The sequence below is a fragment of the Trachemys scripta genome, chromosome 1 (assembly GCF_013100865.1).
Source record: "Trachemys scripta elegans isolate TJP31775 chromosome 1, CAS_Tse_1.0, whole genome shotgun sequence".
NCBI classification, from domain to species: Eukaryota; Metazoa; Chordata; order Testudines; family Emydidae; genus Trachemys; species Trachemys scripta.
Window position 1 is genome coordinate 233,590,295 of NC_048298.1, and position 72,089 is coordinate 233,662,383.

Sequence of the window (72,089 nt, forward strand, 5' to 3'; positions counted from 1 at the left end):
ATCATCGCAGCTCAGCTGAGAGGGGGAATTGTTCCTGTGCACTGAGCAGCTTCCCCCTTCCCTCCCCCCCCCTTCATTTTGTGACAACAGATTCTGGGGTGGGGATACAGATTTGTGCAGTGCTAAGATGGCTTTTCTTTTTATTTACAGAGTACAATTGATATAGGTCTGTCAGTCTCAAGGAAAACCACACACACAACAAATGGCTGGTGTTTGGTTTGCAGCTAAACAAACTTCAAGGAATAATTTGATAAATGTTTGAAATGTGTGGTAGACCTCACCTGGAAATGCATGCTAAGGTGGTTTCCTTCCCATCCAGAAAGTGCTTTGAAATGTATATTGCTGAAGACATTTGAAAGGATATTTCTGAGAGATAGTGGCTACACAACTGGGCAGATCAGGAGAGGTTGTCATCTTTCCCAGTGTGTATATCTACCTTTTTCTTTTGAAGAAGAGTGTGGGGGGAGGAGGGGTTGTTACTGGAGCTGAGTGAATAATTTGTATCAGATTAATCTCTATATACCTTTTGTTTCTGCTCATGGAATACCCAAGTGCAGATCTCAAGTCACTACAAGTATTTATTGTTCAGAAACCTATATGATACATATTTAAAACTTTTTCTTTCTTTTGCTTTTTGATTTGGCCAAGATCAATGTGCCAATTTGATACTCAATATTTGAAATTCAAGTTGGGTTCCTTAGTTATGACTGGTGAGGCAAGTCACGTGATATTGTTTCTGGTCCCTGATTGGATGAGTGTGACAGCATATCCAGTGCAAATATTTGCACTTGCAAATTTAGAATTAAGTTTTCACAGATACACACATAGGACTCTCAAATTAGCTTTCTGTGAATGCTCATGCTGCTAAAACACAATAGTTCAAATATCCCTGGAAAGTGAACACAGAAGTGCCATGGGCATAAATTAATTCCTTTTTTAAAAAAGAAATCAGGGAAATATTCATGGAAAATTCTTTTTAGTATTCATCCAGTTCTGCTCTTTTCTTGCCATGCTCATTTAATTTTCAGAACAATAGTGCTTTCATGAAATGTGGAACAGCAATGGTAACCTAGGCTGTCTAAAATATAATTTTAAAATATAAACTTTACAATCTGAAGAGTCTTTGCAGCAGTTTGTCAATGGCAAAGTAAAGCGCAGCATGTAACCTTTAAAAGACATAATCCATACCATTCCCAAATCTTGTTTCATGTAGTCCATTCTGTTGCTGTCTGTAGAACTAATGGAAAAAAGGCAGATTTGTTTCCTAATTATTTATTTATTTGTATGCACATTATGAATACAATCACTGGGGGAAGTTCAGCCTTGTCATTTTAGTGGAGCACAGTGCAGCTTCAATCAGAGATGTTCCAGCACCTGCAAGAGTTTGATTCAAATGCCTGTTGGTTGATGGAGGCAGTATTAATGCCCAAGTGTCTGCAGGGTTCGCTAACTCTCTGAAATATTTTCAGGTCGCTCAGTCCATCTCTGGTTTCAACGAGAGAGAAGCCCAGTTGAACAAAAATATTGACTTTATATCTCCCAAAGGCTTTCTAGTATTTGTTTGCTATAAGTAGCTCATGATTTAGAGTACAAAGGCATTTCCAGAATGCATGTTTAACAAAATGACATAGCAGATAATTGAAATTTATTTGCAATTTTCAAACTACAATAAACACAATTCTCCTTTTCTTTCATTAATAATCGCACAGCTAATGCATAACAATCCCTCTGCAGCTTTTACAAGCAAACTTGAGCTGCTGTGTTGTAATAGCTGGAAAAGTTAATGTAGCTTGAACAAGGTTCCTAATTGTCCCTGTCTCTGTCATATTTGTCTACTTGAATGGTCCTAAATACCACAGCGATTAATTACTACAGAGCAGGTATTACAAGATGTTATCATCCTTCCCCAACTGTCTGGGTGAATGGAGAGAGAGGCAGTAGATTGTTACAGTGTTTCATCTTTGCACTTCCTGTAAGGCACTTTAACCAGAAGATTTAATGTGTCAAAGTTAACTGCGTTCTCTAGCAGATATTCACATTCTAATTAAAGATTAAGAACGCAGTACATTACACTGTGATTTGTCATACATGGCTTGTTAAATAGGAAACCTACCGGGATTCCCTAACATTTTATAAACATTATTCAGGGCTTTTAACATGGGCAAAGCAAAAGATTATTCAGCTGCTCTGCAGAGTAGAAGGCAGGTCAAAGCCCCCCACAAATAAATAAATAACAAAACTCAGGCAGTTTTCAAACTGGAATTCTGTTGAGATTTTGTTTAAACTATTTACCTTCTTTTTATATATATATATATATATATTGGGCCTTAATTATTCCTTGGCATTTTTCAACTTTTGCTGTCAGCTATGTAGATTGAGGTAGGAAGTCTTTGTTTGAATTAGAGTAGCAAAGGAAGGAAGAAAGATGAAACAGTTTTTCAATATGCAGAATGTGCTTTCAGCTGATTCTAGCAGTGCTGAATGGCGTACCACTTCCAGTATTAGTGGCAGAGGACTGGTTCACATTCTTTGATTGCCTGAGGAATAAATTAATGAGGTTACTGGAGACACAGAACATTTGCATATTCACGGATGCTTATTAGGTATAAAGTGAATGCCAGGTGCATTGAATTTTGGGAATACTCGCTTCTTCTTTTTCCACAAAGGAGGGAGGTCCTATGACAAGAAGTAGCATTTATAAAAAATCAAGATTCATTCAATTCAGACAAAGCTTCCCTATAAGATGTATATCAGAATAAATATGATACAGTATGAAACTGGAGAATAGCTAAGAGCGTCTTACTCAAGACAATAGTTAATCCAACTACTATTGTTATTACTAAGAAGAAATACAAACACAGTTGTTACATGACAAAGGGGAGGGGGATATTTTTGCACTCTACTCCTTGTGGATTTCTGGCTTTAAAGAGCCATAGGAGTACACACTATGTGTTTGAAGTTACCTTCTAAAATGTTCATGTATTAATTTAAAGTACCAATTTTCTAGTACATATTACTGAAAATCTCAAGCTCAGCCCACAAAGGAAGGAAGATTGAATTCTAAAATGGTCTGACCATTTCTCCAAGGGGTGTATGTACATGGTGGCATTGTTATCAGTGATTTCCATCAGTGTTGTGTAAAAGATTTGTATTACATCTCATCATTCTTGGAAGTTGTTATCTTTGTTTATTTGGGATTGTTATCCCCTTTGCATTCTCAGACCTTTAGCAATTTTTCCTCTTCTTTACCCCTCCGTATATTACAGAGCATAACATTAATGCTGCTTGTTTTAGCATGCAAATATCTGTAAACTGAACCCATGTGTATTGTTTGTTTTGTTTTTATACAGATATCTACATGTAAGTATAATAGAGGCATATGCTCGCGCACACACACACACAAAATAAAATTATTGGTATCACCTATTTCCAAGTAACTGATGTAGCAAAATCAAGCAGTGATAAGTGTTTTCTTAGAATAATAATATGTATTTACAAACAGGCTCCATTCTGCCCCTTTTTTCACAGACTACTGTGTGCAACTTCTCTTTCCTGGATGTTGCACTGTGTTGATCGCTGCCCTGCATCTGCAAATCCTATTTGAAAATCTCATTTGCAGCATAACTGACAACAAAGGCATTACATGGTGTATATATCCTGCATAGTCTGCAGACTATTCCTTGTCTTCATAAGTTATTTCTAACTTCTAATGCAAACGTTTTGAGATCATTTGGTGATTTTTATATATATTAATAGTCTGCAAAATTAAGAGTGTAATTAAATAAATGGGTCCTTCCTTGAAAGTGCAAAGTGGCATGCATTAGATTAGTGGTACATAAAGCAGATGTTCTTTTCTAGGCCTTTCCTTGGATGCTGTAGTAAGAAGGGAATTAAACAAAACATTAAATTTGTAAAGGATTCTGAGGTACAAAACCTGTCACTGCAGGACACAAAAATACTCTTTAGATGTATATTTTCTTTGTATTTGTTTTCAAACAATAATTCTAATGCATTTTTAAAAAACATTAAGATAAATGTTGAACGTGTTTCAATCACTCAAAGCAGATTCTGAATAATTATATATAAAATGACCTATTATGTATTTATTGAAAATATTGTTTTGGAAAGAAAAGTGTATTTTATTCAGAAAGGTCATTTCTGAAAACCTCCATTGTCACTGAATCACTAACGTCCAGGGTTTTTTGCCATACACACAGCACAGATTTTTTTGATTATGTAGATTTTTTTTTCTACTGCAGTTTCATATGCAAAGCATGCATCAGCCACATCCATGCTATCTCCTAAAGCAGTCATTCTGAAACCCAATCTGGGGACAGTGCAGACTAAATAAAATTTCATTTTGATTTGGCCTCCCGCTGAGAATGGGACTGCTTTGTTTCAGCCGACAGAACCAGCAAGCCAGAAAGGTATGTCCTGTTTTGCATGGCTGATGGTGTGACTTGAGTATCACAATCAGGCCGTTCATGCTCTCAGGGCTCGGCATCTCATCCACATCCTGTACTGTCTTTCTCTTTTCCTTTCCATTTGCTTTCCTTCTGTGCCGCCTGCCGTCTACCTGCAGGGCAAAGCTATGGCAGACCCTAACACTATTGTTTACTTTGGCATATGTTTAATAGCTGCATGGCTGTTTGAGGGGTTTTGTTTGGGGTTTTTTTCCCTCCTGCCTCTTAGGTGTACTGGGGGGAGTTAAGGGGGGAGGGATTGGAGTTGGGGGGGGTATTGTTTTTTTCATTACCCACATTCACTCTCCTTATTTTCTAGGTGTTGAATATACAAACACTGACTTAACGGAAAATTATGTAAGTACTGCTTGTAACGCTCCAGAGATTTTACTAGAAGATTTGTAATGCAGAATTTTATTGTAAATCTGAAGAAGCATTTAACAGCTTTTAAGGACTTTAGTTTTCATAGCCCTTTTGAGCTGTTTAGGCAGAAAAGCAATCACCCATTATAGTTAGGGGAAAAAATAAAAGCACTCTTCAGAATGTGCCTAACTGCTTTGCCGTCTTCATATGTTTTATAGTATATTGCGATGTTTGGCTGAAAAAAATATCAGTAAATATGTCTCTGACTAAATATTAGTGTTCATCTGCAGCCAGCTCACATTCCAGAAGAAATTGTACAAAATGCCTGTTACTGCCTCTGCCCCATCTTTTGGAATAGGTATTGGCAATCAGGGAAACAGCCTGCTGTTTTACCCTCTGAAAGAGCTTCCAACATCATGGCAGGATACTTAGAGGTCTAGCTATGGCATGAACTCAGTTTTCAAGCGCATCGTTTTTCTGACAAATCTACACTGTCCCTTAAATATAAATATTTTACAGAGAAAAAAAGTTTGTTTAAATTTTAGGATGACATTTATCTCAATTGAAGTGCAATTGGTTAATGTATCTTTTTACAGCAATGTGCATATAATTATAACACTCAATGAAGCAAATAGACAGGAAGAGTCTGTCTCTAAAGTTTAACAAAAAAAGGTACAGTATACAATGTAATACATAACACTGACATTATACAGAGTTTTACCTCCTCAAAGTGCTATACAAAAGTTAACTTACTAAAATGCACCGTATCCCTTTGCGGTAGGTCAGATTAATAATATTAATGTGTTCCATGAAATCCCTAGGTAAGATTATAACATACTTTGTGTAGGGCTGACAAGTTGTATTTCTAGCTCTCCCATGTTACTGCATATACAATGCTTTCATCTTATGACCCAGTTCATGTTTCAGTTTCTGACTTTTTTGGTATGGCTATTGGCAAAGGCTCTTGGCATCACCCTTTATATCCTCTTACTGCTGAGTTTTGTGACTAAAAGACTCACTCTTTTTCTTTCAAAATAAAATAGGGGTTTTTTTTCTAACTGACAGTTTGGAAGGAGAATTGAAGGAAAACGTGTTTGCTCCCTGGTCACTTCTGTACCTATAATGTGGGCCATACTCTAGTCTGAGCTGCATCCATCAATCCTACTGAACTCAAACGGGTTGCCTAAATGTAACAGAGGGCAGGATTTGGCCCTGTGTACTTTGTCATTCAGAGATATTTTCAAAGTGAAATCAGGTTTGGGAATACTTTAAAGAAGTCAAGTTATCTGTAATAATGCCACATTTCCTTTTTACGAATGTGACGTATTAAGAAAATAACAGAAGTGGTATTTTTGTAGAAGAATGACAGTTTTTAAATTGATAAAATGGGAATTATTTTGTGATTTCTCAGTATTTCGAATCCCCCTGCTACCTCCCTCAGTATCATCGTGCTGTTTTCCAACTTGCTAACTTTGCATCTAATCACAGTTTATAAAAATCAACTACATGTTTACATTGAGCATTGTTTGATTTCATGGTTAAATATAAATTTTAAAGATGCTAAACTCCATGTGCTGTGTTGTAGAGTATGCTAATTCCCTCATGTCAGAATTGACAGTCATGTGAAGGTTTTTGTTGCATTAGGGATATTTTATACTATGTCAGTTGTAGTATTTCAGATTAAATTGAGATATGCCTATACATATGGGCTCATCTGGAAATCACCAGCATTTTATATGTAAAATACTTTAAAAATTGTGATAGAAATGTTGACTTCAAGGAAGGTGGGGGTATTTATATTAAAAAAAAAAGTAATGTGTACTATGTTGGAGCAAAGGCAGCTAATCCCCAGTATACCCCTTAATAGAGTTGACTACTCTTTATTAACGCCATACTTTTTGTATTTAACTAGAAATGAATGCATGCATTGTCCCTATGTCCTTAGGAGATAGTGCTATAAGAAGCAGTTTTTAAAAAATTGCATGCTGGAGGTAGACCTCACACTTATTTCCTTAGGAACTGTGGTTACAGAATGAGGATCAGTAAAAGAACTGGTACTGTATGTTGGAGGTTCATCTTATACTTATTTCTCCGGGAATCATAGTAGCAAAATGAAAAATGGTAAAGGCACTAGCCCAAAGCCAGAAACAAAGGCCCGGATTCTTCTCTCGGTTATGCCACTTGTATAAGATTGCACTCAGCTGACTTCAGTGGAGTTTCTTCTGATTTACATTAGTGTAACTGAGAGAGGAATCAGGCATGAAATATATCATCAGCTGTTTCTAGCAGCACAGGATTCCCAAGAAAAGAAGTAGACTCCACCTGCATACAGCTCTCTTGCTAACACATTGCATTTTCTGGGAAGTGACTTGAGTACGGTGAGGCAGACCATTGCACGTATCCCCAGGAGCTAACCTGAAGGCTCTTTCACAAAGAACTTGCTACAAACCAGAAGACTGGGAATGAAATACTGAATTTAAGTGGATATTAAACTCTTTGTAATTTACACAGTGGTGTAGATCAGAAGTGGGTTTACTTTCGTTATGTGTGGTGCTTTGAAGGAGATACGGTTGTAGTGTATATAGTATGGAGAGTATGTATTAATAGTAGCCGTACAATAGTGTATCCTATGGGATGGATATAGTCATAGTGACCAGAGGGGACTCCAGGCTCTGCTCAATGGATGTAGCTCATGAAGTGGATGTAGTAGCTGTGACCTTGTGGAAGACATGAGAACCCATATTGTGAAGGGTATAGGGGCCCCTACTGTGCACACTTTGCAGATATAGTGAGCCACAACACATTGGACACTGTCAGTAACCTGTCAGCTGAATCATGTTTGAAGTTATTGTGAATTCACATAGGCAGATGCTTACATCCACATGAAGCCCTACTGATGTCAGTGGGATGCTGGATGGGCGCAATGGTCCATCCGTGCAGATTCAGTTGCAGGATCAGGGACTAAATGTGCTGTAAAGTCACATTTCCTTGCAGAGCAGAGATCTCAGCCTCCCCAAGACACAGACTAGTCAACCAACCTTCTGAAAAACGTCAAGAATTTTCCCTGCCAGCATTCCATGTGGAATGCACTACCAGAATACACTCACTGCTGGTTGCCACTCTGCTCAGATTCCCCACCCTCATGTTCCTATTTTACAGCTCTGATCTGACCAACATCAGTGTAAAAGAGTTCATAGCAGTTGACTGGTAGCAGATGCTGCAAAATGTCATACCGAAAGCCATTCAATAAGAATTTGAGGAAAGTGACGTGTTCTGTCAGCCAGCATGCAAGGGAACCCAGTGGGTTTGTAGTCTGACAGGTGAGGAGTGGAAGTTGTTTGGTTTGTGTTATTTTTAACCAATCTTTTAAAAAAACAAGAGCAACAATTTAGCTTTTAAAAAAATAGTCAACTTCATCATGGACCTGCTGCTGACGTTTACTGGAGCCACTGCACATGGTATACCACCATTAAAATGAATTTAAACATTTAATATGGATATGGCAAAGTTCATGACGTCCAAAAAGTTGACTTTTTTCTTGTAAAATCAATGAGTGACCCTCCACTATGACCCTAATTTTAAAAGAAAATCTAAAAAATCTATCTATGTACCTGATCAAATGGCTGAATGTAAACAAAAAACTGGCTTTGGACCAGAGCTCCAGAAGCAGAGCTCACTGGCAGGCATTTACGTTGTTTAGGAGTAGAGGCAGAACCAAACAGCTTAGCCCAGCAGCTACTTTGGAAATCTAATATTTCCTGTGCAGAAGAGGAAGCTTGGAATCAGCAGGGGGAAAAAAGTGACCAGAAAATCCTGTTATTTGTAACATATACTCCTATGGAAAATTCACCATTGGGATGACTTTATCAGACTAAAGCTACACCCAGGGATACTGTTTCTATTAAGTACAGTTTGTGAGATGTTCAAAGAACAGGGGAAGTTTGCAGTTTTGAGAAGACAAGAGTTGAAAGACTTGGCTCAAACAAAAAGCAAGTTGTCTAACGCATTAGTGCATAGAAACATGTCAATACTTTAATGATTTTTGAACAAATAAATATGTTTATCAGTTAACTCATTATAGCTTTTTCTATTTTTGTTACAAAATCAATTTTGATCTATGAAATACTAGGGAGAATTACTAATGAATGTCAGTCTATACAGTATAGAAATAGACTGTATTGGCATAAAAACTCCCTCCCATTCACTAAGTGGGGGAGGGAAGGTGGAATTAGGCTATAAGATCTTTATGGCATCACAGTGAGAAAACATTTGCTCATAGACTCAGACTTTAAAGTCAGAAGGGACCATCGTGATCATCTAGTCTAACCTCCGGCACATTGCAGGCCACAGAACCTTACCCACCCACTCCTAAAATAGACCCCTAACCTCTGGCTGAGTTACTTAAGTCCTCAAATCATGGTTTAAAGATTTCAAGTTACAGAGAATCCACCATTTACACTACAGTGACCCATACCCCATGTTTCAGAGGAAGGTGAACCCCCCCCCATCTGACCTGAGGGAAAATTCCTTCTGAACCCCAAATATGGTGATCAGTTTGCCCCTGAGCATGTATTGCAACTGGTTACTTGTGATATATAATTTTCTTTATTTTCCCTCTCCTAGCTGCCTAACAAAGACAAGAAAGAAAAATTCTCAAAACAACTTTTTTGAATTATTTGCATTCAATGGGAAATGCCATTAGTAACATACTGTTCACTAGATTTCCACTAGTGATGGACAAACCTCAGAAGATTCAGAGGATCAGTTCAAATGAGCATAAAAATCCAGATGTTTATCTAAAATGTCAGTAAACATTTTGAAGACCCTCTCTATTTCCTTGATGTGCTGGAGAGCACCCATCTCTTTCTGTGACCCTCCAGAAGTCCCCAGCTCTCTTCTTTTTGTGACTTTTTTCCCTCTCTGCCATTCTTTCCTTTTTGGGTTCCCTTAATTTGATGACGCCAGGGCAGGGTAACTTGTCTTTCCAGGTGACAGGATGAACTGTAGAGGAGGTGGTTCCTTCTCCCCTTGTTTGTTTCAGGAGTAAGGCATGAACTCTCCTCCCTCCTGGAGAGGATAGCAACAGTGGCAGCAGGAAACATCTGACTCGTCGTGCTCTCTTATAGGTTCTTTTCTGCAATGCTGAATTAAAATTTTCTATAATCTTGGACACATAGGCTGTGCCCTTCTGTTAATTATTTAATAACAGGGAGGCTCCTAGAAAATCCGCAAAAGTGGTAGTGTGGGGGGCAGAGTTACAAGATGTTCTGTGCTCCTCTGATCTTCCTATATTGAAATCAGGTGGAGCAGAGTCACAGGCTCCAACCCCTCAGTGAGAACTAAGCAGCAGGGCCATCCTTACCCATATGCAAAGCACGCAGCTGAATAGGGCACCAGGAAATTTGGGGCACCAAATTTCCTGGTGCCCTGCACAGCTGTGTGCTGATCCAGCCCCTGCTCCAGCTCTTCCCCAGGGCCCCTGCCCCTGCTCCACCCTGCCCCACCCCTTTCCTGCCCCTGCCCAGCCCCAGCCCCCCTCCCCTGAGCTCTGCAGCATGACCAGGACGCTGCATTCACCGGTGGTGAGTGCTGGGGGGTGGTTCCCTCCTGCCCCCCAAGCCAACCCCGCCCCCTCGCGAAGGCCCAGGGCCCGCTCCGCCATCCCTGCAGAGGCCTGGGGCCTGCTCCTTGCCCGCCCCCCTGCCCTCCCCAGTGGAGGCCTTGGGCCCCATCCCCACCCCTGTGCGGGGGCTGCGTAGGGCCCCAGACTAGCTAGGGATGGCCCTGCTAGGCAGCCACATAAGCTTCCTCATGCGCGAAACAGTTTCTCTCCCCTCCCAAGTTCTAGAAGTAGCCTCCAGAGCTGTGGTAACTAGGTGGACTGGGTAGTTACTGTGGACCCTCACCATGGGAACAGTTGTGAGCAGGATTAAGCTCCAAATTAATAAGTGGTAAAAGAGCAAGAACACAGCTAACTCAAATCCATTAACTGCCCCAAATTGCTGGCAGTATTGTAAGTGACAGTCTCATTTCCAACTAATGGAACTAAAAACTCGAAGCAGCAGGTTATAGGGAATCTATCTAATTTTGTAGTCTTTCTCATTTCTAACAGCATTCATTTTTAAAAGATTCTGTGAGATCCCAATTTGCACGTTAGTGAGGTAAGATGAAAAGACTAAAGCTGCCTCAGTAGGATCAGCTAAAAGAGCAAAATAGATCTGGGTGTTATCAGGTTAGCAATGATAACTCACCTGAAGGTGCCTAAAAATAGACGTGAAAGAAGCACATCGGTATCGAAGAGCAAGAGGCCTAGAACGAAATTCTGAAGATCCCTATAATTAACTGGCAAAGGGTCAGATGAACACTTATTAAAATGCAACAAAGCACAACGGGGTGTCTTAAGTATGGAGTTTCAGTCTTAACTCTGAATTTCTGGTTTTGTGAGTTAGGCCTGCCATGTTATTTTAATAGAGATTTTTGTCCATGGGTTTCTGTTGAGGATTTTAGGATGGATTTTTGTGGGGGAGATGGAGAAGTTAGTGTAGACAAAATACAGGGGGGGAAGAGGATTGTTTGGAAGTGTAGGAAAGCTGAGATTGCCAAAGGCATAGAAACATTATGTCAGTGTTTTATGGTGCACTTAATGGAAAGACCATAATGGGTCTACTACTTGGATGTCACGAAATAAATACAGAAACTCACCTTCTTATTTTAAAGATCACTGGCAACAGCTTTTATTAAATAAGTTTTCCACAGGTGAACAACATAATATTGTTAAATGTAATATAGTGGGCAACCCCTCTTTTTTATAATGTAGACAGTACTCCTACAGGTACCTCCCCTCAGCCAGACTCGGCATTTAGCTCAATAGTTTCCCCAGGCCAATCTTCTCAACCAGGTAATCCAAAACCCTGTACTCCACACCTTGTACACCTATCGATCTTAGAGAGACAGAGCAACCCCCTCTTTTACCTTCTCCCCCTTTCCCTCTGCCTATAGCTAGTAAGGAACCAATTCTGACATTTTTCAAACTGATCTTGAAATAAATGTATACATCTATAATCATCACAAACAAAATCTGTCCTTAATATAGCAACAGTATAAGTTGAAAGTATATTTCAATGGAGTCTAGCTGGTATCCCAAATCAACATTATACTTTCTTTGCAAAAATTCTACACACTTTTAAAACCATGTTTGAGTGCCTGGAAATTAACAGCCTGTCCCCACCCCCGGGTTATAAAACCCTTCGTCTCTTACTATCACCCCCACCCTCAGTCTTAACTTTGCCCTCTTGCTTTTTTTAATGAAAATGTGTGCTCGCTGCTCAGATACAATGGTTTACCATTACAATTGAAGTTACAATTGAAACAATATGAGAAGCTGTTGAGGGACTGATATTCCCGCCAACCAGCCATAGGAGAAGGAGCTCTCCCTCAGTTCTAGCAGTGGAAGGGGAGTTGCGTTCCCCCTTTCTGTACATCACAGTGTTCAGGTATCCTGTGTGTATATTGTTCATTAAATGTATGGCATGGTTATGAAAGGAATATAATACCGAGTTATACACGTTTTCTCATATTGTAATATGTTGTCAGCTTAGAAAAAGATTGTTATGAATAATTGATCTGCTTGGTATCCTGATGTGCATTGATTTGTGATTCTGTAAGTTTGTTAGTGTATTTAAACCTTTGGAATTTGTTATTTCTAACTATATTAACTATGTTGTTTAGAAACTAACAGAGCTTTTCAGGGAGTAATCTGGAATATATATTAGTTGCGACTTTGCAATTCCTTTGTAATTTGTTATTTTAAGCTTTGTATGTCATTTTACAACTTTTGAAGGACAAGATGAAACTGGGGAGGGCAGAGATGTAACATCACATTTTTCTTCTTCCAACTGACATTATTAATGTGCAAGGACTGGCCTGAGTTAAAGAAGTGGGTACATCTCAGTGACCCAAAACACTCCAATGAACTCAAAACAGGAGATATGCTCAGCGATTGTCAATACTCTGGCTCCAAACCTTGTGTCCATACGTCTCTCTCTTCTCCTCTCCTAAAACAGTGGATTAAGGGACAGATGGCATTATGCTAATGGCTGCCATCAAGTGAGTCTGTGATCTTTAGACTGTCACAGACCTGGTTAAAGCCAATGTGTGTGCTAAGCACCCTTCTTTCTGGCTAAATAGAAGGTGCAATTAACCTCTTACCGTAAGCTAGGGGCTGAGAGGTTTCCTGATTGCAAATGCAGAGGCTGAGGATTGTTTGGCAAGCTGTGTTTGTGTGAAAGGCAGAAAGCTAGCAGACAGCTAGAGACTCAGGTCTACACTGGTGCTTATGTCGGCAAAACTTTTGTCACTCAGGGGTGTGAAAACCATCCCCCTCCTCCCCCAGCAACATAAGTTTTGCCGGCATAAGCGCTTGTGTGCACTGTGCTATGTCGCCACTACCGCTGCTCGTTGAGCTGGTTTTATTACGTCAACAGGAGATCGATCTCTTCCATTGGCATAACTCGGCTACACGAGTGATCTTACAGCGGCTCAGCTATATCGGTACAGCTGTGAGTGTATATCGGTACAACTGTAAGCTTGTAAGTGTAGACGTGGCCTCAGTAGTGAGCGTGACCCTGAGAAGAAGCAGAGACAGAGCTCTTTGGGGCACAGGACTGACTGAAGGGGCAGGCTTGAAAATTGCAAGCAAGGAAACTGCCCATTGTTGCCACTGTGTTCAGGGAAACAGGACTTTGAACATTTTTATAAAAAAAAAAGAGAACAATATTGCACCAAAGAATATACCTGCCTTGTATCATCCATTTCTCCTCCTAACTTAAGCAATCTTTCAAGACTCCAAATATTGGCTAACTGCTCAGGCCAAAGGGACAACAACATAAATGCCTTCACCAGACCTCCTCACTCTGGTTTACTTTGCCTCCTGGGTGGAAGAACTGAGTCCTTTCATCAGTCATCCTCCTTCCTTTTCTATATTTGTGAATCCTGTTTCTCCTGTTTGTGCTTGGTCATCTAAGGAAGAAAATAAGGGAAAAGTTGAGAAGTCTAGAGTTTTGGGCCTTCCTCCCTCCCCAATGAGGAGGATGTGGCAGACAGAGCTTCATGTTCTGTAACAGAGTTTCCTATTAAGAGCAAGGGAACACTTAGTCAGGGGAGACCTGAGAAGCCACCTCATGTGTAGGTCTAGCATTACCCTCTGTAGTGGGAGTGGCCTAGACAGGAACTGGTTCCCCTTCAGTCCTTTCATAAATAAAACAAGAAGAGCACCTGAAGACTAGGGTGCTCTTATTAAGGAGGGATCCTAGGAGCTAGAATGTATTTCTACTTCTCTGATATTTGATACTGGAGGATCCCATTGATATCTCACCTATGTAGGAGGAGTGGGCTTGTCTACCTGGTCAGGCGTTGAATCTACCGATGTAGACTCAACAAGGATCTCCCCTGCATTGCCCCTTTCTTCAAACATTCAGTCTCTCCTGACAACCTGCCTTCTCGACAGCTTCTCAGCAGCCACCCAGTCTCCCCAGGGATATAGCTGTATATATACTTTTCTGCTGTCCAGATCCCTTTTAAGCCCTGCTTTTAGCAGTGCTTTTCTGTCTCCCTCCCCCTGCTCAAGGTTCTCTTTCCTAGTCAAGCTCAGCAGAAAGCCTCTATATTAAAAAAAAGAAACCATGCCCCTCATCCTGGCTTCAGTAATTTCCCTCAGGCAATCTTGAATTCCTCCCAAGACTCAAAGGTGATTCACATTTGAAATTACGTCCCTGGCCTAGGCTTGCTCAGTGCAAAACATAAGATAGGTGTCTTGCACCTTTCTGTGTGTGGGTCTATGAGATGAGATGTAAACCAAGGCTCTGGCAGATGATATAAAGTACCCATTAGCCAACCCTCCACCTTTGCCTCCTCTGTCCAAACTGTGAGCGCATGAGCCAGCACTTCCAGGTGGGGTACATCTCCCCTCCCGGCAAGTTTCCTTCCACTTTCTGCTGCTCAGTCCCTCTCACAGCAGAGAGCTTTCTGTAGTGCTCTAGGTAGCCAGCCTGTCACAGCACTCTCCTCTGAATTTCTGTGGTCTTCCTTTTTGTTCACCGTTAACTCCTTCTCTGGTGCCTGCTAACTGCCTGCTTCCCCAGCCTCAGAGAGACCACACTTTCCAGTCACACTCACATTTGGCTTCTTCCTGCAAAGGCCACACCTGTGTCTGTGAAACTGCACGTTCCTGCCCTCTTTGACCCTGAGCAGCAGCTCAGTTTCAGCTCAGAAGCATCCTGATCCCTTGGCCTCCTCTAAAGATTTCTCTTCAGAATTTGGGAAGTGGGGAGAAGATGATCCTGGGGATCTGATATTGCAGGCCTGACTACTGCAGAGAAGAAATTTCCTGAGAAAGAGAGGAGCTCATTTCTCAACTCCCTTCCTATTCAGAACACCTGGAATCTTTCATCTGTAGGTTATTGGCTACCAAAGTCAGTCTGGGTGAATACTGTTGGAAGAACATCTTGAACGTGTGTTTCAGTAATGGGATTCTTGTGTGAAATGACTTGTCCCTAGAGCCTTCAGACAAATGAGCAGTGGTGTCATTTCAATTATTTCTTGAGCAAATTCCAGTCCCCCCAGGAGGGAACCAGTTCTAGTCCCTGCTCTTCCTCTGCCCTGCCCACAACTCCCAGCAGGACCCCGGGACTCCCTCAGCAGGGGGTCTCCCTGCTCTTACCCACCCAGTGCATGACCCAGTGGAGGCAGGAGTCAAGTTCTTGGCAGACTCCCCCGCGTTCCTCCATACAGAAACAAACTGCTTATGCACCATGTTGCAACTTTATTTGGCCGGGCCGCCCATCTGTATGGATGGAGGGGCAACTGGGCCAGATTTGAGTGGTGTTGTGTGACCCTGTGCACCAGATTGCAACACCACTCACTGAAATTTAGCATTTGAAATGTAAGTGGCATTGTGACTATGCAACAGGGTGACACTTTGGACTGTTCACAGCCCGTGACCTGGCCATGATTTTTACTAAAAATACCTGTGACTTAAACTTGGGAGGGGGCTGCCTGGGGGGCCTGCAGGTGCTGGGAGAGGGCAGCCCAGGTGCTGGGGGACACAGGCAGCGGCGCAAGGCCTGGGGCCCCTGCTGGCTGGGGGGGAGCAGGGGGCAGCGCACAGCCCGGGCCCCCCGCTGGTGTTGGGGGAACAGGGTGGCGGAGCCAATAGGCTCCCTACCTGGCTCCCAATCTCACCCCTACAGTAGCAGCAGAGTTTGGGTGTCGAAGGGGCCAGGGGTTGTCTCTGCCAGCAGGCACTGCCCCTGAAGCTCCCATTGGCTGTGGTTCCTGGCCAATGGGAGCTGCGAAGCCAGTGCTCTGGGCAGAGGCAGCGTGCAGAGCTGCCTGGCCACACCTCCACCTAGCAGCTGAGTGAGGGGGATGTCACCACTTCTGGGGAGCCCCCCAGAAAGCACTGCCCAGAGCCTGCCTCACCCCATCCCGTGCTCCAAACCTCTGCCCCCTCCAACACCTAAATTCTGCTGTGCTGGGGGTGAGAACGCGATGGCCCGAGACTGCCCCAGCAGCGGCCGGTGTGACTGGGGCTGCCTGAGCCAGGTGGACTAGCTACTGCAGAAGTCATGGAGCTCACGGAAAGTCTCGGAATCTGTGACTTCCGTGACCTCCATGACAAACTTGCAGCCTTATTGATGACCTACGTGATAGTCAGTTTGGTTCCGTACAGTGTAATTTTTGTTTGATCAATTTCCTTAAAAAAAAAAAAAAAACAGACAATTTATATATGTGTAAACATATTTAATCTATGTTATGAGAACATTAAGGTTGCAAAGTCAAGTACTCAAAAGTTAGGAAATGCCAGAAATATATTTGCCTGTGCAAAATCAGCCACTGTGTGTATGTTATATGATATATATATTTGAATATACAGTCTCAATTCTTGTATGTTTTTTGCATGTGATACAGTCTCGTGCTTCAGTGATATGTTCCAATGTGCTGTACTTGGATATTCACGGTGGATCATAATGCAACACAATAGGTGCACAAAGATGTTTTAAATGGTTTCTATTATTTTGATTTTTTTGAAGTCAAGTCAGAATCAACAACAATAGTGGCAATCAAATTACTTTTGCAAATTTTTGCGGAAGAGGCAGTGAGAAAGAGGGGAACAAGAGGAAGATGCTCTTGCTCTTTGGAAGGTGGATATTTCTTATGTGCATACTATATATTTTGTCTTTCAGATGTGGTGATAAAAGTAGTTTCTTTACCAGTATAGCATGTTTCATTAATACCATGTTTAAATAATTTAAAAGCATAACTCCAGAGGCGATGGCTAAGATAAAAGTTTGCAGGCAATCCATTATTGTGATCAGATAGTACTTCGAAGAAACCCATGGAGATGCAATTTAGTCATTTAACTCCTAAACTCAGTTGTTTAATAAACTATTACACTTTAATATCGGTTTGTTCTCGTCAAAGGGAATGATTCATTTCCCCTCTGTCAATTGTTCCAGCTGCAGTTATTAATGGTTCTAGGATTGAGGGGGTGCTGGATTCCTGTTTGAATATCATTACAATGCTGTTCCCAATCTCTGGATGTTGTCACTGTGCTGTTACGTGTGTGATATTTACTGGTTATAATTATTTCATGGAGACAGGGGCTGCTAGCATTTGAATCCTCAATATTGATATACTTCATTAGACATAATTCTGTAGGCAAAGAGCAAGAGAGATTGGTTAAGGGGGATGTATAATTGGTTGTAGAGGGATTAAATGAATATTAGTGTATTCTACTAATAGATGACCCAAAGGAACCCATGGCAAAACCATTAATGAGATGGGAAAGAAGAGCAGACAAACTAAACGTCATCTCTGTTACTGTCCTAGTTGTGCTCAGATTATTGTGCTATAATGTAAAATGAGCATTTCTTTTATAATCATTTTTATCCGGTGCATTGTCTTCTTGAAAAAGGAAGCCAGGGCTGGTTGGTTGGTGTTATATTTTTTTTTTCACCACTGAAAACTTGTTTTTAGGTGCATACTGTTTGGATATGGGTTTAATATTGCCCCAGAGTTTGGTTGTTCATCTTGTAAAGTGGTAAAAAATGATTAAAATAAGATTTGAAAAATCCAGGTAACTAGTCAAATTGATTTCTGTATTTCCCTCCACTTCTGCTAGTGGTGGAGGTGATGGCGGGGCTATGCACCCAGAGATTCCTGCGTGGAACGGGCTCGAGAGGCAAAGAATGTGGAGACAAAGTCTACAGTACCTGTTGTTGTTGCTGCTTCCACATCAGTGTCAAAACTCCATGGGAATATGGTTCCAGGGTTAGCTATGGTCAAGGGAGTCTTAGGCAGTACCTGTTCTGCAGGAGCCAATACTACCCAAGCACAGTGGAGAGACAGCTGACAATGTAGTGGAAATCCTGAAAATTCCTTGTCCCTGGCAGATCCCAAGATATGTGCAAGTCTCTGCAATGCATGGATTTTTCATGGCTGAATCTTCTGCTTTAATTCCATAATAGGGTGGGGAGGGGCTAGCCCCAATTCTAATCATCTCCTCAATTACAGAACTGGAAAAAATTGTGATTTGTTAATTTATTTGTTGATTTATTTATTTATTAAAGTCACAACTAAAATGCAAATAGAAAATAGATGTGATTTTCCCATCACTATTAAATAAGGTGTTAAAGGGGGTCATCCGTCTCCCACAGATGTCCAAGGGAATTTTGCATCTGCTTCAATGAGAAAAGGCTCAAGTGCTAAATGTATGATGGCTTACTCTTTAGCTAATGGGTTATTCTCCATCTAAATTATGTAAACAGGTAAGCATCTGTACTTTTCACTTTTCTTACTCACTTCTACACGTATCAAGTTTTTTATTGAAGTGCCCTATTTTCTTTATTATAGTTTCACTAGTTCCCAAGCTTTCTGCTAAACTCACCTCCAAAAACGAATCTGTGCTAAAACAACACTTAGAGTAGACATCTCTATGGTGCTTACAGTTTATTGTTACAGTTATAAATCTTACAACTAAATAATAACACACAAGATGCAATTACGATTTCCTGGGCACATATTGTAGGGACTTTGCAGAGTCTTTGTCGGGTTTCTCCTTAAGAAGTAGTGTTTCCAACAAGACTAGTAGAAACTTCAGTCCTCCTCTTACTGATGTGTGCACAGCTCCTCAGTATCTAGCACAATGGGACTCCAATCCCTGACTGGGGTCTCTAGGCACTTCTTCTTCTGTCAGTCAGTCAGCCATTGTCAGTCCACTGCTGGACAAAGGCCTCCTCCATAAAGCACTATTATTTTGATTTTGTGCCATTCTCATCCCAGCAACTTCATCAGCTCATCTCTCCATGTAACTCACAGCTGGCTTCTGCTTCATTTGCAATCTATGGACAGTCATTTAAAAACCATTTTTGATTCTCTTCCATCCCCCACCTAGTGAGCAAGCCAGTGAGCTTCTTCTACCTACTCTTTGTACTCATGATGACATCAAATCTTTGTTTCCAACTCTACATGTCAGTTCTCGTGTCCTTCAATGTGATATCAAGCATTGCCTTCACCTCTCTTCTTTGCCTTATCTTCATGACATTTTCCGTTTCCTTTGATGGTGTCCAAATTTCAGCACCATACATGCCAGCAGGCAGAATGCATATGTTATACAACTTTCACTTCAGGCAATGTGGCATCCCTTCTGTAAGAAACTGCTTTAGTCTGCTGAATGTTACCCAGCCCAAGGTAATTCTGTTTTCTAATTCATCATCTTCATCGCTGTCTATGGAAACCATTTGACCTGAGTAACACACGCTTTCACTTCTTGACTTGCATTGCTTTGAATTTGAATATTGAACATCCATGCACCCAAACTCAGTGCTGAGCTCCACTAGGGCCCAGGCCCAGATCTGGACTCCACTACCCTCTGACTATTTCTTCCCTGGACTCCCTGGTTCTCTCAGACCCATCTGGAGCAGTCCCTGTGCTCTGTAATCTACTCCCAGCTTCCCTTACCCGCTGCCTGATCAGCAGCCCTTTTCCTCCCTCCTTCAGAGAAGTGGATGTCTTTGACCCTCCTCCCTATTTCCAGCTGAGCTCAGGTTCATGCACTGTTGGCGGGCAGGGGGGAGAACCCTCATGATTTGCTTCAGAGGAAAGAATAACAACCTCTTTGACTAACCTACTAAGGTGCTGAGCAGGATCTGCCCATGGAGAAGGGCTTGCCCTGCCTTACTTTCATGGCTTGAAGAGGTAATCTTTCAAAATTTCAGCTACCTCAGAATATAATCCTTTCAGACTTTCCTACTGTGAAACTTAAAGGATTCAGTATTTGCCTTTAGGTAAACTATTCCAAAGAGTTGAGTTTAAATTTGAAGATTGGGTATTCTGCTACAGAGAACCTGATTCCTTTTGTCCTAAGCTCTGGGTTGTTTAATATAAAATGTGATCAGATGTGGACTTTTCAGAAAGATAGAAGTACAGGGCTTTTCTTTTAAAGTGTTTTCTTTTGTGCTAAACAAGGTAATCAACTTAGATTTAGGAATTCTCATCCCTCGCACAGACACTTCCAACCTGAAAAGCCATTATGTTTTAATTAAGGAAAGAATCATGAGATATGCTGGACAGAGGATATTGGAGCTGTTCCATTTCTATCAGCAGATTAGTAGAAAGGAGTAATGGTAGTAGTGACAAAAACTTTCAACCATAAATTAGTACCTCCAAAAAAACTGTGTGAACAACATAGAACTGAAATAGCAAAAACAGTACAGCTAGAACTGCTATATTGAGACCCATTGGAGGTAAAGTGTTGACTGACCATGATATAAGGCTATAATGCCATAGCATTAACTTAGGGTTGCTGCAGAGCTACCATAGTTTCCAGTGGATTTGCACATAGTTGCCATGTTACTGAAAAATACTATCCTGTAATTGGCAACTCATTAAATGATGTGTCACTACAGTACCGCTATATTAATCTGACTCCTGATCTCAAGAAGATGATTTTCACACAGGCCTAAAATTTAAAGGAATGTTATTGTAGTTGCTAGGCTCAACATTTGCCCTACTTTTATCAGTTTGCAAAGACTGTGTAACGTTAACTTTTTTTCTTATTGTTTTTAATTTATTTTATTTAGGTAGCTCCAATAATCAAAGACACTGGACCACAGCTTCCCCAGTAAGAGAGACCATGCAACTGAATAGATTTGATATAGACAATGAGCAGCACTGCCTAAAGTTCAAGAGAAGGCATAAGGTGAAATTCTGGTTCCTCCAGGAATATCTCCCAATGACTTCAGTGAGGGCAGGATTTCACCCATAGTGTCTTTCCCCTCAAAAGACTGCCCTCTGCTCGTGCAGAAATATAGGTCATTCTGTATCTGAGAAATTTGAACATGAAAATTCTCCAAACTGAGGAAAAACAAGATTCAGTTACCTAGTGGAGGCCACCTGCACTGAGCCAGACTGGTTACGTTGCGCAAGACTTTGCAGGAGCTGTGCGGGGCAAAAACAATTGAATAGAGATGGCATTAGACTTCAGAATCCTCATCCCCAGAATGAAGTTTGAATACAAGGGCTTTGTTGAGGGAGAGCTACGTGTGAAGTAGGGCTCAGAGCACTTGGACAGTGAGCCATGTCTGTTATCCCTTCACTTGCAGCATTGTGCAGTGGGCCTACACAGTTTGTAGACCCTATGAACATAAGAACGGTCAAACTGGGTCAGACCAAAGGTCCATCTAGCCCAGTATCCTGTCTTCTGACAGTGGCCAATGCCAGGTGCCCCAGAGGGAATGAACAGAACTGGTAATCATCAAATGATCTATCCCCTGTCGCCCATTCCCAGCTTCTGGCAAACAGAGGCTAGGGACACCAACCCTGTCCATCATGGCTAATAACCACTGATGGACCTATCTTCCATGAATTTATCTAGTTCTTTTTTTAACCTTGTTATAATTTTGACCTTGACAACATCTTCTGGCAAGGAATTCCATAGGTTGACGGTGCATTGTTTGAAAAAATACTTCCTTTTGTTTGTTTTAAATCTGCTGCCTATTAATTTCATTTGGTGGCACCTAGTTCTAGTGTTATGAGAAGGAGTAAATAACACTTCCTTATTTACTTTCTCCATACCAGTCATGCTTTTGTAGACCTCTATCATATCCCCCTTTAGTCATCTTTTTTCCAAGCTGAAAAGTCACAATTTTATTACTCTCTCCTCTTTGTTGCCCTTTTCTGAATCTTTTCCAAGTCCAATATATCTTTTTTTTTTTTTTTTTTTTTTTTTTTTTGAGATGAGACAACCACATCTGCACGCAGTATTCAAGATGTGGCCATACCGTGATTTGTATAGAGGCAATATGATTTTTTCTGTCTTATTATCTAGCCCTTTCTTCATTATTCCAACATTCTGCTCGCTTTTTTGACTGGATGTTTTCAGAGAACTATCCACAATGACTCCAAGATCTATTTCTTGAGTGGTAACAGCTAATTTAGACCCCATCATTTTATAGGTATATTTGAGATTATATTTTCCAATGTGCATTACTTTGCATTTATCAACATTGAATTTAATCTGCCATTTTGTTGCCCAGTCACCCAGTTTTGAGAGATCCTTTTGTAGCTCTTTGCAGTCTGCCTGGGACTTAACTATCTTTAGTAGTTTTGTATTATCTGCAAGTTTTTCCACCTCATTGTTTACCCCTTTTTCCATTTATGAATATGTTGAATAGGACTGGGCTCAGTTTAGATCCCTGGGGGAAACCACTATTTACCTCTCTCCATTCTGAAAACTGACCATTTATTCCTACCCTTTGTTTCCTATCTTTTAACCAGTTACCAATCCATGAGAGGACCTTCTCTCTTATCCCATGCCAGCCTACTTTGCTTAAGAGCCTTTAGTGAGGGACTTGGTCAAAGGCTTTCTGAAAATCTAAGTACACTATATCCACTGGATCCCTCTTGTCCACGTGCTTGTTGACCCCCTCAAAGAATTCTAGTGAATTGGTGAGGCATGATTTCTCTTTACAAAAACCATGTTGACTCTTCCCCAACAAATTATGTTCATCTATGTGTCTGACAATTTTGTTTGTTACTATAGTTTCAACCAGTTTGCCTGGTACTGAAGTCAGGCTTGCCAGCCTGTAATTGCCGGGATCACCTCTGGAGCCCTTTTTAAAAATTGGCATCACATTAGCTATTCTCCAGTCATTTGGTACAGAAGCTGATTAAAATGATAGGTTACAGATTACAGTTAGTAGTCCTGCAATTTCACGTTTGAGTTCCTTCAGAACTCTTGGGTGAATTCCATTTGGTCTCGGTGACTTATTACTGTTTAGTTTATCAATTTGTTCCAAAACCTCCTCTAATGACATCTCAATCTGGGACAGTTCCTCAGATTTGTGAGGAAAGAATGGCTCAGGTTTGGGACTCTCCCTCATCTCCTCAACCATGAAGACCGATGCAAAGAATTCATTTAGTTTCTCCGCAATGGCCTTTTCGTCTTTGAGTGCTCCTTTAGCATCTCAATCGTCCAGTGGCCCCATTGTTTGTTTAGTAGGCTTCCTGCTTCTGGTATTTGGTATTACTTTTCGAGTCTTTGGCTAGCTGTTCTCCAAATTCTTTTTTGGCCTTCCTAATTATATTTTTACACTTCATTTGCCAGAATTTATGTTCCTTTCTATTTTCCTTCCACTTTTTAACTTCCACTTTTTAAAGGATGCCTTTTTGCCTCACACTGCTTCTCTTACTTTGTTGTTTAGCTACGGCTATACATCCACCCACATCCACCTTTTGCTCCTTCAAGGATATGTTATTCATATACCATCTGCCCTTTGGAGAACACAATTTCTTTACTGCTCCTCCCTTATTCCTGGGGGAAGCAATCCAGTCCTGATCAGTAGCAGATTATCATTTCCCTCACAAGCACCCCTTCTGGTACCTTTGCTCTGTGGCATACAGTGAGTTGCAGTCTCTTTCCTTGATGGATTAGACTTTCTGAGGCACCTACCACCCTGGTATCTAACCTTCTGGGCCTTGGCCACTCTTCTCTTTTTCCATTACACAGTCGAAATATAGCATGTCTGCTGTGTTTTGGACTCTCAGTGGTTGTGCAAGATTCCACACCATTTGACATTTATGATGGATTTGGAAGCAATAGATAGATAGATAGATAGATTGTGTCTTTTACTGGTTCTTTATGATATATACAAAGAAAAGGGCCAAAAAGCTTTTTTTTTTTTAAACTTTAGCAATATCAAGTCTTGACTTCAGTCATTTTGCTTGAAGGCTTTCTGGAGAACCTTACAACTGTGAGTTTTCTCAGCCCTCATTTAAAAGGAGGTTGACTCTTTCATAAACAGTATTTCTCTCAAGTATTTTGCAGGAATTTGAGCTATACAAATAAAAGAGTTAAATTGTTTGACTAGACATCCCATCCTCTTTCTATTGAAGAGGTTTTAGTCTTCTTTTTCCCTTTTGATGTCATAATAATCCTACCAGTTCTCTCGTCTTCCAAGGGCTCATCAAGGAAAGATGTGGAAATCAGACCCTGACACTTCTAATTTTAAAAAAATGAAAATAAAAAAGCAAACCTATTTTTGAAAGACAGAATAAAAACGCGCTCTAATTTTTTTTATATCAAAAGAAAAAGGAGCACAAATAACAATTTTTCTTTAGGATTTCATCTTTAAGTTCCATTTCAATCTGTCTATTAGAGGATTGTCTCTTCCTTTTTTTAATAATGCAGCTGAAACAAGTCTGTTATCGAAGTTCCAAAAGCTTAATTTCATAATCATGTTCCACACAATATGTTCCATACATGTAAGTATATATCAAGCATGATACTGAATAGTATGCAAAATGCCATAGATTTCTGTTGCACTCTCCATTGACCAGAGCCATTGCAATGTCAACCGCACATAAGAATTTTTGCTGTCGGTGTTTTTTAAATGCCATACACTTTTCAAAAATACACAAAATATCAATTAGAGCACAGTGTCAGTTAGTATTCACTATTTCAACCTGCTACATTCACACAGAGCAGCTAATACATTACACTCTATTCAGGCTCTGGGACTAGCATGTCCTAGAATGAATACAAACAAGGGACAAAAAGCTTTTTTGTTTCAAGGTTCCACACATGTGGAATCAGTTACCAGTTGATTTAAGAACAATTGGGAGCTTTTCCCATTTTAAGATGGAACTGAAACAATACCTCATGATGACTAGAAGTTGTTGTAATTGTTGTTATTTTTGTGTTATCTTGGTTTATTGTTTATTTATATGCATTTGATTATCGCAGGTCATGCTTGAAAATGGGCTTTAATTTCAATGTATGTGCCCAGCTAGGAACTAAATAAATATATGTATATATATATCTCCGCTTTACTTGTTTACATCAGATGGCACAGCCATATGTATTCTGAATATATTTCTTGCCCTTATGTTTATGCCATCAATTAAGCCATCTGAGCTTAATTTCAACTTGACTTTTAAGTCTGCAGGACAAAGCAAACAAATATGCATTTAATAATATCAACCAAATTGTTGGTTAGCCCTAAAAGAACAAATAAAGTTAATGCTTTAACTAAGCCTTTTTTTTTCCGTTCTGTTGGTGTTTAAAGTAATACCCTTCACTTGTAGGATTTTACTACATTATTACATTGGCATTCTGTAATTTTACACTAGACATGCAATTATTTTTTGCATCACTAAAAGCAAAATGAGATATTTAAAAAACAATGATGGTTTCACTTGTGGGAAAAGACATTCTGGCATCAAGTGTTTATTATCACAGCTGATAAAGTACTGGCATGTTTAATTTACACTCTATCTCTGTATGATAAACATCTCTGTAAGTATTTCTACCTGTCTTTACATATCCAGAGTCATGGCAAGTAAACCAACCAATATACAAGGGGAACAGAGGGAATGAGAGAGAGTCATTATTTCATCTGTTCCATTTAGAAAAATCACAAGTCACAAAATGTGCAGCTGGGAAATGTGCTTGTCTCAAAGCTTCATATTTGTGACATATTAATTCATAAATAATTAAAGTCACATGGTCCTTCCTGATGGCAGTACCTGAGTATTCCTTTTACAGTACATCTACTTGTAATAGACGAGGTTAGAGTGGACAAGAGTAGATTTCATAAATCAGATAAAATAGCTCAATAAATCCAACACATCTTTTATTGTTTGTAACAGAAAACAAACTCAGTTATATAAGCAACATTTTTAAAGCACTTTTGATGTGATTTAGAAGCTGGGCGGATGTAGAAATAAAAGGCAGGGCTACGTTCTCTTTGGATATTGAATCCATGTTTAAAGGCTTTCTAGCAGTTGGGCCAAATGCTGCTCTGAGTTAAACCCTATGCACCCCCTTACATCTAGTCACTCAATACTTAAATCAAACAAGCCGATGTTTATATTGGAACTCTCACATGAGAAAATCGCCTGTGCTATTGTTGTCTAAATGCAGCTGTTTGCAAAAATATAGGCTCTCTCCCCCACCCACCCCCAAAAATTGTTTTTAGTACTCTGACTGCAGAGTGAATAATACAGTATGAAAGAAACCTGAAGGCGCCGTTATGGTCCATTGTGTCAATCCAGCTGCTACACATGCATATTAAGTCCACATTTAAAAATGCTTGTGAAGCTTTTTTCTGTTTGTTTTGTTTTGCAGTCCATTTTTAAACCTTTGTACTTCTCTCTCTTCCATTTTCAAAATACCTAAGCCATTAGACTACAGCGTGAACTAGTGCTTGGACAAATTCCAATTTAAATTGAAGCCATGTTAGTTACACAAGGGAAAGAATTTGTCTTAAAGCAGGTAAACTTTTTTTAAAAAAATCTCCTAAACATAAATATAGAAAACCAATATTTGCCTCAGTTGCTAAAAAAACATTTCTCCTTGTCTGAGATCTGTTTGCCAGGACCCAGCCAGCACTGGATTTCAACTTCTGAAAGGAGGAGTTTAGAACTGATAGCTGACTGACCCTTATTGTAGCTATAATAGTTCAAATAGCACCACAAATTTCTCTTGATAAGAAGAATACTCTGTTCAAATATCAAATTAATCTACCATAGACATATGGTTGTCATCCAAAATTATGTATTTCTAATAAGTCATTTGCTAGAATACTTTGAATTCAGGGAATCAATCTTGTGAGTTTAACATAAGTACAGCATCGCACATGAGAATGCCAACTTTAAACTGTTTAGTCTGGGAATTTATGACTGGCACTGGAATGGTTGTTGGCAGAAGATGGCAATGCAGGGAACTCATATACCTACTTCATTTCCAGTCTATTCCAGCAGATAGCATTAAGCAGTGGTTTGAGAACACTTAGAATTTCAGTAAAGTAAAACAAAAAATTCCTTTCACTGTATATTGGTGCTTCAGTTTGGCTAAATATTAATCTGATTTGCATTTCTAAACTAAGAATTTCTTATCTGTAATTAGATTATTAATACAAGTTGCTAGCATACTAGATAGTGAAACTGGCATTAATGGTTATTTTTAGATCTGTTGATACGCATTGTTTTGATGCATTTCAACAGGTCCAACCATGTTAGTAGGTCATGCCTTACATACACATGGAGGTAGGGCAACATGCTTCGTTCAAGAGATTGCTTTACGCACTATCACACCAGGAACACAAGATTCACAGTTTTAGGGAAAGACGTTGATCTGCTTATATGTTATATATAAGAAGCGAACTGTGTTGTTAATAGTTGTTGTTTTTTTGAAGAGGTGGGAAATGACCATTGTTTTGCAGGGGCTGAAAGCGGGGTGGGGGGAAGGAGGGTTATAAAGAACAAAGCCAAAATCCTGCCCATACCCAGAGAGACTTTCCAAAAGTTGGAGTGGGGCAGTGCCAACCACACATTTAGCCTAAGAACCATTCTGAGACTGGAATAGATCAGAGTGTTGCTTACTGCTCCTCTGGGTAAGAGCAGGGTTTTCCCCTTCCTCCCCCCAGCTAATACTTATGCACGAGTGACTAGCCAACCGGACCACTGGAAATGTGGTACTATCTCTAAAATTGTAAATAACTTTAAGTACTCATTTAAGACCAAAAAGCACTTCTGTACATTTTATTTTTGAAACACGTGCAGAGATTATATAATGCAAAATATTAATAGCAAATAAACCTTCCATTGTACTGCACAGGGTCATAGACTCATTTGCCAGTGAAGAGACCTCTAGTAGGTCATTTAGTTCAGTCTCTCTCCTCTTTCCCTCACATACTGTGTCAGGATTTATTTCATTAACCTTAAACCATTCCAGATAGATTGCCTTTAAATCTAGCCTTGAACAAATCCAGTGAAAATCCCTTGGCAGCTTGCTCCATGACCTAACTGTTCTTAGAGTTATGACGTTTTTCCTAATATTTAACCTATATGATCTATGTTGTAGCTGAAGCCATTACTTCTTGTTGTGTCCCCATTGACTAATGAGAATAATTGGTCCCTGTCCTCTTTGTATCATCCCTTATGCAGCTGTGGAGAGTTATGATTCTCCCTTTTGCCCTCTCTTCTCTAGACTGAACATGTCCAGTTCTCTTAATCGTTCCTCATGGGCCTTATTTTCAATACCTTTTATCATTTTTGATGTTCTTCTCTTAAGTCCTTCTAATTTGTCTATATCTTTTGAAAAATGTGGTAGCCCAAACTGAATGCAGAACTCTGAATGAGGCCTAGCAAGTGTCACATAGAGCGGAAAAACTGTCTCCCCTGTCTTACACGCCATACTCTAATTAACACAACCCAGTGTAGCACTTGTCTTTTTTGTGACAACATTGCATTTTTTACCCATTCAGTGTATCATTCGTGCATCTTTCTCTGTGATGCTCTTGTCTAGCCTTTAATTCCCACTTTACATTTGTATATTCTTGATTCTTTGAGGATTCTTTCTTCAAGCTGCTCCATCAGCTGCATGGAGCATCCATCTTCGCACGCTCACACGTGTCATGTCTTTGCCCTTATTTGTTTGCGAGTTTGTCTTATCTGTATAACTGGATTTCTGTCTTTAGCAATACCAACCTTTAGCCTTTTAGGTTTTTTTTTTAACATTTGTGTTATAGGGATCTTAAAAAGTCTTTATATATATCCAAACAAATTCACCACGGGAGGAGCTTGTGCGTATTTAGTCTAGTGATCCAACCAAGGAGACAAGGAGACAAGACTGGGTCCTAGTCTTAACTCTGCTGGTGAATTGCTCTGACTCAATCCTGCAAAGTGCTGACCGCTCTGGCTTGATCTCACAAAGTACTTAAGTATGCACTTAACTTTTAAGTATGTACATAGTCCCAGTAAACTCAATGAGATAGGTCATATTTTAAAAATTAAGCAAGTGAGGAAATACTTTGCACATTAGAGAATTGAAGCCTTAGCCTCAAGTTCCTCAGTTTATCCACCTGTAAAACAGATTCCTCAACTGATGCAAAGTGGGATGAGGGATGCACATTATTACTGTTTATTATTAATAGTGCATGAAAGCAAATGCTCCACGGTTACTGAGCTAATAAAGTTGTATACTTAACATGCACTGGAAATATGTGCCTGATTTAGTCTCTAAGGCCTTGTCTACACTACGAGAGTAGTTCGATTTTACTTAAATCGAATATTTGGAATCGATATTGCAAAGTCGAACGTGTGTGTCCACACTAAGGACAGTAATTCGACTTTGTGAGTCCACACTAACGGGGAAAGCGTCGACATTGGAAGCGGTGCACTGAGGGCAGCTATCCCACAGTTCCCGGAGTCCCCGCCGCCCATTGGAATTCTGGGTGGAGCCGCAAATGCCTTCTGGGTAAAAAAAAAAGGGGCCAGGGTGCTTTTGGGTAACTGTCGTCATCCGTCCATCACTCCCGCCCTCCCTCCCTCCCTGAAAGCGCCGGCGGGAAATCATTTCGCGCACTTTTCCAGTCATTGACAGCGCGGACGCCACAGCACTGTGAGCATGGAGCCCGCTGCAACCATCGCTGCAGTTGTGGCCGCTCTCAACGCCTCGCAGCTTATCATACAGGTTGCCCTGAGGCAGATGCAGAAAAGTCAGGCGAGGAGGCTACGTCAACGCGGTGATGGCCTGAAGTCTGAGAGTAGCACAGACCTCTCAGAAAGCAGGGGACCCAGCGCCGAGGACATCACGGTGGCAATGGGTCATGTTGATGCTGTGAAACGGCGATTCTGGGCACAGGAAACAAGCACTGAGTGGTGGGACCGCATAGTGCTGCAGGTCTGGGATGAATCACAGTGGCTGCGAAACTTCCGCATGCGGAAGGGAACTTTCCTTGAACTTTGTGAGTTGCTGTCCCCTGCCCTGAAGCGCAATGACACCCGGATGCGAGCAGCCCTGACTGTCCAGAAGCGAGTGGCCATAGCCCTCTGGAAGCTTGCAACGCCTGACAGCTACCGGTCAGTCGCGAGCCAGTTTGGGGTGGGCAAATCTACCGTGGGGGTTGTTGTGATGCAAGTAGCCAAGGCAATCGTTGATGTACTGCTGCCAAAGGTAGTGACCCTGGGAAACTTGGAGGCGATCATAGATGGCTTCGCAGCGATGGGATTCCCAAACTGCGGTGGGGCCATAGATGGAACTCACATCCCTATCCTGGCACCGGACCACCAGGCCAGCCAGTACATTAACAGAAAGGGCTACTTTTCCATGGTGCTGCAAGCACTGGTGGACCACAGGGGATGTTTTACCAACATCAATGTCGGATGGCCGGGCAAGGTTCATGACGCTCGTGTTTTCAGGAACTCTGGTCTGTTTAGACGGCTGCAGCAAGGTATTTACTTCCCGGACCACAAAATAACTGTTGGGGATGTGGAGATGCCTATAGTGATCCTCGGGGACCCAGCCTACCCGCTAATGCCCTGGCTCATGAAGCCCTATACAGGTGCCCTGGACACTGAAAAAGAACTCTTCAACTACCGGCTGAGCAAGTGCAGAATGGTGGTGGAGTGTGCTTTTGGACGTCTCAAGGGGAGATGGAGAAGCTTGCTGACTCGCTGTGATCTCAGCGAAACCAATATCCCCATTGTTATAGCAGCTTGCTGTGTGCTCCACAATCTCTGTGAGAGCAAGGGGGAGACCTTTATGGCGGGGTGGGAGGTTGAGGAAATTAGCCTGGCTGCTGATTACTCACAGCCAGACAGCCGGGCGATTAGAAGAGACCAGCGGGAAGCGCTGTGCATCCGGGAGGCTTTGAAAGCAAAGTTCCTGAGTGAGCAGGGTAACCTGTGACTTTCTAATTTTGTGTACAGAGAAGCCTTCACCCCACTTCCAACACACGTTTCAAAATAAAAATAGTTCTACTTTGTTAAAGCACACCGTTTTCTTTAATACTGTTTTCGCGGGAATTTTTTAAAACTGGGACGCAGACTGTGGTGCGGAGCGGGTGTAGTGTAGTCGCGCGAATGCAGCTTCTAAACTCAAGGACTGACAGGCTCCGCTGCGGTGGGATGGTTCTTTCAACGGAGCCTGTCACCCCTCCTGATACGGACTGTGTGTATGGGGGGTCTATGTGAGTTTGTGGCAGGGGGGGGACGGTTACAGATCCCCTGCTGTGTGGCTCTGTGATCCTGCCTAAGGACCGCCGCTTAAGATCTCTAACTGCCCTCCCCTGACACAAAGTCACAGAGCAACCCACCCCCCACCACATAACATGAAAAGAACCTCCCAGACTAACCAGGGTAAGTAGTCACTGCATCACTGCACTATGTATGTGCCCTGCTGCTGTGCCTGCCCCCGACTATGTACCCTGCCAAAGGTGACTGTTCTGTCCAATTACCAACCCCCTTTCCCCCCCCCCTCCAAAAGAACATGATGGAAACAGTAGTTAACAGAAACATATTTTTTATTATCAACTACACATGGGACTGGGAAGTGAAACTTGGACGGGGGCTTGTGTCAGGCGGGAAGGAAAGAACTTGTCAAACTTTGGGGAATGAGAGCCTTCTGCTGCTCGAGCTCTCTGCAGGGGTGGAGTGAGAGTTAGCAGGGACTCTGCCGCCTCTCCTTCTGTGCACTTTGGGTGAAGGGAGTATGGGACTTGGTGGCGGGGGAGGGCGGTTAGAGATGGACTGCAGCGGGGCTCTGTCCTCCTGCCTCCGTTCCTGCAGAACATCCACAAGGCGCCGGAGCGTGTCCGTTTGCTCCCTCAGTAGTCCAAGCAGGGTTTGAGTCGCCTGCTGGTCTTCCTGACGCCACCTCTCCTCCCGATCCATGTTGGCTTGGTGCATTTGGGACAAGTTCTCCCGCCACTGGGTCTGCTGTGCTGCCTGGGCTCGGGAGCAGGCTATAAGCTCTGAGAACATGTCCTCCCGTGTCCTCTTCTTCTTATGCCTAATCCTCCCTAGCCTCTGGGAGTGTGATGACAGGCTAGGTTGTGAGACAGTCGCAGATGGGGCTGTGGGAATGGGAAAAAGGGAGTGAATTCCTCAGAAAGATAAATGTAGTTGTGAACAAAAAACATAGTCTTTCTCTGTGAACAGGACCATGCACAGCACCTATCACATGCGCACTCAGCACAAGGTCGAATTCTCGGCCTTCGCATTCAGTGTCTGGGGTTTTGCAGAGCACTTTTGAGAACCCTGTCAGGACAACGGAATTGCTCTTGCACGCAGACATGGTAAGCCGTAGATTCGTGGCAGCTTAAAACTTTAATATTAGCAATGGCCTCATTTCACATTGAAATCAATGTCGGTCCCTGCTGCCAGCAATCCGGCAAGCAGGAAGTCTGCTCCTGTCCCACACCCTCGCGGCTGTCCCCGGGAACGATCCCTTTCGGCTGACCCTCTCCCGCCTCCACCGCGTGGCTGCAAACCAGCGGTTACAGTTCTGTAAAGGAACGGTAAAGCAGTCCCAACACTAACATTCCCCTACCTCATTCAAAGCAGGTCATCATGAGCGACATCACCCTCATGAGGATCTCTGAGAGCGACAGACAGAGAATGCTCCGGGAAAGCCTTCAAAGACCAGGGCCGTATGCCGCCATGCTGTGCCAAGCAATGATTCCGGAGTACTTGCTAGTCTCGTGGCGCGGCAACGTGTCCTACTACGGAGGACCCAATAAGGCCGCTCTCCCCAAGAACCTAATGCAGCGGATTTCAAATTACCTGCAGGAGAGCTTCCTTGAGATGTCCCAGGAGGATTTCTGCTCCATCCCCGGACATATAGACCGCATCTTACTGTAGCTGCAGTAGCAGGGACTAAACAGTAGAGCGGCTTGGGCAGGACAATCATGCAAAACCGGACATTGCTAGATTTTTTTCAAATAGTTGCACTGCCCATGACTGAACCGTTAAGTTAATCAAACTAATCATGAGAAACCCATTTTTTAAATTGTTAATAATCATGTTCTGTTACAAATAAATGTTTAGATGTTTACAACACTTACTGGATAATCCTTTACCAGATTCTGTGTCCGGGGTAACGGCTGGGGAGGGTTGGTAGGGGATCTCTGTAAGGGTGATGAAGAGATCCTGGCTGTCGGGGAAATCAGCGTTGTGAGCGCTGTCGACTGCCTCGTCCTCCTCATCTCCTTCCTCATCTTCCCTGTCCGCTAACATGTCCGAGGATCCGGCCGTGGACACTATCCCATCCTCAGAGTCCACAGTCAGTGGTGGGGTAGTGGTGGCGGCCGCACCGAGGATGGAATGCAGTGCCTCGTAGAAACGGGATGTCTGGGGATGGGATCCGGAGCGTCCGTTTGCCTCTTTGGTCTTCTGGTAGCCTTGCCTCAGCTCCTTGATTTTCACGCGGCACTGCGTTACATCCCGGCTGTATCCTCTCTCTGCCATGTCTTTAGAGATCTTCTCATAGATCTTTGCATTCCGTCTTTTGGATCGCAGCTCGGAAAGCACGGACTCATCGCCCCACACAGCGATGAGATCCAAGACTTCCCAATCAGTCCATGCTGGGGCCCTCTTTCTATTCTGAGATTGCACTGCCATCAGTGCTGGAGAGCTCTGCATCGTTGCCAGTGCTGCTGAGCTCGCCACGATGTCCAGACAGGAAATGAGATTCAAACTGGCCAGACAGGAAAAGGAATTCAAATTCAAATTTTCCCGGGGCTTTTCCTGTGTGGCAGTTCAGAACATCCGAGCTCTTACTGCTGTCCAGAGCGTCAACAGAGTGGTGCACTGTGGGATAGCTCCTGGAGCTATTAGCGTCGATTTCCATCCACACCTAGCCTAATTCGACATGGCCATGTCGAATTTAGCGCTACTCCCCTCGTCGGGGAGGAGTACAGAAGTCGAATTAAAGAGACCTCTATGTCGAACTAAATACCTTCGCGGTGTGGACGGGTGCAGGGTTAATTCGATGTAACGGCGCTAACTTCGACATAAACGCCTAGTGTAGACCAGGCCTAACAGAGTTGGAAGATCAACACTGGCAGTATTGCCAATACCAAATGTTCAAAAATCATACCAGGTCCCAAAAAATAATGAGACTATCTTAAAATCATGATAGATAAATAAAATTAGATTATAATTTGACTCCTAGTCTCTGAGCTTTTAAGGTTAACTCACTTCCCATATTAAAACTTTTTTTGGAAACGATGAGAGCAAGAATCTTCCTTTAGAAAGAAAAGAAAGGAAAAGAAAGCTGAGAATCTCACACAATCTTTTGAGTCTGAGAGCTCGGGTGTTAAGAACAATAATTATAATAACACCTTGCTTTTATCTGGTGTTTTTCATCCATAGATCTCAATGCGCATTTCAAATGATATCACTAGCATTAGTCCCCTTTGACTGAATGGGAAACTGAGGCACAGGAAGCTGTAGTGACTTGTCCAAGGTCACCCAGCAGAACCCAAGTCTCCTGATTCCCCATTCAGTGCTCTGTTCACTAGGTCACACCAAATATTGCAAGATTCATGATAAAATCTTGAGAGCTAGCAACACTATACCAGCATATGAGTAGGAGGGATTGCTCTGTGGTTTGAGTATTGGCCTGCTGAACTCAGGGTTGTGAGTTCAATCCTTGAGGGGGCCATTTAGGAATCTTGGACAAAATAATCTGTCAGCGACAGTACTTGGTCCTTCTGTGTAGGAAGGGGATTGGACTCCATGACCTTTCAAGGTTCCTTCCAGTTCTATTATCCTAGCATGCCATCCTAGCTTATATTAGCAAAAAAGTGATTTAAGCATCATAGCTTATACCAGGTTCAGCAAACCAAATAAGCTTACCAGCAAAAGTACTTTTATGCCAGTATAACTCTACCTATACTTGGGGCATTTGCCAGTATAGAAATGTTGTTAAAAATAAAAGTCACACCCCAAACCATCATTGCTGTAACAACACACGTTTCTAGTGTAGACCTGCCTTAGATTCCTGCTAACAGAAAACTTGCAATTGCTTATGCATGTGAGTAACTTTTCTCATGTGAATAGTAATGGGACTATTAACATGCATGTGTGTAGGACTGTGACCTACCTTATTAAAGACCAAGGCCATCTCAGCCATAGTGGGAGTTAAATCCAAAACATTGAGTCATGATAAGGGTCAATTAAAGGCCAAACAAAGCTGTATCTCCCAGGATAAATTATCATACACAATATTTTCTTTTGGAGCAATTAATACTTTGTAAGGATCATTTGAATACTCATATCTCCTTTTCTAAACACTTGCTTCGATATATTCAAAGCTAGCTACTTGTTTCAGGAAATCTTACTTTCCACGAATACAAAGAATCGGTCTTTCATCAATACATATGTACCAGTACATTCACTTTCCCTGAAGAAATTGTGTCTGTTGCTGTGTTCAACTAGACTGAAAGGTAAGAAGAAGTTTAGCTTTGAAGCTAAATTTGAAGACCATATCTTGGGCTTTCATGGCATCAGGGCCATTATTTGCCATTACTATCTTATTGTGGATGAAAAACATCATGAAGCCTTTGGATAGTCACAAGATTCCATTACTCTGTTGGACAAACTTATTTGTATAGTATACAAATAGTATAACAAAAATTATGATAACAATTCTATTAAGTAGTCTTCCACCAGAGCTGTGTGGATACTGCAAAAATAATTCCACAAAACTTAGTTCACATTGTTTCAATATTCATGGAAAAATGTTAAATCAATATTAGAAAATATTCATAGAAAGTGAATTTTCTATTCTTAAGCATGATAATTTACCCTCCCCAAAAAACTGATTCTAGGAATTATATTTTTCCAGTCAGAGAAACGCACCATAGGAAGTGTCCAGTTATGAATAACCAACACAGAAATACTGAGTATCAAATACTTGCAATGAACTGCTCACGAATGAGACACCTTCCAAGAATCATTAGCAAACATCATTCAGGGAATAATTTTGGATAATGAATAAATCTGAGAAAGTCATACTCTCCCATGTTGTATGCAGTGTTGTAACCGTGTTGGTCCCAGGATATTAGAGAGACGAGGTGGGTGAGGTAATATCTTTTACTGGACCAACTTCTGTTGGTGAGAGAGACAAGCTTTCAAACCACACAGAGCTCTTCCTCAGGTCTGGGAAAGGTCCTTAGAGTGTCACAGCTAAATACAATATCAAAGAGATAGTTTAGCCTAAGTAGTTAACACATATTTTAAGGTTTTAGGACTCTGCGAGATGGGAGGGTCCCAGAACTCGGGCTCCAGCCCGAGCCTGGAAGTTTACATAGCAGTGAAACAGCACTGCAGCCCAAGCCCCGTGAGCCCAAGTCAGCTGGCACCGGCAGGCCGTAGGTTTTTCTTTGCTGGGTGAACATGCCCATAGTTGCTATTGGGGCATTTAGTGCACCGGATGAGGTACACCACATGTTGTGATAGGCATGTGTAGTACCCATGGATCTTGAAAGATGTGTTGTGGGGGGAGTTGATCATTGTAGCTGTGGAGATATGTCTGCAGGTTTTGCATCTGTTGTTCTGGCAGGGTCTGGTGACATTTTGAGTTGGTGTGGCCTGGTCTGTGGGGACCTTGCTTCTGATCATGAGCTTGGAGATGTTGGAGGATTGCTTGAAGGCCAGAAGATGGGGTTCAGGAAAGATTTCTTTCAGGATGGGGTCTCCTTTGAGTATGGGTTGTAGTTGTTTGATGATACCCTGTCTGGGTTCCAGTGTGGGGTGGTAGGTGACAACTAGGGGTGTGAGATCAAAGGGGATTTTATTTCTGTATTGAAGCAGGTTCTCTTGGGACATTTGGGTAGCCCCTTCCATGATGCGATCTACTTCTTTGGTGGAGTGTCCTTGTTTGGTGAAGGCCATAGGTGGTGTGTGACTTTTACATTTGGGGAGGCTGGGTGTGAACGCTGGAAGCTCCCTAGAAGTGTGGAGGCCATCAGCTCCCAGACTGCAGCCCCACCCCTCCTGCTCTGCTCCAAGGCCCTGACCCTGTTCAGCCTCCTCCCCCCGATGCCACACCCATGCTCCACCCCCATTCCTCCCCAAGGCCTGCTCCCACTCTGATTCCCGGGACAGGGTCTTCTGTGACCATATCAACATACACATATTTTTCAGGGCAATATCTCTTGTACTCCACTGAATGTGGCTCATGTCATTTCAAAGTTACCTTTCTAAGCATTTTTTCCATGCGTTCCAAGAGAAACTATGGCCTTCCTTTCCTTCTAGTGACTTGAAAGTAGATCTGACCAAAATATTAAAATATTCCATACTAAATATGTTGTGTTTCTTTTGTTTTCAAGGAGGTTTTTTTTGGGAGAAGGGCTGAGCTTTTCCAGATGTGTATTTTTATGGAAAGGTTGTTCTAAGTTTTCATATGCCTTCCTACAAGAAATGTCTAATCATATGTAATCTCACAAGAAAATAGCCTCACAAATCCAAAATTTAAAAGAATTGAGGGGGGGGGGAAATTCCATGGATTTCTGTGGGGTTCTGGATGTTTCAAACTAGTTTATCCCAATTCTACATGAAAGATTGGTTTTAACTTCCTGATACAAGTTATTTTGCTACCTTAGAAATATGTTAGCTAAGTCATGAAGATGAACTATGAAATAGTCAGAATTAAGCACTTTTATGGCACATAATGTTATTGCCTATGATGTATTCAAGAGAGTGAGTCTGCCCAAGATATGGTCTTCAAAATATTTCCCTGTGTATTATATATATGGCTAGCTTGTTTATATAGATTTAGACTTCAATTTTTTTACTATTGTCTCTGAACACACTATTGTGGTTGTGTTCTCATGAACCTTTAATGCAGCCCTTTGGCGGATGTACAGAAGAGATCTCGAACAGAGCTCAACATTTTCCATATGATGTGAACTGTACATTTAATTCCCCTCTACTCCTCATTTTTAATACTTGCAGGCACATTATTCACCAAATGCAAGAAGATCATCCTCCATTATGCCTGCATAATCAAGGGTTAATTTTAGTCTTCATGGATTTGTCAATATTATTCAAGAAAAGCAGGTAACTGAAACACATTAGTTTGCCCCTTTCTGCCATATATCTTTTATCTCACTGCTAAAGTTTTACATTAGCAATGGAGTTTTAACTTTTTGTTCCTCGGAATTCAACTCCTTGATGGTCATGTAATAGATGATCTAGATTTTACTGCAAACAGACTTACAGTAATGACCACAAAGATATTTATAGCTGCTACCAGGATCCTAAACACATGAAAATTTCCAGTCCCAGCAGGCTAGCTTTGAAAGCACTGAAAGAAAGAGCTGCAAAAGTTGGAAGTTCTCTGCTGAAATCAAAACCTAAATGTTCATTTACCACCCAAGATTTTCCATAAAACCTTCCACTCATCGCAGGAGAGTTCACATTTAGGTTTAAATGTTTCAATAACCATAACACAAAGGAGCACTTTATTATGTGTGTTTATTTCTGAATGAACCTGGGTACTGCCATTCTATCTCCATCAAAAGTGATGGGTTTTCTCTCTCTCTCTCTTTTTATTCAGTTTGGGTATAAAAAGATACCATTACTTCATGAAGGGAAACTATATTCAAATATTGTTAATTAAATGGGTGAACGAATGTCAGTGTTAATGTATAGGTACATAAAAAGAATCATATTTTGCAGCTATTACAAGGCTCCTTAAAGAGCACACGTTTTTCTGTATTAAATCTATGGTAATTGAAAGCTACATAATCAAAAACACTTTGTAAGCTTGGCAGCCATATAGTACGGAATGTTTAAAATAAAATGTCTGAATGGAAAGTTCAGTTTTGTTTTGTTGTTTTTTTTCCTCCAGGGTCATCGTGGTAAGGGAAATATTTTTATCTGGGCCTCAGGAAATGGTGGTCTGGCTAATGATCACAGCAGTACTGAGGGTTCTGTGAACAGTATTTGCACATTGGCAGCTGGTGCCATCACTGACCTCCACCTCACAACTCCCTCTACAAGGTCTGCTCAGCAATGATAGCTGTGGTCCCTACAGAAGTATCCGGTGAGGTACCAGTGTGTAGGACAGGACCCTGAAACAGGACTTCAATTTAGAGCAGGGTGAGTCGCAATGTGTGAATAAAATATTGATGTGGCCAGCCAGGCACCCTGCCGCTGTGATATTTCAACAGAAATTCAGCAAGAGGCCATTATGCACCTCACCTTTTTATATAAACAAGCATATGTGCTAAGGAATGTAGAGACCTCGAATAGCGATGGATCTTGAATCCGAATCTCTGTGCTTTGCAGGTGAATGCTCCGTCACTCACACTGCAGGAGCAGTGTCATTGTCTCAGATTAGCAGAAAGGGTGTACATTTTCCAAAGGCACTTGCACTACATTTCACTCTTCTCTTCAATACGCTGCAAAAGTTTCTTCTATCCCCTTTCTAAAATAAAGAACACCATCTTTTTTCACCCTTCAAAATTAGTGCACTGTAAATCTACAGATTTACTGAGATTCCTTAGCTATAATTCTATCCATTCCAGACACTTTACAAACTGTTTACCCCATCCTCAAGTTCTACAAAGATTGTGCAATAAGAATGTTGACTTTAGCTATTAGGCTTACATTATGCACATTTCCTCAATTGCCAAAGGATACTCCCTGCATAAAGTTGATGTACTGTGCCACTTTCCAATTTAATCAACACTCTGTGCATCTCTAATAACCCTCAAAAAATACTTAACAGATACCTTTTTTTGTTAGTCTTCTTTCCTTCAACACTAATGCACTTCATCCTTGGAAAACTGTTATACGTAAACTGTTATTTTCATTTTACCAATGCATCACATTATATCATGATCTTGTACATCCACAAATATTTTCTAAAGACTTTTAGTTCAAGGTTGTATCAACATTTCTGTACCTTGCATTATCTCCAGGTTTTGCTAAAACATGACAAAATTTACTCTGTTTCCTATCATTTTGACTTTTTATTTTGATCTCAAGTTTCTTTTTGCATTTCTAAATGTAGCATCTTTTACATTCTCTGTGGGATATATCCAGATGGGGAATTCTTACACTGAGTGTTATATTTTGAAATGTAAAAAGACTCTCAAATAAGACACTCAAGCTCCAGCTGTCAGAGACTGGGACATGGGTGGTTGAGCCTACTGGTTGCAGCTGGCTTCGGTAGCCAGGAATCAAAGCTGAAGGTCAGAACCAGGAAGCATGGCAAGACAGGACCAGGTTTATCTCAGCAGTGGGTGAATGCTTTGAGCAGCCACTGAACTGCCGCTGCTGCTGGGTTTATGAGCCACTCTCCTTGCTCTTCCACCCAATCAGGTGGTTTAGCCAACTAGGCAGCATACTACAGGTCAGCTGTGTTGTTAGAGTGCCTGGAGATTGGCTCTGCTGCAGGCCCTGATTCCCAGAAACAAACTCTAGCATTTCTCTTTTTGTGGGAATACAAATTTAAGCTGGCAACTGCTATCCAATAATTTTAAAGTAGACCACTAAAGTGGATTATTCACATAAAATGCCATTATGTAACATATTAAAAATATAACATACGTTATATTAACTAGAAAATGAGTTTTGACTACCTCAAATTCTGGACTAGTTTTGGATTTTTCTGCTCCAAACTATGTGCATTGCCACTAGTAATAATTAAAGTGATTGGGATTCCTATCACATAATGTCACATAAGTCAGCATGAATTCGATACGTGGGAAGCTACTGGAGCAATGTATAAAACGTTCATTTTGCAAATACCTGCAGGATGAAGGGGTAATCACTAGCAGTCAGCATGGATTTACCAAGAACAAATCATGTCAAACCAGCTTGATTTCCTTCTTTGATAGGGTAACTGGTTTGGTGGATAGGGGGAATGTGGTTGATATAGTGTATCTGGACTTCAGCAAGGCTTTTGACATAGTCCCACATGACAGTCTGATAAGTAAGCTGGAGAAATGCAGGCTTGGCAGAATTACCATTAGGTGGATACATAACTGGTTAAACAACTGCAAACAAAGAGTAACTATTAATGGAAGGATATCAGATTGGAGGGAGGTCTCAAGTGGGGTTTCACATGGATCTGTTCTGGATCTGGTGTTTTTTAACATCTTTATTAATGACATGGATATAGGAATAAAGAGCATATTGATCAAATTTGCAGATGACACAAAGCTGGGGTGGGGGGAGTTGCTAACACTTTGGAGGCTAGAGCTAAAATTCAGAGGGATCTTGATAAATTGGAGAACTGAGCTATAGACAACAAAATGAAGTTCAACAAAGACAAAAGTAAGGTGCTACACTTAGGGAAGAAAAAACACAGAATACAGGGATAACTGCCTTGGCAGCAGCACTGCGGAAAAGGATCTGGGAGTCATGGTGCATCACAACCTCAACATGAGTCAGGAATGTGATGCTGTTGCAAAAAAAAACAAATGCAATTTTAGGTTGCATTAACAGAGGTATTGCATGCAAGTCACAGAAGGTGGATAGTACCACTCTACTTGGCACTGGTTAGGCCTCAGCTGTGTAGAAAGGATGTGGAGAAACTGGAAAGGATCCAGAGGTGAGCAACAAAGATGATCAAAGGTATGGAATGCAAGCCATATGAGTAAAGGCTGAAGGAACTGGGTATGTTTAGTTTGGAAAAGATGAGATTGAGGGAGGACACAATAGCGGTCTTCAAATACTTGAAAGGATGCCATAAAAAAGATGGAGAAAAGTTGTTCTCTTTTTCCACAGGGGGCAGGACAAGAGGCAATGGGTTCATACTACAGCATAGCAGATTTAGATTAAATCTCAGGGAAAAACTTCCTAACTGTAAGAAGAGTGGGACAATGGTCACAGACTCTCTAGGGAAGTTGTGGAATCTCCTTCACTGGAGGTTTTCAATTGGAAGCTGGATGTCCATCTGTCTGGGATGGCTTAAACACAATAAATCCTGCATTTTGGAAGGGGGTTCGACTAGGTGATCCTTGTGATCCCTTCTAACTCTAGGATTCTTGCATCTGAAGAAGTGAGGTTCTGACCCACGAAAGCTTATGCTCCCAGTACTTCTGTTAGTCTCAAAGGTGCCACAGGACCCTCTGTTGCTTTCTAGGATTCTGAGTACTGAAAATGGAACTTTCACTGTAGCACCTTGTAGTATAGGTAGACCTAGTGAGACTGGAATGGATGGAAGAAGATTGGGAGTTGGAGGATAGTTTGGTGAGTAGGCATTAGAGGGTGGAGATTGGGAGTTGGACTGGTAGGGTCTGGGGAGACTGGGAATCGGAGGGGAAGACTGGGACTGGCTGAACAAAGAGGCTGGGAGCTGGGATTTGGATTCAGTGTGGGAGACAGGGCTGGGGGGCACTGGGAGCCAATTTTCTGGGAGGGAAACACTGACATTAGCTGAGGAGCTGGGAGTGGGGAGAGATTGGAATTGCCTGGACAAGGAGACTAGGTCTGGGAACCAGTGGGAGAGGGAAGGGAAAGAGAAGAGACAGATTTGACAAGGAGCTGAAGTGAGGGAAGAACTGGGACCAGCTGGTCAAAGAGAGTGGGACAAGGAGCCAGAGTGGGTATGGGGAGAGGCTGAGATTGGATGACGAGCCAAAGGGATTGACTCTGGGGCGGGGTGCCAGTGGAGTGGGAGTTGGGTGTGGGGGAAGGAAGAGACAGATCAGATAAGGAGCTGGGAAGAGGGAACTGGGACTGACTGGGTAAAGAGATTGGATGTGGGGAAGGGGAGAAACTGTGAGTTGAGGGAGAGAGTGGAACTCTGAGAGCAAACCTAAAGGGGAAGACTAGGACTGGCGGACTCAGGAGATCGGGACTCTGATGAAAGTCTCAGGGCTTGTCTTCACTACCCGCCTGGATTGGCGGGTAGAAATCGATCTCCCAGGGATCGAATTATCGTGTCTCATCGGGACGCGACAATCGATCCCCGAATTGATGCACATACTCCACCAGCGCAGGTAGGAGTACGCGCCGTCGACAGGGGAGCCGCGGCGGTTGATTTGCCACTGTCCTCACAGTGGGGTAAGTCGGCTCGGATACGTCGAATTCAGCTACGCTATTCGCTTAGCTGAATTTGTGTATCTTAAATCGATCCCCCCAGTGTAGACCTAGCCTCAGGAATGCAGAGTGGGACTGTGTAGACAAGTAGAATGAGACTGGGATGAGTCAGGGTAGGGAAGAGACAGGACTGGGTCAAAAATAACGAGGAGTTCTTATGGCACCTTAGAGACTAACATTTATTTGGGAGTTATTTGGGGTAGTGGTGGCAGAGCGTGGGCGGGGATTTAAAGGGCTCGGAGCTCCGGCAGCGGGACTCAGGTGGTGCTTTAAAGGGCTCCCCGCAGCGTACCATACCGTACCGTACCGGCTTGTGTACTGATGAGTGTGTTAGCTAAGTCTTGTTAAAAACTTTTTCAATGGAAAATTTGAGGGGGTTTACAAAACCTTTTTTTTTTTTTTTTTAAGTGTCCACTTTCTGTGGAAATTTTTGATTCTTTCAGTCCCAAATAAAATTATTTTTATTTGGAAATGCTTCTGCAGGACCTCATGAGAGTTGTGATTTGGGTGCCTTGTGTTCCCATTCCCCTTTATAGGTTGGGCTCCACAACTGGACTTTATATCCATGATGCACCAGGCCAGGGGACTCCCATGGTGCACCACATGGCTTGCCAAGAAGGAAGACCATGGTACATTATGGAAGATACAGTCCAGCCAGAATCTCTGGCTTATAGAGGAGAATGGAGGCATGAAGCACCCAAACTACATCTCTTATGATACACCACATTGGCATTTCCAAATAGAAATGTTTTAGTTTTTGACTGATAAATTTTGATTTCCGATTTTTTGCCACAATGTAAAAAATGTCCACAGAAAACACTGTTTTCTGACAAGCTCTAGTGTTAGCTATAATACACTGCATTTGATAGAAATTATGCCGTACCTCCTGTATCTATTTCCATCTGTAATGGTTGTCCTTTCAATAATGGAATCACAGAGGATTTGTGCAAAAAATCACTCATAGTGAGGATATGCAAAAATACATAGAATCCAAGAATCAGTAGAACTAATACTGAGGCTATAGAATCAGGACTGGAAGGAACCTCAAGAGGTCATTTATTCCAGTCCCCTGCACTCATGGCAGGACCAAGTATTATCTAGACCATCCTGATAGGTGTTTGTCTAACCTGCTCTTAAAAATCTCCAATGATGGCGATTCCACAACCTCCCTAGGCAGTTTATTCCAGTGCTTAACCACCCTGACAGTTAAGAAGTTTTTCCTAATGTTCAACCTAAACCTCCTTTGCTGCAATTTAAGCCCATTGCTTCTTGTCCTATCCTAAGAGGTTTAGAAAAACAATGTTTCCCCTCCTCCTTGTAACAACCTTTTATGTACTTGAAAACTGTTATCATGCCCCCTCTCAGTCTTCTCTTTTTCAATTTTTTCAATCTTCCCTCATAGGTCATGTTTTCTAGATCTTCAATCATTTTTTGTTGCTCTTCTCTGGACTTTCTCCAATTTGTCCACATCTTTCCTGAAATGTGGCACCCAGAACTGGTCACAATACTCCAGTTGATTCCAAATCAGCACTGAGAAGAGTGGAAGAATTACTTCTTATGTCTTGCTTACAACACTCCTGCTAATACATCCCAGAATGGTGTTCACTTTTTTTGCAACAGTGTTGCACTGTTGACTCATCTTTAGCTTGTGGTCCACTATGACCCCCAGATCCCTTTGCACAGTACTCCTTCCTAGGCAGTCATTTCCCATTTTGTATGTGTGTAACTGATTGTTCCTGCCTAAGTGGAGTACTTTGCATTTGTCCTTATTGAATTTCATACTATTTACCTCAGACCATTTCTCCAGTTTGTCCAGATCATTTTGAATTATAATCCTATGTTCCAAAGCACTTGCAACCCCTCCCAGCTTGGTACTGTCCACAAACTTTATAAGTGTACTCTCTATACCAGTGGTGGGAATCTGATTGTGGGCCATGAGACATTTTGCTGACATTGACCGTCCGCAGGCTCGGCCCCCCCCACAGCTCCCAGTGGCTGCGGTTTGCCGTTCCCGGCCAATGGGAACTGCGGGAAGCGGCAGGCCGCAGGGACGTGCTGGCCACCACTTCCCTCATCTCCCATTGGCCGAGAACGGGAGCTAAGGGGTACCATGCCTGCAGATGGTCAACGTCATAAAAATGTCTCATGGGCCGCATGCGGCCCGCAGGCCGCAGGTTGCCTACCACTGCTCTATACAATTATCTAAATCATTGATGAAGATATTGAACAGAACCAGACATAGAACTGATCCCTGCAGGACCCCACTCATTATGCCCTTCCAATATGACTGTGAACCACTGTGAACCACTGATAACTACTCTCTGGGAATGGTTTTCCAACCAGTTTTGCACTCACTTTATAGTAGCTCCATCTAGGGTGCATTTCCCTAGTTTGTTTATGAGAAGGTCATGCGAGTCAGTATCAAAAGCATTACTTACGATATTCCATGTTTGCCACTTCTCCCCTATTCACAAGGTCATGTCTTCTTCTGAGTTATCTGTCCATCTTGGTCCTGTTACTGGGTATTTTATCACTTTTTAATGCCCTGTTTCATTAACTTTCCCAGTCCCAGTCTTTCCTGTAGACACTTTTTTCATACCTGCAGGGATGCTCAATGTGCCCCTTTCTTTTTTCTTTTACCACAATGTCCACATACCAGTTTTTTACACCAATACCTTTCTTCTGAATGACCACAAAGGTGAGATTCCTGGGTACATGAAACTTACTTGAAAATTCTGCTGCTAGCTTGTGGACTTTTGAAAAGACATTCAGCTCTCAGGGCTGCCTTACTGCAAAGTTTGTAACCAAATTTGATTTCCATTGTCATCTGGTATATGAAAGGAGGCTCAGACAAAAGGTTCATTTGTATTGTCTCACTGCATATGCCACAGACCAGCATGTCAACAAGAGTGTCATTTAACATAGCATCAAATTCACAATGTTCAGTGAGCCTTTTAAAGACTTCCACAAATTATTAAACCATTTTCTTGTCTTCTTGGTTTCTTTTATGAAACTGGAATTCCTCAGCAACCACCAAGGCTAGGGAGCAAAATGTGTCTGAGCAAATATAAAAGAGCAAATATAGAACTAATGATAATAGGGATGAATTCCCAGGTAAACCTTTTCATGCTTTCCCCTATCCCGGGTAGTTTCCCAGGATACTGGTTCAGCAGTTTTATGTCCTCTGGAGACTTAGTGAAGCAGTGGGTCTGGCTCCATTAGTGGTGGTTATTGTTCTTTCTTAAGAGAACCAATTTAAACTGGTTATCTTAGAGGAGTCTTGAAGGGAGACAAGTAGCAGTATACCTCCTACCTCCTCCCAAGTGAATCCCACTGGCACAGGAGGATGTAAATTGCTCTTCCTTGCACTAGTAGTATGATTGGCCTTAAATCTCAGGGGAAGATTATCTTACATGTGCCTGCTGTGGGGTTTCTTGCACCTTCCTCTAAAGCGTTTGGCACTGGCCACTGTCAGAGACCAGAAACTAGAGTAAATCCAGTACAGCAATTCCTATAGTCTTGTCCTTTTTTAAAAAATAGATTGTTCTCAGATTTGTGTTTTGGGATTATTTTGGTTTTTGTTTTGTTTTTCCCCCTTCAAAAAGGAGACATTGACCTCTTTGCACATTGTCAGTATCAGTAATGGGCCTCAGAGGCCTGATCTATACTAATTTGGTAGTGGTACGACTATTGCAGTTACAGTTATGACTTTTTTTCCCTGACCTATTTTTATACTGGTACAATCCCTTGTGTGGATATAGTCATACTAGTATAAAATAGCTTTATACCATTCAGCTTTTCCCCTTTCTCTATTGGATTAAGCTATATAGGTATATGCACCTTTTTACTAGTATAACTGTGTCCGTGCTAGGTGGTTGTACCTCTTTAGCTACATTGCTGTCATTAAATAGTGGTATAGTTAAAGCAATACAACTTTTATGTGTAGACAAGACCTATGAGAAACTTCAACTGACTGAAGAGTTCTGCTCTCTAAATGGTCTAATTCAATAGCTAGAGTATGTCAAAATATCGTTGGAACAGTCAGTGAAAGTGTACTTTTTTGACCTATTTGCTCCAAAATCAGGTTTCATCCCATTCCGTGATATCTCCAATCCAATCACAATTCTTTGAATTGTAGATTAACTATCAATAACTCAGTAAAGTTCACATGCGAACACTGTTTAATCTCCACTCAAAATACACAGTTTTTTAACATAAGATTTGTAACATACTCATTACAATAGGTGACTGTATTAGCTGAAAGAAATAATATACATAGTAAAAAATAGTATATGCATTAGGAGAACCAAACATCAACTTTTCCCTGTTGTTATCAGGGTAATATAATAGCTTTAAATGTATATAGTTTTAACCAAATAAAACAATAACAATGCCAGATTATTACATACCAAGTTTCTCCTCAAAAAGCCCGCACACGGCAGTCCAGTACTACTTTAGGGGGCTAAACAAGAAGCACTTATTTCTTCACATTAGTCAATGTGTCAGAAGCTTTTTATCTCAAGGATCTTAAATGGTAAGAACAGTGTATTTCAACTTCAGAATTGTCATACATCAAAGATTTTGGAGGGCTTCTTTTTTAAATTGGCAGTTGTCATTTAATATACAGTATGATCCAAAGCATATTATTTCTGAATGTTACCAGGGAGATTTCATTGGCTTGTGTAATATTTCCAGTCTTTGATATAATTGGTTAGCTATAATATATAGCTTTCTTAACCTAATATCTTTTAATGAATAGTGTACCTGGTGGCTTGGGGTATCACATCTTCTGTTTTCTCTTTTCTTTCTTGTCAAAAAATGTTACAATAGTAATAAAAAGTGACATTATTTTAAAAGATAAGAAGCACCAAAATTATTTTCTATGTGACCTTTACAGGTACCAGAACAAGCAGCTTCTGTTAGCAAAATAGTTCAAGCTTTTGATTACAAAGGATTTTTGACATTATTCCATACAGAAATATATATATATATATATCTTGTCAGGAAAAGTTATTAAGCCCTCTCTCTTTTATGCTGGGCTAACATTTTACCAAAAATAAAATTCTGATATATTTTAAGATGGAGGAGGAAGTTGACTGTGAGAGACAGAAATATTTTATTTATTACTCTCAGTGAATGAACTAATGTAGTTTTATGTCTTTGACTGCACAGTATTGAAGCAAATAAGGTAGGTTTACCTAAGAATTCAGGAGATTTTTGGTGATCTTCATCTACTAACTGTACATTTACACAGTCAAAGTTTCATACTTTTCAACAGTCTGTTGTGTTAGTAGAAGATCGGTTTGCCTTTATCTGAAAAAAGATGACAGGTAAAATGTATTAGTAAAGCTAAACATTATATATTTTATTTTTTTTTAAATAATGATGTATAGCCCTCCGTTATCTGATTTTCCAGGTAAAGGCTTAAAACTCAGTTTTTAGTCACATTCTGTATCTTTGATTTTCAATTTTACAGGTAACCACAGCACTCAGAGGCAGATGTGCTTGTGAATTCAAAGATGTATCTAGTGCAGATCCTTTAACTGCTGTTGTCGTTGCTCTGGTTCTTCAGCCCAAGTAAGGATGATCTACGTCTTGCTTTCTGCTCACATGACAAAGATATGACATTGTTGTCACTTATTCTTAAGAAAACTATTTGAGTCAAATTACAATAGAGCCAAAAGTTAGAACAAAGCCCTCTTTCTTGTTGAAACAGTTTGCTGTTTTCCTGTCTTTTGCTCAGTTGGTGGTACTGTAGATAGCCAAGAAAAGAGGATGAAATATATTATGGGTGCATAAAAGAAAAATACATTAAAAAAGTAAGATGATTTTAGGAAAATAATGAGAAACATTTCATTATGTACTGCATTAACACTGAAATACATAATTCTTCTTCAAATTCTTAATGTAAAATGAACTGTGTTGCATGCCACAGCATTAAACAGCATGTGAATTAAATATCTTCCTGCTTCAAAGATGCATGGCTTCAAACCTGAAAAATTATATTATATGCAAATGATCATAAAGAACTGACTTTACTGACCATTTCTTTGTGTTTGGGGGATATATTTCTGTATGGCATAATATTTCCACTTGCATTGGTTTCCTGGCATGAAAATGTTTATTGCGCTCATTAGCTAAGAGGATGTCGGCACTGGTCCAATGAACACAGATCTGCCTTCTGATTTCAGCCATTAAATTGCAATGGGATTCATAGGCTTAACATTGTGGGTGTGAGAATAATAAAATGGAACTCCATCTTTAGCCCAGTTACCATGGATGCAGTTAAAGGTCATAGTGGCAGCTGCTAACTAGTTGCCTTTTTAGCTGTATTTCCCCTCCTGCTATGTGTTTTCATGTACCTTAGTTTCTGTAGATTTGCCACAGTGTAATTCCACTTACTTACTTGGCACATGGGTGCCTTCTTCAACACAGTGGGTTTCTTCCTATGAATATGGTTGCTGTGGGCATCCCTTTATTTAATTATTTGTGTTTTTACAGAAAATGAATGTAAGATCTTTAGACAAAATACAAATGCAGTTCCCTCAGCATTCTGAATTACTTTCATGTTCTGCACACTGCTCCATATTCCCAACAAAAAAAAAAATGTGTATAGTAAATTCCCATCTCCATTTAAACTCGTAATGGGTTCAGGCACTGATGCATTCACAATGTAGAACATCAGCTACTAGTTCTTCATTCGGCCCAAAGTCCTAGGAGTTAATTCACTGTACTGCATGAAGTGTCAGAGTGATTACCACTGATCAACCCTATTTCTCAGCATCCTGCCCAGCTTTGAGAGGCATCCTGTTTATTGATGCACCGCCACATCATCACAGTGCTTTCATTCAGGCGAGCTGCTTAATCGAAAGGGTTTGGACAATGTAGGATTTTCAAAGAGAAGAAGTAGAAACAAAATTAAAAGTAGCCAAGCAAAATAAAGTGAATGGTAAAGAAACCTGAAAGCACTACAAAATATTTCCTTATGTCAACACTTGATTTCAATAGATTTTTAAACTCTGATTCATTTTCAAAAGAAGGTACTGTGAGCCTTTTCTTTAGTGACTCAACTTCATGATCACATTTTTAAAAACCATTTTAGGAGTGAATAGCTGGAAAACCCACTTGCGGGAAGTTTATTGTTTTTTGTTCTGTTTATATACTGGCTGTAACTGTGTCAACCTTTATGGGCCAGAATACAAAGCAACTTTTAAAAAAAAAAATGTTTTTGCTCCTCTGTTTTAAATATACATTTATGTAACTTGTCATTTCATAAAAATAAATTAAGTATTATATGAGCCAAATGTTTCAGTTCCACACAAGAGTAGTTTCTGGTACTCTTTGGCAGGGTGCCACTTTATTCATTTTTATTTGAAACACAATCTGAAGCCTTTAATTTTAATATAGTTTGTGATTATAATGGTTATAAAGCGTATACTGTACTAATTCATCCTCATCCTCTCCTTGCACTTCTGTGATTTTAGAGGGTGGCTCAAAGATGCATTGAATTCATATTAATTTAAATAGCATCTAGCTTTGTGTGTGTGTTAGAGAGGAGAGATTTGGAGCACCAGTCTTAGTCAGTATTTGGTGCTCATCTTGGTACTATTCTTAGAGCCCTATGGTGTCCAGCCCATATCATTGTAAAGTACAAAGGTAATTTTTTAGTTTAATCTGTAGTTCTTGGTGAGATGCGATAGACTGCCACTCTGGAAAGGGAAACAAACAGATAATGACAAATACAAATGTGAACAAATAAGGTCTGTTAGTTTGTTGAGATTTTTGGATGACATCACAGCCTGTGTGTTGTTTTCTCATTAAAAAATAATAAGTTTCATAAGCTGTACAACTGTATTATTGAAAATACCAGAATACTATAACTAAGACTATTACCAAGTCTTCAGTTTTACTATTACTTCCGTCATACTTTTAATCAGAGAATTTCTTCTTGTGCCTTGTTTACTGTTGATATTTTCTGGCTGATTGGATAGGAATGACATTTTGACAATTTACTGTAGCAGTAAGCACTGTACAAACAAAAGGTGCTGATGAAAACTGGGAACCCATTATTATGTAAATTATGGCTGACTAGCACAGATTCCATCTCCCAGTCACCATCATTGAGACCAGTTTTACTCAATGATAATAATTTTCATGATTGCAGACTTCAGAGAGATCAGAAATATGCTTTAGCTGTTGCATTTATCTACTGCTGGTACTTGACCCTTAATTAAATTCTGAAACTTTTTTATACAGTAAAGTAAAATACAGCTGACACTTCTATTCAAACAAAGAGCATCAAGCACAAATCTACCAAATAAGATAAAGGTATTTCAGACTTACCTTGTTGTAATGATAGTAAACATGAAAACCACAACATCTTTTGAAAACAAGCTTAAAGTTTAAAATGCAAAAAAAAATATTGTCTAGCAATTTACACACTGCTCTTCAGTGTTATCTTTGCTAAATGCTAGACAAGCTTTGCAGAAAAGTCTTGTACTTCATACTAAAATATACATGCATGTAAGGATCTTTATTTTGAATGAGGTTTGATTTCATAGGTGTTGTATTTCTTCAAATATCTATTGGTTTTTATCTAAGTTCAGTAATGTTAGAAAAAAATAGGCTAACTAATGTTTTTGGTAACTTCAAAAGTTATTACTTTATAAAACCTTGAACAATGTTGTTTTGTAGAATTTTTCTTTGATGTGGACACAGTAGCAAAACGAGGACAGACACATTTATGGAATTAAGCAGCAGGCTGCAACTTTTATTAAAATTTAACACAGGGGAGGGGCACTACCAACCCAGAACACATGCACTCCTATACCAGGCATTTGGTTCCATTCAAGAAGATACAGGGCTTCTTACCATATACCCGTAACTCAGGGTAGGTTCCCCTTAGCCTACCCTCCAGAACTCAGCTTTTTCTGAGTCCTAGCACCCACCCCTCCACGAGGATGACAGAGGGTGCAGAAAGGTAAGGCCTGCCACAGGGTCTGAGGGCCACAAGGTCTCACCTTATCCCATGAGCCCAAGGCCTATCACCAAAATTCCAGGTCTTTTACCTCTGAGAACCGTTTATTTCATCATTTTAACCTCACTGGAAATCAGCCGCAAATTGTGACAAATGAAAAACTTAATTCCAGTATCTCAGTTAGGTACAAGCATGTTCCTACTTAACCCACTGTGGCTTGAAGGTGCTGCAAGGAAGGCAAAAACTCTCTGGTCATCTGCCGATTGGCCATGGGAGAAAAAAAATCCTTCCTGACCCCCAAACAAGTGATTGGCTAGACCTGCAGCATCTCTCTGGCTGGATTCTCATTGCTAGCGTGGGTTGGTAGGGTGAGGCTGCTGTAATGGAGCCAAAAGAGGCTCCACATGGCCCCTGCACCTGGTTAACCCCTGGGACCTGGGGAATTCTGGCCAAACAGAACCCTCCCACCAGCTGGTCAGTGGGTGCCAGAGACTCCCAGGGGGAAAAGCTACTTAGTGTCCCTTAAGAAGTGTCTCCCTCCCTTGCTGCTGGGATTTTCCATTTTCACGTCTGGCCTCATCAAATTCCCCCACCCGTTGAGGCAGTAAGGTGACATTTCTGGAAACAGAAAGTCCAAATATTAAAAAGCTGCAGTGACAGTACCCTATAGCTGTTAGCAGGTGCAAAAATAAATGAAGAATGCACACACATTTCAGTTCATTGGTTAATGTATCCCTAATTTTAGAATATGTTCTATAAATAAGCACAGGAAAGTGAAGAGGAATAGGGCTTTGTTAATAAATTTCCAATTTTTCAGATCAGTATTGCAACCTTTAAATGTTTGTTTTAAGCTTCTAATCAATTGCCTCTTCTTCCCCCACTCCCAATCCTCTGGTCTATTTTTTTTTTTTTTTTCTGATGAGGCAGTGGTCATTCCAACTAAGCAGTAACAATCAAACTTAAAAAGGGTGGAGGCATTATGAAAACTGAGATTTAATATTTCTTTAGATATAACACTTTGCTAAACTGTCAGTTCATAGAGCCAATGAGCTAAGAAAAGTAATTACTTAAGTGGATTTCATGAAGAGTAGAAAGATGATAGTGCCACATTAAATAACAATTGTATCCTTAATGATGTGTTGGACTATAATACAAACATCCTTCTATGATTATATGCACTACAATATACCTTTCTAATTACTCCAGTGGCTTCCTGTTCCCCCGCTAAGATGCTATGCTTTCAAAGACTATGTAAACATTATATGAGGTGGGGTTTTTTTGTTTTTGTTTTTGTTTTGTTTTTTTAAACTACAATGAGTGCAGCTGCATGGTCATTGATAAATTGGCTATAAATTGCTGACAATTCTATATGAATATAATAATTATTATATCCACTTTTTTTCTTATGAAACACATTTTACTTTTAAAAATATATTACAAAATACCATAGCATTACCTTCCTTGGGCTTCTTTTGTAGCTAAAGTCTAGGTATGCAAGAAACACAATGTAACTTCAGAGTATTAATGAGGAAGGTTTAGGACAACATGACTAACTTATTAAAAAAAGGTAAGATTGGATAGATAATATAGTAATATCTATTTAATTGTTTCTTTTAAATACAGATGGAAACATTATACGCTGCTATATTGCTTTTAGAAAATTAGCATACTTGTTATGGTTTCTATAATTAATTGTTTGTGTGGAATATCTAACCAGTCATAAGACTGAATTTTCTAACAATCAACCCCCTTATGTAGCTTATGTTTGGGCCTAGTTAGAACTTATATACACAAACTGAAGCAAATGTGTCTACCTGCATTAAAAAATTCTACTCAATATGTATAAAAGTTACAGAATCAGATCGAAATTCATTAAATGTCTGACTACTGATTAGAAAGACTGCTGATTGGCAGCCACAGCTTTATCTAACTCTTAAATGGAGACTTTCACATAGTAGGAAACTTTTTTCAAAAATAAAATTATTGAAAATCTAGTCGACCAGTATTTTTCTATTCTCATTTTTATTATTTAACACACAACTCTGCTTCTTCAGTTGCCTGGTAACGTAGTGCAGTCATCATTCTACGTGTATGGCATCACAGTCTGTTATGCAAGTAATGATATAGTCCCAAATCTAGTATTTTTGCCCCATCTTGCTTTTTTTTTTTCTGCTTACAGAACTCCATTTAAGTCATTGGGAGTTTTATGTAAAATTGATGGTATGAAAGTCTCCTTGTGAAAGATTAAAGTATCTAAACCAGTTAGTTTCACAGTTGACTGTTTGTGTTATCAAAGCTAGGAAGCAACCATGTTTATAAGTTAAGATAAAATCCATCATCATCTAACATCATTATTATTAACTGACCAAAATCCATTCAGTAGCACACTCTCCTAAGATCGAGAATTCTTATTTGGTATCAATATTGAGTTCTTTGCTTGGAACAACAAGAGAATACTATAGGCATCCTTATGAACTTCCCATTCTAGCTATAACTTAATTAACTAAGGCTTTGAATATCCTAATAATCCTATGGAAGTTAGACAGCCAATTGCCACTGAATTTTAATGGGATTTGAGCATCCAACTCCCTTGTTCTAGGAATTCCCTAGAATAAGATCGAAGTAGAATAAGATCTCTTGTAGATTGTAAAATTGATGTTTTTCCCTTAAAGAGTATCCTTGTGTGTCTTACATTGTTCAGAATACCAAAATATTGCTACACTGGTAATTTGACTGCATTTTAATCATACACTTAATCAACTTTCCATTGTGTTTTTATTAATAAGAGCTATATTATCATTGAATCATTGAATCAACAAATTTATACTGTACAAGTGCCCATTATCACCTTAGTAAATTAAAAATGTCTGTTAGCCAGCTTTGTGATGTATGCTAGCCTACTGATGTTGAAAATATTTGTGAAGTGGTTTATTATCAGCACTTTAAGATAAAGTAACAAGCTATGTAAAAAACAAAACTCCTTTTTTTTTACACTAAAATAGTAGTGAAAGGTTCTCTATAGATTCAAAATAAGATAGTGTCCTCTGGCATGAAGTTTATGGCATAGTTTCAGTTAGTGGGTGCTCAAAAACTTTAACAAAACATTTAATCACGTCCTCCAGTGATATATATATTGACATAACTATCTTACACCAGTAGAAGATCTGGTCCTAAGTCTTCTAAGTGATAAAGTTACCAAGTGGCCATTTGTGACTGTGTTGAGCTGCCTGTAGTCAGTTGTTAGAAGACTAAGTTGAAAGGTGTGGTTTGCCAAGATTCCAACTAAATGCGAAATGATCACAGGCTTGAAAACTCATCCCTGATCTCCATACTCCTATGACGTCTTGTTCCCAAGGCTGCTCGAGCTGCTTAGCACTGCTGAGGCTCAAGCCCACTGTGAGAAGTTATTCAAGGTAAGTCCACTGAATAAATGCAATCTACTAGCAATCTGAAGGAAATGGAGGCGTAAGGGGCCTTTCATTATTGTATGTGCTGAAATTAGAGTTTGCCTACCTCTCCACCAATGGTTACTAAACTAAAATGACTTGTACCTTGAAAATCCAAATGCATTTCTGATGATTTATTGCTAATGGGATATTCCAGCTTATTTCAAGGGTCTAACATCTGTTTGGAAATTCTTAACTATTGTTTGGTGGTGGGGGGGGGAAATGGAAGCATGGATAATTGGAAGCAAGTGGGAGGTATGTGAGTATCATCTGCTAGAGACATTTCATTACTTGGATGTTAGGACAGTATCCGAGCCAACAATAAGTCTGCCTTGCTGAGTGAGAAGATGGTCAGTGCATTTCTTTTTGAGTATTGGAACAGGTACTTCACCTTGATCTTATTGACTCATATATCTTCTGGTGGTAAGACACTCATTGTCATCAAGGCCATTCCATATACAGGAACAGGAGTTCATCTAGCAGTTGCATCTAATTTGCTCTTGAACACCTTTAATGAAGTTGACATGAAGCAATAATGTCTGCTGAAACTGATTTTTGCTTCCTTCATTTATTAAAGAACAAATCAGTCCCTGCAGTTGATAGGGTTAGTAGGCTCCTACAGGCAGGAACCGTGTCTTCCTCTGTGTTTGTATAGTACCTGGCACCACATATCCTCAGTGATGATGGGGACTTCTGTGAACTGCCATAATATAAATATTTTAAAACAACTAATAATTAATCTCAATATGGTTTTAAAAACTAGTTGGTTCCTTTAATTATACACTAACGAATGATTTAATTCACCTCTTCATGGCTGAACTCATAAGACTGGTTATCCTTCTGATAGGCACTGACTCTGTGGGTGCTCTGGGGCTGGAGCACCCATGGAAAAAAAATTGTGGGTGCTCAGCACCCTCCAGCAGCCTCATGGATCAGCTCCTCCCCCCCTTCCAGCCCCCCTGCCTGCTGGCAGGCCCCACCAATCAGTTACTCCCCTTCCTTCCCCGCACTGGTGATCAGCTGTTCAGCAGCATGCAGGAGGCGCTGCGGGGTGGGTGGGGGAGAAGTGGAGGCAGGAAGAGGTGGGGGAGGGGTGGAAGAGGTGGGGAGAGGGTGGGGGCTTGGGAGAAGGGGTGGAGTGGGGGCAGGGCCTGGGGCGGAGCGAGGGTCAAGCATCCCCCGGGAATTCAGGAAGTTGGCGCCTCTGCTTCAGATTAAGGGTATTGGTGGGCTCATCACATTATGGGTGAAGAGACTGGTTACCTGTCAGTACTTGGCACTTCGAACTCTGGTTGGCCTGCAGAAAGGGAAGTGTAAGTTTTACAGGACCTCAGTGTAGGGTAGACTTCTAAATGTCCACAACTTCATTACGATTAAGGAACTCAGGCACTCTATCTTGTTATGGTCATGGAGGCAGAGTGCCTTGATTCACATGAAACATTTTATCATGGTTTAAATGAATAATGATTTTTCTGTAACACTTTCTACTTGAAGATCTCAGAATGCTTTGGACATTATCCATTAATCAGCACTCCTGTGATGTACTTAAAGCATATTATTCATGTTATAAGAGGGGAAATTGAGGCACAGACCATTAAAGTGATTTGACCAAGATTATATGATTGAACAGTTTCAGATGGGAAGAAAACTCAGAGTGCCTGGTTTTGAGATCTGTAACTTAATCACAAGGCCATCCTTTCCCTGCTGAAGGTAGAAGATCGTGATATTCGCTATAATTTCAATTCACTAGATAGTAATGACTAATATTTCACATTCTAGAGTGAAAACCATCCCTCTGCAGAGTCTTCTGCATCAGTTAAGTCCTCAAAATACAGTTTAAGCACTGCATAGGTCTTATACTGGTTCCCTGCAGAGGGCTGAATTTCACCCCAATGAACACTAGAAAGGTAGATTTGACCTATCCCTAGCTACAAATGGGGCACTGTTTTTTATTTTAATGTTATAGTGCTAGCGTGCACAGTTTTATACTGTAAGTTATTTGTGAAAATTAGTGTAAAGCTGTGGCCTAGAGAACTCCTGATAAGCCCGAGTTTTAGAAAGTGTTGGGACAAATATAAATCTGACTGAAGTGAGGTAAACATCTCTTTTCATCTGTACATTAACTTAACCTTGAGTGTCCTGAGTTGCCTTGTTTAACCCATGACGGTTCTACTCCTGACACGTAATATTCCACGCTGACACCTCTGAAAGTGCTGCAGAGGTTTTGCATTCCGTATTACTGTATACCAGACTTATAAACTGAAACTAAGAGCAGCACTGACAGGCCAATGCCAGGTTGAAGTTTTATTTATTTGGTCATTTCATTCAAAGGTAGACATTGTGTCTGTGGTTTATATCTTTAAAAATCAAATAAACTATTTATAAATGGGGAAGAACTTTTAGACACATAGATCCTATTCACTAACACTTTTATGGTTTCTTTACACTTGAGAAGTAAAGAATTTGTGAAAGTATATTTTGTACCCAAATCCCACAGATTTTTTGGTTTTTACATTAAGATAAGGTATGATCTAGTTTAGCAACACAAACTCAGCTCTCTTTTCCCCTGAAGTGTAGAAAGGATGCTTCAGAGTTTGTTTGTTTTTTTATATATGTACATTTTTTTATGGAACCTAGTTGACGAAAACTTAAGAAAACACCATAAACTTTTATTTATTTAACACTTTCATGTTATTAAATAAGAATACCTCATGAGAATTTAAGATCAGAGTGGAAATATAACTTAGCTAGTGATTTCTTTCTCATCCTGATATTGTTTTGTTTATATCACCATGTAAATATTTTATGCAAATTTGCTTGCCATTTCATATCCATTATACCTCAAAGAGAAAACAGTAGAATAAAATCCTCAAAACTGCTATTACTATGAGGAAAGAAAATTGGAAGTCTGCAGTCTTTCAGAGTGACTGTTACTGGCTACAGAGAGAAAGAAAGAAAGAAAGAACAGTTCTTCCATAGTGACATATTACTGCAAGATCTGAGTGAAATCAGCAAAGCGTGTGGAGAGACTGGTTTGTGTGTTATGTCTTGACTGTGACTTTGGTCCATTGGAAGTTTGTTTGATCCCAACTGCACACCTTAAAAACCGCATCTTGTGTTGCAGATGTTGCAGGAAAAGAGGAAGGTCATTAGGGTTTCAGTCGGCTTTACTGAAGTCCTAAAGCATAATCTTGCCATGCACTTTGCTCTAAGAGGGCTAGAAAACCAGTATCTTTCCTCGTAATGACTTCCAGTTTACAGCCTTCATTTGTTATATTTCCTCAATAGCTGTTGTGTTGAGATTAACTGCATAAATGGTCTGCAGCTGTCTGTTATGAATTAAGGGAGTTTAATCAAAGTATTTCTAATGTACAGCATAATGATAATACATGGGGGAAGTACTATTTAAGAGATAATGATGGCTTCAGAAGATCACTGTTGTAATGTTTAGTGCATATGCCTTCAGCATTGAATTTGTTGTTGTTCTGAATATGCTTAATGGATCAGTGAAAAGCTGCCTAATGTGGGATTGTTTGATGGGGCTGACAGAGCTGGAATTAGCCCATTGCTGTTTACTGCATACAGCCATTAAGATTAATTGCTGCCAGATAATTTTGACTGTTTTTATCTTTGGGAAAAAGTGTCACTAATGGGTTTATAAATTGGTTCACTATTACTAATAGTAAGGCCAGTGTAACAGGATAGAATGTCAGCAGTTAATTCTAAAGATAAAGGTAAAAAGTATAAAGTACTATGACTTGCTAGTTTTAAGGGATAATGTTATCTAATAACAGACAGACTGATATATGATGCTCATTAATGCTATTTCCCCGGCTTTGGGTTGAACCTAATAGATGCTAATAAAGTCTTATTTGATGTACCATTAAAAAGCTCAATCTGTTTTCTGCGTTAATGCACAGTGTTGTTTATCACATTTTCAGTGACTAAAACCTAGATCCTCAATCTGTTACATAACTAAACAGTATCAGGCAAGTCATACCTATTTTTGTCTTTGTTTAAATCCATGGAAGAGTTTACAGAGCAAATACATTTCTGTATGCACTATATACAGTTCACACCATTCAGTTTCCTGTCAACAATTACAGTACTTTAGACTGATTTATATTTGAATACTTTATTTTACGTTCATTGTCATTGACAAATTCAGCAAAATACACCCTCCAAGAGATAAATTAATTGGTTTGCAAATGTTAGAGTATAGTAATATGATGTGGGCAAAAGATTATCCAAGGAAAACGAATCCACATTAGAGGTTAATAGTCTGGTACGCCACATATACATGCATGTGCAATGCCTCTAATTTGCTGTGTATTAAAACGAAAAGCCTTTGTGCACTGAGTCTCAAATATATTCCTTGTATCTAAGGGCACTGACAAGGGAATGGGAAGAATATGCACTAAATAGCTAGAAACACAGACAGGAAATGTTTAATGAAGAGGGGAAAACCAATAACTCGTGGGTAGTGAAGTTTTTCTCTTTTCAAGTATAGATAGTGTAAATTATGAAGTGATTCTCTTCTCTAGTTGAAAGAGCATTTATATTTTTCATTACCCATTTTATATTGTGCTTAGAACTTTTTATTTTATTTTATTTTTGAGGGAGAGGAGTGGTAAAACAGCTCTTGTCTTTAAAAGATAAGCTCAGACTTAATAACAAAAGAGGTTATTTTGGTTATTTTTCTCCCTTTTGAAATGCTATCTTATGGCATATTGGGGTGGAGAGAAAAAATCCTGTGATTATAATATTTATATTGCTGTATTTGTAACTTACCAAAATGCTAATCAAAGTTCCTAGGTGTTACCATTCTTCCAAATCTGTTCAGTTCTGTTTTCACACTCCACTATTTTGGTTTGGACTTTTCTGCATGCAACAGTTACCATGTCTGCACAGGAGCATTTAAGAAAAACTCCCACACTTGCTACCACTGGTTCAGCTGCATTTTCCCCCCTTAAAACTTCAAGGAGTGGAGTTTTTTGGTGTCTTTTCTTTTGTTGTTATTCCCTAAATCTTTGTCTTCACAGCAGAAAAGGTGTCCTTCTACTCTGAAATACTAGCTTTAAGTCATCAAGGGCATGATTTAGTGAAGCTGAAGCACTTTGGTGAATTGTGGCCTGAATGCGTTCTGAGACCCCAATGGTCATCACCAGCCATTCATGGCACCATTTTCAGAGAAGACTATAGCCTTTCCTGTGGCCCAGAATATCCTGAATAAACCATATGGAATTAAAAATAAATGTATTTAATTAAGTTAAACCTTGAATTGAATTAGGGTTAGTATCTTTTGAGGCCCATTATATTAAAAATTCAATTACGTATGTGTCATTGTGGCGTTGTGTGTCCCTTCTTTAGTAGGAAGGATGTTCTAATTTATTTTCCCCATTATCAGCCCTTTGAAGCTTCCCCCCCCCCCCCCCCCCCGGAAAGGTGTGAATATACTAGCTTAAACTGGATTCTCCGGGGACCAACAGACAACAGAAGGATTTTTTTGGATAAATAGCCTGGTTAAAAATGGTCCATAGAGGGTCCCAATCCTGAGGGTAGGGTTGGAAGGACTGGGTCTGCTGAGGCCCCATAAGACTGGGTGCTTGCTCTGAGCTGAAGTCGTGATGAACTTGAGACCAGAAAGGAAATCCCATGAGTGGGGTGTTGAAAGATGCTCCTTCCAGAGCCCATGTTAGAGTTGGGATGGTCTCTGGTAAGCCAATTAGCAGGTTCTCTAATTGTTTTGAATATGTTTTCTCCGTAGTGTTTTTACCTTAAGAATAAAATAAGCTTTTGAAAGGACTTTGTGGCATCTGTAACTGTAGCAATTACACCTGTTAACTGTCTCTAAAGAGAAAGCAATCAGGTGTGCTTGAGCAGCCTCTCTCTGCTGGGAATAACACAGTGAAGGCAGGGAACTGTGCAGCCTTGGAATACCCTGGTCAGAAGAGAGAGAGAGAGAGGTGCAGGTTTCCACCCAACAAAAGCAACAGCTGAGGAGATGGAACCCTGAAAGTGGGTGCCCTGGCAAACCACTGAGGGGAAATACTGGTGCACTTGCTCTGAGTTATGACACCAGCTTCTTCCTCCCATGAGCTAAGAGTTCAGTTTTGTCCAAATGTGCCAGCCAGTAAAGTCCTTGCTAAAGTACCAAATTTAATTTAGTTACACCACAACCAGTATTTATTTGCATTTTTTTTAAAGGGGAGGAAATAATATAATCAAATATAGTTGAAAAACAGACACATCTGTATGAATACCTGGAAAGCATCGCTAGCCTAGCACTATGTTTTGTTAGACTAAACCAGGTAACTTGTATTTCTTTCTAATTATAGATCCCATTTCAGTGTCAGAATGACACTTCCCATCCCAGAGAGAGTTTCTCTGTATCCTCTGCTGCTTATAAATAATCTATACAGAAAGATATTACATTTTGGATATCAGTTCCTGCTACTCAAGTGTTCCTCCCATTACATAAATACCTGAACATTAGACAAATTTGCCTGGAAGCAACCATTTCCTGCAACTCCCCATTTCCTTCTCCCTGGAGTCTGGCACCTATTGACACATCACCCATATCCAATCAGTCATTTCTGGGAAAGGCCTTGTCTACATACAGAACTAACAGTGGTTCAACTTAAATTGATTTTTAGACAGGTTTAGTTTCACCAGTGCAAAAGGACTTGTCTACTTTAAATGCCACTGTAGTGCTTCAGTGTAGACCAGTGGTTCTCAAACTAGGGCCGCCACCTGTTCAGGGAAAGCCCCTGGCGGGCCAGGCCAGTTTGTTTACCTGCCACGTCCACAGGTTCGGCTGATCGTGGCTCCCACTGGCCGAGGTTTGCCGCTATAGGCCAATGGGGGCTGCAGGAAGCAGCGCGGGCTGAGGGATGTGCTGACTGGAGGGGTTCCCCCATTGGTGTAGTTACTTCATCTCCCAGAGATGCAGAAGCTAGGTTGACGGAGGAATTCTCCTGTCGACCTAGAGCTCTCTACACGGGACTTAGGTCACGTTAACTATGCCGCTCAACTTAGTTAAATCAACCTAATTTTCTAGTTTAGATCAGGCATTACTTCGGTTAAAGAGTTGCTTATTTTGGTTTACTTTAAACTCATTTTAAGTTAAACCAATATTTACCAGGTTTATTTTGATTTACAAGACTCCACTCAACCTTTTAAATCATACCTTTAGTTAAATAGTGCAGTTTTGCTTGTGGACACGCCCAACATTTTCTTCCCAAAGTGTAACCTTCCTGTCCACAAACCTTTCGTACATGCCTATTTGCCACTCCTTTGTATTGTCAGTGAATCTAACCAACATTTTGAGGCAAGACTTGATTAGAATGTTAACCAAGCAGTTTCTGGCAGGGAATTTAGAATGATAGTTTAAGGCTTGTCTGCAAGTGAAAGTTATTCCAGAATAAGGTAGAATGTGAATTTAAAGTGAAATAGCTATTCTGGAATAAGTACTTTTTCTGGTTTAGCTTAATCCAGTTTTCACACATGGAGTTATTCAGGAATCATTATTCTACAATAACTCTGTGTGTAGACCAGTCTTTTAAATGCCAACAGTAATATAAACTTAATCAGATAAATCAGCGGTTCTCAAACTTCAAAAAACTTTCGCAGACCCCCCAAGACCTCCGCTCAGCCCCAGGCCCCACCCACACTCCACCCCTTCCCCCAAGGCCCCATCCTGTCCCACCTCTTTCTGCCCCCTTTCCACCCTTGCCCCTCCTCTTCCCTGCCTCTTTCCACCCTCCCTCGAGCGCACCCCATCCCCACTCCCTCCAAGCTTCTCCTACATACTGCTGAACAGCTGTTCTCCAGAACGCAGGAGGCACTGGGAGGGAGGAGGAAGAGTTGAGGGATGGAGGGGAGGAGTTGATCGGTTTGAGAAACGCTGAGATAAATGTCTGAGGTAGAATTCGTAAAACCTGGATAACTTGCACATACTTGTCATGCAACAGGATCCATTCTCCTTAGCAGGATCCATTCAGTCTTTCATCTTCCCGGTGCATCTGTCTCTCGTTGTGCTACTCCACACAATGGCACTCTTCATAATCTACTATTTATTACAAAGCCCCACTGATTATGGGTTTGCAAAAACAGTTTATTAATCCTGAACTCTCTTTTGCCAAAATATGCATGGATTTTGGACTGCTTTTAATAAAAACAGCACGAAGTAAAGACACCTGAATGTTTCTTAACTTATTAGTTATACACCTTTTGGGTTAAAAAAAAAATTAAAATCTTCAATATACAGGCCTGATTCTTCACTTACCAGTGCAAAGTGGGATAAGCTTCACTGAAGCCAACAGAGTAACTCCAGTGTAAAATCAGCCGTCAGCTGAGAAACTAAGAATAATCTATATTTCACACTGTTTCTCCTGTAGTGCAGTGTAAATCCAGTTTTAAGTGGTAAAACCACAGTAGAATATAATGAGTGATACTAACATGAATTGCTCACATAGATTTAAGAATGAACATAATTTATCAGGAGAAAAAGCAGTTCATACGCAGCCTACAGCACTAAGGACTCTGGATACTGAACTATATATTTGTTCTACTCAGCAACAAAGTAAATTGCTCCAACAGGTGTTTTAGGGCTATGACAAAAGAAAGACTTTAACAAATATTCTGAAAATGTATGCCCAGAATTATTTCTGCTGGGAAGGATTTAGATTTGCAGCATCCCCTTTACATCTACTTGTTTTTCCAGCATGTGAATCTCAGTCTTACCGAGCATTAGGAAACAGTAATGTCAAGATACTATTCTGGATTACATCAATCCCCCACCCAACCCCCGAATAAGTGAATTTAATGCTGCTGAAAGGTGTCAGATTGACAGCCACACAGAGGAAGGTTCACTGTCAACAGACACATACAGTGCTGGTTTTGCCATACTGTCTTACAAAATGCCTCAACCCTGACCTGTTCACTCTCAATCCACATTCACTGCTTGACCTCTCTGCTGAGATTGCCAGCAAATATATCAATACTGCTGGTGAGATATATATATATATATATATATATATATATATATATATATATATATATAAATTAAGCATACCATGGGCTAGGTAATTGGGGACCCATATGAAATGAGCTGGCAGTTTCAATCCAGTCCAGTACTTACCTAGCCCATGGTATGCTTAATTTACTTCTTCCTTAGTGATCTAGAGACATATTGTGGTTGTATATATTTTAATTGTATTTAAGGACACAAGCCCTGATACAGCAAAGTATTTGAATGCATGCTTTAGGTTAAACCTGTGAGTAATACCACTGAAGCACATTAAAATTAGACACAAGTTTAAATACCTTGCTGAATCAGGCTACAAAAATCATGAAATTGGCCTAAAAGCATAAAGTTTTTTTCTTTTATTTTGTTTCTATTTGCGTGCTGTTTTTTGAGCCCTTAAGATTCACATTTCCAAACTTTTCTCGGTACCCAGGAGGGATAGAATCCTCCCTTTTAAAAAAAATTAAAGCTTAAATTATCATTTAACAACATGACTCCAGAAGTTGGGGATTTAAGAAAAACTTAAAATATCACAAGAGTTGACAACACTGTTCTCCTCATAAAAAGTATTGGACTCTTATATTTGAAAACTAATTTTACAGCTAATTTATTAGGTGGAATTTTTTTTATCTGCCTTTACTCTTTTTACATGCACATAGGTCTGGGACGGGAGCACAAGCACAGTACAATGTGCTATAAAATTATTGAGTGATTGACCATTGAATCACTCTGTGGATCAGTGTCAATAATTCTTTATTTTATTCATGAAATAATATTGTATCTTTACATAACTATTGGAAGTGGTCTCTTTTACAAAGAAAGAGTAAATTTAATAGAGGCTAAAACTTTCTCTCACTACAATCAAATTTGTAAAATTAAGTAGTTAAAATTTCAAATTGACCTAATTAAGGATATCAGGGAACAAATACAGATAGTTGATGCAGCAAATGAAATGGGATGGATTTTTTTCTTATTTAATTCAGGGCATAAAAATATGATCCTGCAATTAAACTACTTAATATGGAAGACTCTGCTTCAGACAGTTTCAGGCCAATTCTTCCCAGACTGCAGCTATTACATGGAAAAATTACATAACTTGCTTTTTTCTGCAAATCACTGAAGCCCTGCTGGTGCTCCATTATTAACATCAGGCCTGTCAGCGTTGTGAGTAGGCAGCAGAAATATGTGACGTGTTCCTACCGGCAACAACAAAACCACACTTACAGTCAGAAAAATCTTCTTCCAATCCTCCCTGCACCAAAAAGTGAACTACTTAAAGTACAGCAGATAGAGAATTTACCTTATTCAGCTAGAGAGAAGAATGCTAATAATGATTCCTGTAGGTGTTGTGTATTGAAGAATGCTTGTTGTTTATTTTAACCAAAGAAAATGGACCCAATTTGCCACAAGTTTATATGGATATAAATCAGGAATAACCCAACTGAAGTTACACCTATGTAAAATTGGAGCAAATTCCGTGGTTGGAATCAGGACTAAAGCTTCCAAAGGATGGTAGAGATCAAACCAGGATCTAACCAGCTTCTAGAAGCTGCTGTCTTTCAGTTATAACCGCTAAACAGCTCTTCTGCAGAAATCTATTTCTGCACATTTCAAGCTAGGAATTTCCTGATTGCAGTTACTGTGCATGGAGCCTCTTTTTTTCTAACCCAGCATAGTTTGCTTTCCTTTATCTGAAAGGTTCTGGAACAGAAAATAATTGGTCTCTTGGTACCACAATGCATTTTATGTGAAATGATGGCTTGTTCATTAATATATGAAAATAATTACAATTAATCTATCCCTATACAATGATGAATAGTTCTAATTTGCACTAACTTCCTGATCTATTCATATGCCATATTACATCTTTCTGTCTAAATCCAAGGATTATCCTTTTTTAATAACTGTGTCATCAAGAGGAGGGCAAAAAACAGCTTTCTGTAGAAACTAGCAATGCCATTCTATGCATCCACCATAGAGAGTTTGTTCTTCATTGGTGGCAACGGGCTCGATTCTCTTACCACTTTATACTAGTTTTATACTGGTGCACCTCCTAGTATGCAATGGGTCAAATCCTACCCATTGCTATTGTTATTGCCATGGTTGCAGCTGTCTCAGCAAAAGGACATCTTTACAATATGATGATTTTTTTGACTGCTGGAACAACCCCTTGAAGCCAAAAGCAGTTGGGTATAAGTTACAACAGCCTTGAGGCTCTCTAACTTATATTAAGGACCAGCCAAGTTGCTGGCTGGACTCAGGACCCAGGAATGTAAAGGAGTTGTCAAGCCATCTTTGCCACCATCTCTTCCTGACCTGCACCAAGTGCTGCTTTGATGCAGGCAACTGTTGGGGCTAATGAGTTACTTCTGATTTATACCAATGTAAAGAGAATGTGGAGAACTGAAGCCTTTCTGCTTAGGATCAAGAAACTGATCTGGGGACCTGTATGCATGTGTATCAGAGCATTTTCTTGCTACTAGATGTCCATGCCTGCTACAACTTTTAAATCCGGGTGTCTTTAGTATTCTTGGTATAACATATGCATAAGAAAATACTGTTGTGATATTCCAGTCTCTGCAACCTGCTAACCCAGCAAGTACTGTAACTTTTATATGTGCTATATTTTATTTATCTATAGCTCAAAATAAATGCTAGGCTTTTTGTTTCCTTTCCATTTCTGCCTTGCTTTGAAGAGTTCAGTACTCCATTTCTAAAATTTCAGAGTCAGATCAGATGGGTGAAGTAAGGCTAGGTTTATACTACCCGCCTGAATCGGCGGGTAGAAATCTACCTCTCGGGGATCGATTTATCGCGTCCCGTCGGGACGCGACAATCGATCCCCGAATCGGCGCTCTAACTCCACCAGCGGAGGTGGTAGTAAGCGCCGCTGACAAAAAGCCCCAGAAGTCGATTTTGCCGCCGTCCTCACAACGGGGTAAGTCGGCTGCAATACGTCGAATTCAGCTACGCTATTCACGTAGCTGAATTTGCGTATCTTAAATCGACTCCCCCCGGTAGTGTAGATGTACCCTTAGAGTATTAATGAAGAGAGAAACCATATCTACAAGTTAGAAGCAATCAGTATTAAATGTGATTTGACACACTAAGTAGAGAATTACTATTCCATTTTAAACCTTTCCATAAGAAAAAGTTCAAATTATTCCAATTAGTATGCCAGTGTCCATAAAAATTACATTTGTTTTTTTATTTGGTTCCCAACCACTGAACAATAGAACTAACAACACAAACCTGTATTTTTAAATTATTTGAATGGTTTCTCTTTGTAGATAGAAAGGGTTATAAGCTGCCATCCACTTGCAAATCTTCAGTCTAAGTTATCCAATGGTTTTCTAAAATGACATGCTGACTTTCAAAATTCAAAACTGTTGGAGAAATTGATAAAGTACAATTCTAAGTTTGTCATAAATTACTCAAACATCTGAAAAACTGACCAGAAGAACAAGTTAGAACAGATTTTTGTTCCCCATCTGAGTTTGCACAGATCAAGAGAGCAAAAGTGTGGGTGAAAGCCTGGCAAAAAATGAACAATGGGATGCCATAATGTTCCATACCTGAATCAGTGCTGATTTATATATTAGAGATATGGAAAAAAGGTTTAATAGTGAAGTAAACAAACTTACGGCTAACACACAATTATTTTGATTGGTCAATGCTTGAGAAGGTTGGGAAGAATTTTAGAGGGACTTTTAAAGCCAGGTGAATGGGCAGCATGATAGCAGATAGGATACTGAGATATGTTAAAATAGTGTATCACCTTAGTTAATATTTTCTTGCTTTACCTTGCTATGCAGAACTGGACACAACTTTTGGATTTTTTCTTTCTAAGCTTATGAGGACTGTTGTCTGTTCTATTGATTGTGTATTAATTATATTGATTACTTAAGAATTCCCAATTAACACTCTTTGTTAGGTTTGGTAGGCTCTTGTCCCAAGATCAGGCCCAGTATTATTAGAATTACTGTTCAGTTGGGAACCCTAGGAAAGCTTTCATCATTGTCACCATTACTAGTGGCCATCATTCTGGCATATCCCAAGAGTTACATCTCCCAAGGCATACAAGTCAGGATACAACTTTTATAATGTGTTACACTGGTACCACTATGCCTAATGCAATGAATATGCGTTAGGCATAGTGGTACCAGTGTAACACATTATAAAGTGGTTTTCAGCCCCTTTTCCTTATCTGTATTTCCTGACCCTACTAATGTTGGGGTACCCTTCTCCCATAGGTTAATAGGCCTTTTATCTCTAGCTTATTAGCATATATGTCAATTATTGCCATGGTATTCTAGTGGTCGGATATCTGTTGATGTTTTTAACTTAAAAATATCAAAAGTGGGTATCACTTGTATCTTGTGGTTACCTGTCAGCAGTTTAGTCATTATAGCATTCTATCTTGTGATATCTTATGATCAAGAGTTACTCTTGGTTAGCTGCTCATGCTAAGGCTTTTGGGGCATTGACTATTTTAGCTAAACTACCATCTTACAGGCCTTGAGGCTTGTAGACTCACTGCATTACTGCCTTAATTTATGCCTATGCCTTACCTAGCAATACCTATAACTATAGGCTACAGACATATTTACAAAGGTATTTAGGTGCCTAAAGATACAGATAGGTTCCTGTTTAAGCACTTCTTTAAACCCATCTAGGTGCCTATCTGCATCTGTAGGCATCTAAATACTTGTAAATGCTGGCCCCTAAGTACTAGGTCAAGGTGGTACCCATTTATGAATATCTCCTCCAGCCCATAGGAGAATAGTAACATCTATAGATATACCTGCTAAAAAGTAGTAATTTTTGCTGAACCATAAGGAATGGGCTAAATAGAACTATTTTCCCACCATCCTACAATATATTCATTTCTATATGGCTGATAGAGAACCAATAAAAGTGTATAACAGAGTTTGATATCAGAAAATGTTCATCAATCAGCAAATGCTTCTAGTCGGAGCATGGCAACTAGAGACAGGAGTGAAAAAATTACCTTTGAAAATTGGTAATACCCTCCAAAATAGTTGGTGGACTTGCCTGTATTTTTTAATTTGATGACTCCTTCCTAGGAAAAATGGAAACAATGTATTTAAAAAAAACATTTTCAGTAGGTTGACTAAGTAATCAAGCATTTAGTTTGCTTTAGTTTATAACCCTTTGTTACAATGTGTCAATCGTGTTTATATAAGCAAAAAAGAATAAGTTTCAGGGTGATTTTTTTACTGTGCTTTAGGACCTTAGCTTTGCAGGTTTAGAAACTAAAATCTGATAACTGTGTGTTTGGGATTTAATGCTTTATTGCGAAACAGGGGATACTGGAGTATTAGCCATGTTCCGTCCTGGACCTATGGAGGAATATGAGTACAGCCTCTCTGTATCCCACCAGTGTTGTATGTGTGTGAAGGACAGACAGAGACATCCAGTTGAATCAGAGAAACACATACAAAGTTGGCAACTCCTTTCCTGAGTGCCTTGTTAACATCATAAAACAGTATTAAAAATGTAACTGGATGAGTCTCTCTCAGGAGTGCTGGGCTGCTGTTGCTGCTCCTACCATCTTTTCTGCATTTACATTTCCTCCCTAAGTAAAAGTTCCCAACTTCCTTTGAGTCTTTGTAGGCTCATTCATGTTAGTCCCAAAAGGCCACTGAATAGGTCTCCTAAATCCTGCCCAAATATGCCCATTGCGGGTTTTGCTCTTGGATTCTGAGGATCATTGTGTGTGTGCCTTTGCTTACAATAAAATAATTTATAGATGCAAAATTTACCTTTATGTTCATATGCATTTTATTCCTGAACACAAACAGAACTGTTATGGGCTAGCCAGGTAATATGCTGACTCACTTACCAACCCACCATTATTTACTATGTAGTCCTGCTAGATTAGATGATCTCTCGAGGTTCCTTCCAGTCGAAGGGTTCTGGAACAATTTGTATAGTGGGGGTACTGAGATCCATTGAACCAAACTGTAAACCCTGTATATAATGAAAACCAGTTCAAGCCAGGGGTTGTGGCTGCACCCCCAGTACCCCTAGTTCCAGCCCCTATACTGCTATGATTCTATGATCATCACTTATTTTCCGCTGCCCTTTTTTGCAGCTCACTGTCCATCAGTGGAACCAGCCATGGAGACTGTGAAGTAGGTAACCTGGGGCTCTCCTGGTTTGGGGAAACTATAAATCTTGCATTTGTTTAAAACAGGGTCTTGCCCTTTTCCTAGGGCATATAAATTAAATTATCCTACATTACCCTGTTACCCAATGACCATATGAAAAATACGCCCCTTTGTGGCTTGGCAGTATTTAACCCAACTTTTTCTCTGACTTGTGAATTAAGAAAAACAAAAGAGTGCTATATTTTAAAAGTGCAACTCTCCCCTCCCCCTTTAGAAGGTGTAACTTTTTTTTTTTTTTTTAGCAATTGTAATCTAACATTGCAGCCTTAGGAGGTAATTTACAAAATAGGACAAAATTAGCTGATTTTTTGGACCATTTGAAAGAACATTCCTGTTGAAAGCATATAAAATGTCTTAAAGTAATCTCTAAAGTCTTCACCCCTGCTTGAGATTTTAATTTACTCAGAGCTAATAAATTATCCCCTTTCAGCAGCTATAAAAAAAATTCAGTTAAATCCTTTTAAAAATTTAATGTGTTCAATTGACTCTCAAGCAATTTAGATACACACACTCACAGTTTGGGGTGGTCAGTGCACCAAGGTTAAGGCTGAAAAGGGGTCAGATTAATACTAACCCCTCTGCCCCTTGGGATTGCCCAGGGTGGTATTAATGAATGTGATTTCCCCCTGCATGTATAGGTCTGATTGTTGGATAATTACTTTTCCGCAACAGCATTTAACAAATGCCCCTGTTCGAAGTCCAGGCCCATTTTCTGTACAGCTGGAGGAAGCAGCAGTGGAGACAGAGAGGGGGAGGGGAGATTATATGGCCATAATCAGGAAAGCGAACAGCAGATCTGGGTCACTTTGGTAGTCAGGTTAGCTGAAACACAAAGGCTCGCTTCAGCTCAGGCAGGGCAGTTGCACAACTTATCAGAAATATTTTTTCAGGCTATCAATTATTATATTTGAACATTGCATCCTAGCTCAAGGGAGCCCTTAGCAAGCTGTAGCAAAAATCAATCCAGTTTTACAACTTTTATCTTGGCAGTGTTCCAACTCTTTATCTACCTCACCCAGTAATTTAAAGATACCATATCTCCTTCTGTGGTATAGATATATAGATACATTCAAATGTATGACATGTCTGATAATAATAATACGGTTTGTACCAGGTAGCTTTGGTAGAGTTAGTTTGGGTGGGGGGGGGGGTTGTTTGTTTTGTTTTTTAAGAATAATGTGGTTTTTTTTATTCTTACTACCCCACTGGTTG

At 40.3% G+C, this 72,089-nt stretch overlaps 1 long non-coding RNA gene across 1 annotated transcript; it reads left to right on the forward strand.

Moving 5' to 3' along the window:
- Positions 1-4,288: 4,288 nt before the first annotated feature.
- LOC117871365 lies at positions 4,289-50,389 on the forward strand. The gene is made up of 4 exons (XR_004644205.1): positions 4,289-4,427; positions 4,783-4,820; positions 39,028-39,278; positions 48,709-50,389. It is a non-coding gene; the product is annotated as an uncharacterized LOC117871365 (long non-coding RNA).
- The last annotated feature ends 21,700 nt before the right edge of the window (positions 50,390-72,089 follow it).